Raw genomic sequence first — 72,089 nt, 5'->3', positions numbered from 1 at the left:
GAAACAACATGAAAGGAAGACTATATCAGACCAGAGCAAGATCTTTTATCTAAACTACAGAAAACATCAAGGGCAATATTCATGAGAGGTACCCAAAGTCCAAAAGGTTAAAGGGAACACTGACTCCACTGGGGACCCTCCACAGGGTCATGTGACCAAGAGATAAAGGTCTGACCCATCTGATCCTTCAGAGATGAAGTCAAAGTGAGATCAGGGTTCCAACACCATTGTAGTACAGGGTCTCAGAAGAACCTGGATCCTGAGGCTCCTGAATGGAGACAGGGGTCTTAGGGGAGGAGGATCAGACTGCATAAATTATCAGAACCGTGTGGACTGGGGGCAAATATAGTCTGTCCCAATCAAGCCTGTAGTTCATTAACACAGAAACAGAGTCGTCTGCAGGAGACCACTCAGTCGGTCCACTGGCCTGAAATACCCCCATCAGCTGCCAGCCCCTCAGCCCTTCCACAAACTTGTGTCACATGTTTCCTTATTGGCTGAGTCTGGAAATTCCTGAGTCACAGTCCTGGATCACAGCAGACTGTTGACAGACTCAGACTTCCTCCTAGACTCAGCAGCTGCTTTATCACATGCTGCGCTGCTGAAGTGAGTCAGAGAGCTGCAGCTGATCAAACCTGCTGCTGCCCCCTACAGACAGAAAAACATCACTCTTAAGCTGCAGTCATCAACCTGTTTGAGCCAGAGATCCCAGAACTCGTTATTAAAAGTGTCAAGAGAAAAAAAAAGCCATAGAACCAAAAGCTTAAAGATCCAGACAGTCTAAAGGTAGACCTCCATGTGGTCTTTGATTCTAACTTAGGTGCAGGTTTTATATCAAGCCAGTCAAAATCTCAAAGGTCTCAGTCCGCAGAGAAATGCTCAGTGTGTATTTAGAAACCGAGCCTTAAAACCAGCCGTCAGGATTTCTGGGAGTTCATCTGGGACAGATCAGTCACCGCCTGTAGCCACGCTGCCAAGCCCCAACCACCATACACCAAACAGGATTTAGTTTCCATAGTGTTTAACTGAAACTGATGTGATATCTTTATTTAAAGAGACATTAAAACTGATATTTCTTGCAGACAGAGCTGATTATTGTGTATGAATTGCTCCTCAACTTTATGGATATCCAGCTCAGTAAGCTGTCTTCAAATGACAGCACATGATGTCACAGACCTCAGCAGCCAATCAGACTTATTGTTGGACCCCTGCCCCATCTGAGCAGCCAATCAGACACAGAGAAACTTGGATCAAACCAAACAAAGTGAGACTTGAGGATTTACAGTGACTGGTAATGGGACACAGACAAACACAGACACGATATAGATCTTACATGCAGAGCAGCAGGGCGAAGCCGGCGATGTACTCGTTCCTCTGAGCTCTGAACAGTTTCATGTGGATGTGCTCGATGGCTGTCGGGTGATTGTTCAGATCCACTTTCTCCGTTACACTGTACTTCCTCACCTCACGAAATGCATCTGTGTACATGCACACAAGCACTAATAAAAACATTATCCAAAGACAGACCAACTGTTTCTTTTGCTGCTAGAAGAAGTTAAACCATGCTCATCATCAACGTCAGCTTCCTCAGCTTATCTGGAGCCGGGTTGGAGAGGTCTCAGCTCCAGCAGATGACCCAAAACTTCCTTTTCCCCATCCACATCGACCAGCTCTGACTTTGGGATTCCCAGGCGCTCCCAGGCCAGTGTGGCGATATAATCTTCCCACCTGGTCCTCGGCCTGCCCCGTGGTCTCCTCCCAGCTGGACATGCCCCCCTTGGGAGGCGTCCTGGTGGCATCCTTATCAGATGCCCAAACCACCTCAACTGGCTCCTTTCCACGCGAAGGAGCAGCGGCTCTAATCCGATGGCTGAACTTCTCACCCTGCTGCTCTGATTCTCCGGCCAATCTCATGCTCCATCTTACCCTCACTCGTGAACAACACCCCAAGATACTTGAACTCCTTCACTTGGGGTAAGGACTCATTTCCTACCCGGAGTACGCATGCTACCGGTTTCCTGCTAAGAACCATGGCCTCTGAGAAATTAAACCAGTTACTTTAAAGTTGTGTGTATAACAGTGGGAAATGTTTACTGATGGTCAATGAAGGTTTAAGAGTTTTTAGCATTGCCTTAGTTTTTATTCATTTTATATTAGCCTCCAATATAAAAAGTATCTGTGATGGAGCTCCTCAATCAGATCTGTACCATGGAGGAGTTCGACATCTAAGACAGAGGAGACAGACAGGACATTGATGATTGACATTGACGTACCGATGAGCAAGAAGACCAGGATGGCGATGGCCACCATGAAGGAGGTGTTTCCATAGAGAGCAATGGTCTGGATTATACGAGACTTGAAGACCTTGTTCCATCTGGAGGATCATACACACAGACCCATAAGAACACAGGTAAGGTGTATAAGAAAAATTGGAGCTCTGGCTCCATCTAGTGGTCCTAAAGGAGTCACACCAGAACAGAGACCTGCAAAGACAAGGTAACCTCAGAGAAAGAGAGAGGGACACAGAGATAGAGAGAACAAGTCCCCCCCCAAGACAGTGAGATTAAGGAGATGTATCTTTACAGCGACATGTTTCAACTGTGCCTTCAGTCTTCTTCAGAAAAGTCATCTGACATGCGTCATGACATGTCTTTATCAGCTGGTGTTTCCCTGAAGGTGTGACCGGCTTGGCAATCTGACAGATCTGCCAGGCAGTCACACCGCCTGCCGCCCGATGGTCCCTAGAGGAGAGAATCCCAGGTGTGAGACAGCATGAATGCCCCCTCATCAGGGAAACACCAGCTGGTTAAGACACATCATGACACTTCTGAAGAAGACTGAAGGTAGTCGAAACATGTCAAAGTAAGACACAGCTCCTTAATGTCATTGTTTGGGAAGAAAAAAAAAAAGAAAAAACCTTGCCCTACTGAAACTTGATTAGACAGCATTAACGTAGCTGAATGAGAAAGAGAGAGACAGAAACTGTGTCAGATCAGCTTCCCAAGATCAACTGGACTGATCTGGACTGGATTGGACAGGTCGGCACTGACCTCTTGGGGGAGATGAAGGGGATGCAGAGCAGCAACACAAAGAAGACCTCGACATACAGGAAAGTGGCCACAGCCGTCCACTGCAGACTCATTCTGACTCCTGACCACAACACAAAAAGAACAGATTCAGGTGTCAGACACACCTGGAACCGGGTCAAAAGTCACACAGTGTTCAGTCCTTTAGCTGTGGTAAAGTTAGGGAAATCTTTATTCTATGAAATTAACATCACAACTTCACATAACAATCAAAGGAAGGCGTTGTGATGTGGTCTGGGAAAATAGTGACACTTGAGTTTTCTGACACAAAAAGGAAATCAGCTACTGACATTTACAGTTTAAATGAAGTTGAGGCTTCACAGAGTACATGCTGGTTTATCATAGACCTGGTCTGATGCGGTCTGCCATAAATTAACGTTATCTGACGGTAATTGTGTGTGTCTGATTATTACACAACAGCCAAACATCCATTACAAGTTTATTTATTTCTGTCCAGATAATTGCTGATTCAACTCAGATCAACCCTTTCACCGTGTGTGTAGCAGCTGTGTCATGCAGGGCTGCAGCAGCCTCAGAGACTCTTGGACCAGCAGCTAACTGGCTAATGAAAGCTGCTCACCCACCAACATCAGCCAGACTTCACATCTGCTGAGTGTGTTGGTATTAAGTCGGTGTGTTTGTTGGATGAATGAGTTTTAATGCATTTCTCACAGCAGTCGGATGCCGAAGCCGATCAGGTCCCGTCTATTAGTTGGACAACCTAAGATAACATGCTAATATCAGTAAAACAGTATAATATGGTTTTTTCCAGTTGTGTTTGTGTAGCACTGAGTGTATCAACGACGGTTGTGTGAACTGTTTGAATTTGTAACACCGAGTTTTAAGCTTGGACTGTTCCGACCGCAGCTGCTGTTAGCGCGGTAACATGACTAGGGAGGTGATACTAACATGAAGCAGGAGTTAACATCAGCGTTCGGACTCACCTGAGAAACTGCAGAGGAACACGAAGAAGAGACACGCTGTAGTCAATGGGGTTAATCTGTTAGCTTAGCTTATTCTTCTTATAACCACGTCTACTTCCGGTGTTTGACGCCACCTCATTCCGATCTCAACACGTGATTGTATACGTCAGTCAGAGGGGCGCTACCTTGACGTCACATGACGATAACGCACGTGTTTCTGACGCTGTCCTGAACGCGGACGGAAACTCTCATGAAAGAATTAAGAATACGTTTTTATTGCAAATTTTTTATATTAGCTCTCTGTAAAAATGGTCAGTAAAAGAGTGAACCGATTTTATATGCCAGAATCTGTCCATTGATCTATCAGCGTATCTGGCTCTGCTGTCCAGCAGATGGAGACAGTGCTGAGCGCCAGCTGAGCAGCTCATCGGCTTCAGCAACTGCTGGACATGAAGGAATCAGAGCTTCATCCTCACCTGAGCTCCTCTCTGTCTTTGTCTCCTCACTCATCCACTCATTCATCCATCTTCTCCCTCTGATCTATTTCTGGGTCACGGGGGTTCTAGAGCCAATCCCAGTTCACTCTGGATGAGGGGCAGGGACACCCTGGACAGGTCTCCAGTCCATCACAGAGACAGACAGAGACCAACAACCGCTCACACTCACACTCTTTGTCTTCTCTCACTCCGTTATTGACATTTTACATGATTAGCATGAAGCTATCCCAAGTGTGACATAATCCATCACAGTGAAGCTTCAGGGTCTTTTGTGACTGAACACTGCACAGCTCAGGTATCACACTGAAATTCTAGCTCTGAAATCACAACAATGAAGCTGAGACTTGTTTGATGTAGCGACTTGCACATAGTGGAGTCATCATGGAGCTGTAGGCAGCCATGTTTGTTGAGTCAGTCCTTTAACTGTTAGCCGTTAATCAGAATTATATTTCAGACTCATTGATCAGCTGCAATATTAAACCAGAGAGAAACCCAGAGTGTGTGTGTTTGTGTGTCTGCAAGGGTGTGGGTGCTTCTGTTGTTATCAGTGATGTGCAGCCCCCTGATCCTGGCAGAGCTGAGTTGGTTCATGCAGGGGGTAATGCGTTCTTCTGCTGGAGTATGTGTGTGTGTGTGTGTGTGTGTGTGTGTGTGTGTGTGTGTGTATCCTTGAGTCATGGGCTTTGGATAAAACGATTAGGTAAATAAAGACATGAGGAGAAAGAAAGGAAATAAATGGACAGGAGAGCAGAGAAACATGAAAAGAAAGGATAGGAAAGGAAAGGAAAAGTGATGAATGGAAAGGAAAGGAAAGGATCATTTAAATCAGTGGTCGGGGCCACCTGGCCCTTTGGTTCTTATGTCATTGGTACCAATTTGTGGGTCATTTGGTCCGGGCCGCAAAAAAAGCCTGAACAAAAAATATTTTATTGATTATCAGTCTGAACGATTTTTTATGACCAGATACATCCGTCTGCTCCTCTGGACAAACCTCAAGATGCTCATCTCGGTCACTACAGTCCATCAATAAATTAAGCCCACAAGCTAGCAAAATGAGTAAAAACAAGCTTCTTTGGAAAAAGAAGAGCCTTCGACTTCCAAGAAAAACAAATCTGCATTTAAAAGACAATATCAGGAGTCCTACTGAAAACACAATTTATCTCTAGAGGTGATTCTCACCACCAGCTCTGCATCATGAGGCCTTCAAAACTGCTTCGGCACACAGAGACCTTTATCAGCGTATAGCTATATGTACAAATGACAGCACGGTCAAGGCACAGTGGTCTGTAACTAGATTAAAAAAAACAACAACAACAACAAAAAAACAAGTGCACATGACGTTTTTGCCTAGATGTAGATTGCCATTTATACTCAGCATCCTCATGGATGAACAACAAGCAAAGGGATTTTTCGTCGGCAGATCATATCGCGCCTTATATCCTCATTCAGCTCTCATATGTGGCCGATGTTCAACACTCCCCCTCTAGGTAAACTTTGCATTTATAGCCCCTAACTGCACAAGAGACCCCGGTCTTCCTTGAAGCCATTACTTAACCAGAAACAAAACAAAACAAAACAAAACACAAATATCTCTCTGTAGCTGCAGTAAACACAAGTTAGCTAATAGCTACACAGAGGTGAAGACTGCTGGACTGGAAGTGTCGCACAAAAAAAACGGAAGATGGCTGCGTTCTGTCTTGCCTCTGTGCATCCTCTTTCAATGGCCCATTTGGCTGCTGGAGCCTCTGTCATGTTCACCATACTGGTCTGATCCACCTGCCACAGACTTCAGATGGATCTGGAGTGCCAGCCTGTTCAAGGTCTTCAGTCTCTGGTCTGAATCCCCTTCTGCTGGACGATTGAGAAAATGAAAATGGTCCTGAGGTCAAAGGTCAGATCTGCTGCTAATGACCAGACTCCATTCATTAAACATGACACAGTCAATAGACCCACTGACATCCAATCATCATAAATGATGCAAAACCTGCTGTTGCTGGTGAATTTAATCTCTCTGAGAAGCAGCATGCGAGCAAAGACTCTGGAACAGCTCCTGGTCCTGGTCCAGTGTAGGCGGGGTACATACTGGGTGGTGATAGCTGCATCACAGAGATGAGCAGGATGAAGGCTGCAGACTCTCTGCAACTGAACCAAACAGAACAAAACTGAACCGCTCAGGATCTGATCTTTAGATCAGGTTATGGTCCAGATCCTGGTCCAGGTCTTCAGGTTCTGGTTTTCAGATTTGGGTCCAGGTTCTTATAATTACTCCTTAACATCAGAAAACACAACAGGCACACTGACTCAGCCACAGCATAATTTCTGTGCCGCACAGTTGCCATGGTAACTACATCATGTGATCAACAGGAAAGCCGAAGCAGATCAATTAAATCCTCATCTGTTCTGCTTAATTGATTGATTAGATGCTCAAATGGCCATCAGCCTTAACAAACCATTAGCTAATTGGCTGCAGCTCCACCCACACAGTGTGTGTGTGTGTTTGATGTGACACTAGGCTGTTTTATATAGAATCTATATGTGCAGTGTTTGTACTGTCCCTTTTCTTAGTGACATTTTGTGGTGTCTTTATTAATTTATTTATTTATGTTGCAGTGTGATAAATATGACCCCCACTGTGCCTAAAGTTCCCCAGTGTTTGAAGCCCCTTCTGTTCTGGTTTACTCTCTGGATTACAGCAACCTACTGTCGCCAACTCCTATTACAGAAAATGACCAGTCCATTGAGACGGGTCTATCTCCTAGAAACAGGCTTGGCCATCCATAGACGTCCATAGATATCTCACAGGATGAGCAGTCCTGGGCAAAGTCTAATTTCTGGATAGATTTTCCTCATTAGAGACTTGGTGTGTTTTGACCGACGTATCACAAATGAACCACATGTCTTGGTTGTTGAAGTCTAATCTCTGGAGAATGTGTGTTATTACCTACAGAGAAGCTCAGAGAATAGTTTGATCCATGGGGATTAGCTGGTGTCTGTTTCACCTCAAAGAGAAACTGAGAATGTAAATAAGAATTTAAGTCATTAAAAGATGGTGATAATAATTAAGACAGACAGCTTTTGCTGTAAATAGCTTCATACAGTTCGGTTTGGTCTAATCTCTGGGGAGTGGCTGTTAATTCTCTCCTTTGGGATTGTGGGTATTTTCATCTTGCCAACAAATACAGAGCCTCATTAGCTGCTACTCTGAGGGGGAGGCATCTTGGTATGGTCTAATCCCTGGATCAGAATCCTGTGTGGATTTCATACGGTTCAGTCTCTCAACTGGAGCCAAAACTGAAACTTTTCAGAGTCCCAAATCTTCCGTTGAAGCGACGCTGCAACTTTCATCAATCTGGAGAAGGCAGAGTGGATTCATCAGAAAACCTCTGAAAGATTGCTGCTGCTCATAGATTTTCAGGTGATTGGTCAGATTTGGAGAGCCAATCTGATGTCATCCGATCTTGTGTTAAACACAAAACATTTTTTTTGATGAAGCTACACAAACATCACACTCCAATCAGCATTCAGACCTGGGTCAGATCTCCTCTCTTCTGATTGGCTGACTGAGGTGTTGTTCAGAGAGAAGCTTCAGATCTTTAACTACCCTACCAGTGTGAGTGTTAAACCCTGCGTCAGCTTCACAGCCAGGCTCTACAGGTGCCACACACACACAGACACAAATACACAAAAAACACAACATACACGCATAGGAGGCAGACACTGTTTGATGTCAAACCTTGGCCAAGGACCTCAACCTGGCCTGAGGTCCTGGTTCTGTTTCTGAGTTGACTCTGAAGGTGAAGCTCAGAGTTGAGGACTGAAGATCTGGAAGTAAAATTTTTTTTACTGCAGAGCTATTTGATGAAATGCTTTATGGACTAAATGTATTTGATTTCTAAAGAGTCAAGTTAAGACACAGCAGAACCTTTCCAACTTTCCCATTACACTTTAGTGAAATCACACAAATATACAAACTCAGCAGAAGGCAATGGTAATGGTATAAAATCTGACACAGGCTATTACATGAAGAAGATTCATCATCATTATCATTATCAATACATTTTAACTCAGCAAAAATAAAACATAAAAACAAGGCAATGGCAAATGGTATCAAAAAAGTAGGCCCTGACTATGTCCTGGAAAACGCTGCATCAAGGCGATGTGTGTTTTCTGCGTTTAGTGGGGGGAAAAAAATCTGAATTGAACAAATGGCATCAAATCATGAGGCTTCATACATGAACTGGGAGGACGCGAAAGCCGTGAAGTCATCAGAACCAGTTTAGCCCACAGCGAACCAGGGATAGTCAAGTTTAAAGATAACCTAGTCCACAAAGGACCCATGCAGTCCACGACCAATTTCAGTTGGTGTTTATTTCCAACTGGATTTATAGCAAACACAATTTGCATTCACTGTGTTTTGTACAGCGATTGGGGTACAGTGATTAGGGGTACAGGGATTAGGGTGTAGGGACTTGTTGAAACCTTTCCTGAAGTACATGACACTTGTGACATCACAACTGACTCATCAGGGCCGTCACTAAACCTCACAATCCAACACCTGAAGGACATTGAGTGTCTGAATGAACAATCCCATTCTGAACTAAGACACAAGATCCAGTGAGAGCGGTGCTTCTCAGCTGGTGGCTCAGGGACCCAAACAGGGTGTTAGGTGTTTCGAATCCAGGAATTTGTTGAGGAAAGTGCAAACAAATACAGTAATCTGAACATGGTGTGTCCTGATCGCACTGCAGCTGAGAAGCACCAGCTCAGATCATAATCATTATAATCAGAGTAATAATTATCATATTATGATACATAAAGACATTTGACTCCCCGTTCAAGATCAATGGGGAGTCTAGTGATTCGCTGTTGCTATGGTACAATGAAACCCACTGGGATTCGCTGTTGGCTTAACTCGTCAACCAATCATCAGTCAGGGCTCTGCAGTGGTGGGAGGGTTTCAGGAAAGGGGCAGACCTGTGATTACTAAGGCTCCCATTGATTAGAAATGGTACCAGAACATAAATCCATCAGTAACATATGCACACTTCTTTTAGAATCATCTCCCATATGCAATTAAGAGGAATTTTCTAATATCCCACTGGGAAATTTATTGATATCCAGTATGAGCTGCTTTTAAACCTCCACTGATTTACCATTAGTTTTAATTTCTAAAATTCCAAAATAAAGTATTTTGGTTTCTGTGATGACAGAATGTCAGTGATGAATTAGAAAATCATCCCCTCTCTATCAATCAGAGATGAGATGCAATGATTTTCAATAGGAGGGCCCTTTCCCTGCTCTCTCTCTTCCTGGTCTTGGACAACTTTGAGCAGACAAAGTGAGTCTGATGATTGAATGAGTTTGATCAATCAAATCAATCAATTGATTTGTCCTCAGAAACTTCAAGTGTAGTCAAACCTGAACAGGAAACAAACAAGCAATCAACATCTGTCAGCAGTCTGTGGTGGGAAATGGATGTTTCCTGAACGTGTTTGAATGTGTGCGTGTGCGTGTGTGTTTGTGTGTGTTAGCTCTTCTCTCTCATTAAATCTGTAAAGGATAATAAAATCATGTACATCCCACAATAAATACAATTCATGTAAAATAAATTAAAAGTCTAAATAAAATAAAAAAATAATCAATAAATATACTAAATCTGTGTGTGTGTGTGTGTTGGGAAGATGGCTATGATGTTCAAATGTGTGTGCAATTACGACTGAAACAAACACACAACTCACTCACACACCAACACATCACCCATAACACACTAACGTGGTGTAAACATCTGACCTGACTGTCACTATTGTCCTTCCTCCCGTCACCATCATCATCATCAACTGTCACCATTTTATTTCCTCTGGTTCATTTCATGCTTGTTTGAATATTGAATATTCACTTTTATTTGAAAGCCAGGGCTTGTTCAATAACGCTCCCACAGTCTAGTCTTCCTCCTCTTCCTCCTTTTCTGCCCTCTTTAGATAGATTTTCATTAAAACTCATTTCATTAAAGATCTGATCAGCTGATTTTCATGGTTCAGCTGTAAAGACAGCACAGCAACACACACATACACACACGTGGACACAGGATGGATGAACGGTGGTATCGTAGTGGCTTCCCTCCTTTTTCTATCATGAAACATCTAAAAGTGTTTTCTTATCAGCACTCTTACTTTCTGTGTTCAGACAGTCAGGCCCATGGACAGACAACTGCTTTTGTTATTGTTTCATGGTCTCATGGTCAAATGTAATAAAACTTGTTTATGATTATTGCCACGAATTTGAAGTAACTGAAGCCTTGAACTTTCTTGTTTTGGATTCCAAATGGAATTTGACTCTTGGCTTCTTAAAGCTTGACCTGACCTGAAGGTGAGGGGAGGAGTCCGAGGTTTGGACTTCAGTGAGAATCAGATTCTTGCTGTCATCCTGAATCTGCCTCATTTACTGATCTGTGGGTTTTAAAGCAAACCTGGAAACTAGTTAAATCTATTGTATGAAAATGAATCAGATGACCCGAAATTTGCTGCAGATACAGAATCACTCATAATCAATCATAGTGAATGTGGAGGAGTGAAACTGTAACTAGGCGGTGAGAGGCAGCGTTGTATGTTTAAGTCCTGAACCTGGCTGAGTCTTTGACTGGGTTCAGTTCTTCGGTCTTTTGCCTGCAGCTGATTCACATTCTCGTATTTTAAAGTTGTACAACTTACTGAGACATCGTGGGATCGTCCTGGTTCATCTTTGATGTACAAGAACAAATCATGCACCATTTTAACCCAGTGGGAAGCACCACCCTCCGGTCTCCCATCAGCGACACCGTCCCCTTCAAACTCTTGGTTTCCCCAGATCGTGCACACTTGTTCAGTCTGGTGTGAGGACGGGGGGTTGGGTCCTTCCTGATCCATCTTCTGGTTTTCTTCCTCCTGACTCTGGTGTTATGTAACGTTCAGTTTTGTACAAGTTCCACTCCGTAAAATCCAGAAAGTTCTTATTACATGTTAACATTTCAATATTACTTTTTTCCGTTCATTTTGTTTTCTTTTTTTAAGCTTTTATATTTTATCATCATTATTATTATCTTTCTCTTTTTTGTTGTTTACAATTATGGCCACAAGTCTTCAGAGTTCTTGAGTCTGGTCTGTCTAAAACTCTATTTAGGTTGTTTTTTCTCCGGGTTTGGTCCGAGTCTGGTCCAGTTCTGACGTGATCTGGGCCGGTCTTTACATGGCACTGGGCTTGTAGCTCTGCACAGTATTTCCCCCTGGGCATGGTTAGCATGGCTGTATGTGGGTGCGTGTGCGAGGTCCTACGATAAATCTGCAACCAACCGGTGTCAACATTCACTGACTGGTGTTGAGTCCAGATATCCAGTCTCCGTGTGGTCCTGGTCCTGAAAAGACAGATGGATCTGTGTTTTCTATAATCCACCTGTGTGTTTACAGACCTCGTCTGTTTGTCTGTGCTGGAATGTATTCAAAATGTAACTCTGTATTTGTTTCTACTCAATTCTACTTAGTTCTTCACAATTTAGGTGAAATCCACAGTCTTGATTGGTCGGGCAGTACATTACTAAAAAGTCTTCCTGGCCAATAAGATGGCCAGAGGCCAGTATGACTGGCCAATGATTGGGCAGGATTGAAGGTGAGGGGATATAGAAAGTGAGTAAACAAGGAAAATAAAGGGGAGGTAGAGAAGGAGTGAAACAAATACACTGATGAAACGAAAGCAAAAAATTTCAGAAGAAATTCAGAATTTCTGTGGATGGAAGGTAAAGAACAGAACATGGTGGGAGGAAAAGAGGGCATCATGGACACAGGTACTGGTCAGTCGGTAGGCATCGGGCTCAGTGTGCTGTGGTACAGAGTGATTGTCCAGAGAAAAGCATTGAGTGGTTATTTCAAACAGGAACTTAGAATCTTGTAGATCCTGACAAGGCCTGCTGGACAGTCCGAGGTCCTTTCAAAGGGTCCCTTACGTTGTAATTCTGCTGTTTTGCACTTGGTTTCCTTCTGATCTTCTGACTTAAAGGTGAACGATCTGATCAGTTTATTCACTTTTCCTTCATTAAAGCTGGAGACAAATTCAAGGTTGTGTTAGACTCCAAATGATAGCAGGACTTTGACGCTTTTGTCTTTAAAGCTTGACCTGATCTCCTGCGACGATGCTCCAGGTCTCAGATTGACTTTTTATATTTTAGGTTCGAACTGAGTCGTTGAGGTCAAACCTGTATTAACTCCATCTCTAATTTAGTTTCTTAATTGAGCAGAAGTTTGTTGTTTTGATGAAAACTTGACCTTTAGCTATTCGACCTAGTGCCCAGTTGCAAACCAGGTCGGGAGACGTCCGGTCACTTGGTCTTAACGAGGTGAAACCTGACTGGGGCTTCAGCCGTAGTGGCCACGCCCCCTTACTTTGATCCCTTCAGTAAATCCAATTCCAAACCGTCAGATGTCACATTTTAAATGGATCCAAATAGGTTTGGAAACTGATTTTCTGCCCCAGAACCCACTGAGTGGAGGTAGTTGGGTCCCAGCGAGTTAGTCAGTCTTCAAATCAATCAATCAACTAATTCAAAAATAAATTACTGATGGATTGATTGCTTCAGGGCTGGAGCTGTGGTGATCAGTCCAGTCCAACAAAGAGCAGATCAGCTGACTGTTTCAACAGTTCAGAAAAACAAAATGACCCCCCCCACCCCCCCCCCCGGCCCCCCACATCTTCTTCCCCAACAATCCATCAGTCCGTCAGCCGTCCCTCTTCTCAGCTGCTCCCAGACATCAGGTTGATGGCTTGCTCCAGTTTGTGCCTCAGTTTGTGTTTGCGACAATAACCATCCCGGTCCAACGCTGTCAGGATCTAAAGGCAGGGGGACATAGGACACAGGACAAAGGAAGTTATATTGTTATATGCCTTTAAAGGAAATGATGTCACTTGCTCTACTTCCTGCTCAGACTTCACTGAAAATCTGTAATATCCCTGAAATGTCTGAGTCCAGACTGTTGTGGTCTGTGGATCCATGATCAGGAACCAGGTCCTGTTGGAGAGGTGAACCTTACCTGGACCCAGAGACACTGTTGGACTAACCTGCTTTGAAGGAGACACCCTGGCCAGCTCACCTCTTCCTTGTACTTGTTGATGTAGAAGTAGAGTTCACTGAGTGCACTCAGAGTGTTGAACTCATTGCCATGGAGACGGGACTGCTCAACCAGATAAGCGTCCATGTCCTGATCACTGATGCTGGGCATCTTCGCAATGTCCCTGTAGTACCTGCAGGATAAACACAGATGCACACAGACACACAAAGTTGCGTTGTTTTACACTTTTGATCCAGACAATCAAACAAATAAATACGATCAATGAAAAAGTCTGAGTCGTGATGTATCAAAACAAACACGAGCTAGTTAGCATGTTAGCTACCTCTCCACCCAGCTCTTGTAGTTGGGGATGTCTTTAGCATAGAGCAGCTTGTTGGACGGCGAGTCTTTGCCGAGTCGATGTTCCGACGTAGAGCAGGAGTCCATGAAAGTCTGAGCAACCACTGACAGGCAGGCATCAGTGATGCTGCTCTTATGGATGTCGAAAACAAACTGAGGATTTTTAATGACGTTGACCCAGAACCTCAGAGGAAGGCTGCACACACACACACAGATACACACAGGAAATGTCAGATTAAATTGAAGTGTGTCACTGAGTGGCAATCCTCTTTCCTAGCGGTTGGTTTCCCCACCAGTTGCTCTTCCATGTGTGTCGGACGTCCGGGTCGCTGATCTGCCGTTTGTCCGCCTGCTCGTCTAAGAAGTCAAACATGTACTTGATGGCCAATGGGAGCGCAGAGCCGCGGTGGGCGGTGCTAAACACTGTCTCAAACAGATCATCCACGAACTTCTGCAGTGTCCCCTGGTGGTGAGAGGACGAGAAGGACATGAGAGGACATTGGATATTTAAAAGTAATCACTGAAATTAACTAAAACAACTGACACTGATGTCAGTGTTTGTGTGTCATTGTGTTACCTTGGTAGCCAGCAGTCTGGTCAGGTAGATCTCAGAAACCATCTTGCTGCCTCGGTCTCCTTCTCTCTGGTCACTGTGTTCATGATTCTTCACCAGGTGCCACAATTTAGTTCCTGAATGCACACACATAGTATTTTTTAAGAGCTGACTTTGATGGAAAATGAACTTTGGATGTAAATTAAAATAGTCCTGAGTCCAGTTCCGAATCCAGTCCTCCAAACTGTCCAAAACCTGGAACCTCTTTCACAGCGTCATTCAGTCTTTTCAGTTTTTCATGTCATATTCAGAATCAGCTGATTCTGTTGGACTCATTCAGACTCAGTTCTCTGAAACAGTTTCAAACTAAAAACACACGCCCAATATTTCTGACTTTCAGGGCTTCCTCTGAGGACGGATGAAGTTTTTCGGAGTCTGTAGAATTCTGAATGTGGACTGACCTGTTTCCTGGTCCGGGGTGATCATCGGGGCTCTGGATCGGAGACTGTCAGGACTACTGGACGTTCGCAGCAAGGACTCTGAAGACAGAAAAGGAGTGAGTGCGTGTCCGTTTGTGTCTTTGTGTCTGTGCGTCTGTGTGCATCTGTGTGTGTGTGTACCATATCTGCTCAGAGATCTGGTGAAGGTGAAGGAGTTGGCAATATTGTAAGCGGAAACCTGTTTCTGGACCAGCGCTACCAGAGAGCCATCTGTTACCTAGCAACACAGGCAAACAGTCAATCAATCAATCAGATGATTGATTATTTGCAAACATGAACTGAACTCATTCTGGGACCAGGTTCTCCAGGTCGGCGGTTGGAGTCCGTTAAAAAACTCAAAGGCTTCATAAAATTGTAATGCTTAACAAGTGTGTGTGTGTGTGTACTTGGTAATGTGCCAGTGTGTTGAGTCTCTTCCAGTCGCTCTCTATCTTTGTTGTCACATCTTCGTCCTGCAGGATGATCCTGGTCAGTCGACCCTGACGCCACTCTGAATACACACACACAAACACACACACAGTGTCGAAGGTCAGTGTGAACTGAAGACCAATTAAAGTTCAGAGTGAATGCTGACCTGTTTCCTAATATCTATGTCCCTCCCACTAACAGGTATCCATGGTAACCAGGTACATCCCTCCTACTGACCATTATCCATGGTAATGGACATAATGTGATGGCTCATTAGTGATGTCACAGTTACCCAGGTCCATGTCGTCGGCCTGTAGTCGCTGTGAAAACGGGATTCCTTTATAAACGGCGTCCAGCAGTTTGTCTTTGACCTGAGTCACTGTGTCGCAGTTTAACACCTTCACCGGCACCTCTGTCCCCGCCTCGCCCTCCGGGGGGATACACATCAGAGTCTGGGGAGTGGGCAGAGAAAGAGAGAGAGGGCCTTATGTCTGAATGTTTGTGTGCCAGTGTGTGTCAGTGTGTGTCAGTGTGTGTACCAGTTGTTTGTAGTCGATCTGTTGTCTGATCAGTTTGTCTTCACTCAGAGAGTAGCGAGCTTCTCCTGTTATGGCGTCGATTGGTCCTTTTTCCATTTGCTGCTTTATGGCACAATACAACATGAAGAGAGGCTCACCGGCACACTCCTGTGGGGCGGTTGAGGAGTATTTAACAGGTCAACCAGGGAAACAACAGGATGTTCATGTGTGTAAGTGTGTGTGTGTCACCTTGAGGAATCGGTGCAACAAGAAGGTGAACCAGTTTGTCAGCATCTTCTCAGCTACAGACTCTGTCCTGAACACAGAGGTCAAAGGTCACTGAGACACAGCCCAAAATGTTGTATTCACCACCAGCCCCCACAGAACTGACTTCCCTGCCCATCACTGACCTCCTCAGCAGCAGTTTGGGATGGTTCCTGTTTTCCAGGTTCTTCTCTATCAGGTCGGCCAGCAGCTGTTTCAGAACAACAGTCGCATATTCCATCCGTCCCTGAAGCGACAGGGAGGGAGAAAGACAGAGAGAGAAACGAGGGGGTGCAGACAATGACCAATGACAGAAAATCAGGGACAGATGACCTGCTAGTGCTGAAAGCTTCAACAACCAGTAACCTGTTATTAACCTGTTATTACCCTGTTATTAACCTTTTAACTTGTTATTAACCTGGCTCTTAAATTTGTGCCTTAAAGCCCATTCCATGGAGTTGGTCCAGTACTGTAGATGAATTCTGCCTGAAATAAAACCTAAAATCAGATAAAACTCAGTCTGAACCTCAAAATTCAGCTCAAAGAGGAGAACCAGAAGGATCCAGGTTCTGTTCAGCTCTGTAGAGTCAGACGGAGTCGGAGCTCCGGGATAATCGGCTTTATCCCTCGCTTGGTTTTACAAATAAAATTGGGACGATCAGAGAAAAAGGTCCTCAGCTCTGATCTACAGCTGGCAGCTGTCCTGTATCTGGAATCTTCTTCCTCTAAATGTCTCCTAGTTTATTCTCACCATCTGAACCATTAACTGGTTTTTCAGACCTGAAACCTTCCAGACAGTTTCAAGATGTTTCCCACTCCTGACCAGTTTGACTTTATCTTCAGGTTTTGGACCACAGCCTTTCAACACTGCAGTTTTTCAACCTCTCCTCCTGCTGAACAGCTGCTGCTGTAACATCTTCATTAGTTCTCGTTAAATTGAATTATCTACCTCATCGTGATCGTCTTCTAAAACTCTGTTTTTACTAAATGCTGATTTTACTGATGAACATTCACCCACATTTCATATCTGGACCCCCCTCTCAAGGAAGTTTTTCAGATTCATTTCTAAAGTTCCAAATCACCACAGAGTTCCATCAAGGCCCTTCATTCAGAGCAGGTCCAGACAAAACTCTTTATGGAGAACCAACAAAACTAACCCATGAGCCAACACTGGGACACTTTTTTAACTACACTGCAGTTATTGACTAGTTTTTAACCCTTTATTGAAATGACAAGTTATCAGGTACCTGCAGAGCCGCCATCAGCAGTGATGCCACATTCCCCCGGTCCCTCATAGAGAACGACCTCTGACCCTCCAAAGTATGGATGAAGGTCAGCAGGAACATCTTGTTGTTGAGCAGCTGACTGAAGAGACGCAAAGCTTTCTCCACATTAGCGGGTGACTGTAACACACACAAACACATACTTTGTTTTATTTTTTAAACCAGCCTTTCTCAAACTGAACAACTTTAAGTTCCCTGAATAAAATTATCCGTAAACGTGAACTCGGATCAAACATGAAATCTGTCATCGGATTCGGCTGAATCTCACTGATGGTTCGAACTTCCTGTTGGAGAGTGACAGCAGCTCTGCCTCCTTCAGGCGAAAGATGAAAAGAGGACACACAATTATGTGCAGTACGTACATCGAGCTCTTTGAGGACAGGGTGTTCTTCAATTCCTGGGAACATGACCCTCATGGTGTAGGTTCGATACTCAAGGAAGGGGATCTTAACGCCGTCCATGTCATTGGTCAGTTCCTGAATGTCTGTCTGCAGCTCGGCGAAGGCTTTGGGGACAAGACAAGATTAGTTAAACACTGGGATGGAACCTGGGACAAACCCTGGGTAATCCAGAGGGACAGACAGGAAGTAAAGGAAGAAGCCTCAAGTGTCAACATGGCTCAGTGATTCTGAATAAAAAGCATTTGTTCCACTTTGAGCCATTTCACCATAACTATATCATATTTGAGCCATTTTAGAATCACATTAAGTCTTCTTTTTGTATTTTCTCTCATAAAATGATTTTTAGAAATGTCTCCAAGTGTCCAAACATATTCAGAGTCAACCTTTCAGAATGAGTCTTTCTTTTGTTCCCTTTCCTCATGTGGGTGTGGCTGATGTCCCCTTATCACTCTGTAAGTCTGGAGCTGGAGGCGGGGTAAGGGGTAACTGTTCTGTATGCCGGCTGTCATTACACACCTCTTCCTGACTGCACAATCAAACCACCGGCATCAGTGCATGACAAAAGGCCGGCTCAGTCGTCTGTTATTGTCCAGTGGTTTTCTGTCAGACTCCAATCATACAAACTTTGAGAGGGTTACTCTAACCCCCCCTTCCTTCATTCCCGTCTCTTCTCCTCTCTGTGGAGACCAGTCACCTGCTTTTCCAGGACTCCAAGGATCCTCCACCGCCCTAACATCCTACCAGAGCTTCTCATCCCTCTGTCAGCGCTCCATCTTCCTGTCCATCACCAGCCCAAGCTTCTCAACAGCTCATTGCCTCTCGCTCCATTTCTTTGAAAGACCTGCTCTGATTCACTCGCTTTGACTGCTCTCACCAATGAACTCACCTTAAGATTTGGTCTGCATCTGCATTCTGGTGATTGGAAGCTTTCTATTTCTTAACACAACCTTAGCTGATGCTCCCTCTGACTGGATAAAGACTCGTATGTGTTTGGGTCGTTCTAGAGCTGATCTGAAGCTTCTATCTTTATCTGATCAGGAGTTCTGCTCATTCTTTGGAGCAGTAATGATGAAAAATCATCTCCAAAGCCTCTAATGCTCTAAATATCTGATTGTTTTATCTTATTTTATGTATCTGGACATAAACCCCCCCCCCCGCAGAACACACCCTCTTTGCACTCCAGTGCCACCCGGCTCTCGAGGTTATCCATCTGCAGCTGGAGACGTTTCAGAGTCCGATCTGCGTCACGAGTCTTCCTCTTGTAGGCAATCAGCACTGCGATGATGGCAATGAGCAGGACGCCGCCGCCCGCTCCGATACCGATGATGGCAGGAAGTGTCAGTGCACTGTCCGAGTAGATGTGGAGGGTACCTGGGGAGTACTCCAGACCACCGACCAGGATCTGCAGAGACATCAGTGTTAAACTGAGACTTTTCTGAGCTGCCCAAACACAACGCTGTTCATTTAGGCTGTCCTGTCATCACATCAATACAACAAATACACAAACACACCAACAAACAGTCTGTACGATCATGAAGATGACCATGAAGTGAAAGAGTTCTCACTCACACTCACACACACACACACACACACACACACACACACACATACACACACACACACACACACATACACCCCTCCCTTCATGTTATTAATAGTTTGTGTTGTGTGAGGTTTTCTTGAAGTATTTCCTGTCTGCAGGTTAAATATTGATCATAAATCCGCTAATAGGACAGGAAGTGATGTCATCGCCATCTATCATTTATAAATAGTTTGTCTGGTTGGAAAGATCTCTTAAATGATACTTTCAACAGTGTGTGTGTGTGGAATATCAGACCAATTACCCTAAGCCTCCCTGCAGCTGCATTGAATGACTCCCCTTTATGCAGACTCTTCATCCTCTTCCTTTTATTCTTTCTTGTTTTTTTGTTTTTCTCCTTGTGGTGTTCCTTTCATTCATGCATTTTGTCTTGTGTCAAACAATCACATTCCAGCATCAGAGACAGGTAAGAAGGGGCAGGGCTAAAGTTGCTGTCACTCACCATGACTCGTTGTTCACCAGTGAGATCTGGCGAATCACAGAGCAGCTGGTTCTCTGACACAGTCAGTAAACAGGGAGACTCTCCAATCAGAACCGTGTAGTTCAGACGGTTGTTACCGGCGACAGGAGGGACAAGGTTCTTGCCCTGGACACAAAGGGGGAGACAGACACACAGGGTGATGTCATCAGACACTGTCTCTTCTTCTGAACTTCCTGTTTCTCACCTTCAGGATGATGGGTGACCCCGGTTTGACCTCCAGGATCCCAGAGTTCCCCAGGGGGTCAAAGGTCGGGTTGGGGTAATGTGTGAACGGGGTGGAGTTCAGGACCAGTAGAGAGGAGACCTGGACCCGAACCAAGGAACAACATGAACAAGTGTTGGACCAGATTCTGTGTTTTCAACCGAAGAAGACAAAGCTGTGGGACTCGAACACACCTGGTCGAAGATGAAGCCAAACTCATCGGGACGCAGCGCCCCCTCTGGTGGACTGGGTTTACCATAGACCAGACCAGGAGCCAGACACGTCATGGTGCTGTCATTGACCACGCTGCAGAACTGCAGAGAAAACCAGATCAGGATCATGGTCAGAATAAGATGATTCAGATTCAATACTTCCATTCGGCAGTGAACTGCAAATGTTCTCTAAAAAGAATTAAATAAAGTAAAAATAAAAGTGCAGTTTGCATTAGAAGGGACTTTAGTTCAGTAATTTACAGCCTGGAGGACGATGCTGTCGGCTGCTGGCTCTCTTAACTAGTCAGAGCTTTTTGGGACCAGTAGAGCTGATCTGTTATGAGCACCTCCAGGAAAATGGACCCCCCCACAGTGGACTAATGGGTCTGATTCTTCCTGAAGTCAACAACACAGTTTCTTTTGTACCAATTGTGAACCGCTCCTCCTACACCAAGATTGGGATCAGGATCAGAGTGAGGACTCAGACTCCAGACTCAAACCACAGACCCAAGAACCCAAACCAATGTGTCAGGTTACACTTTGTGTTGTTGTTGTTGTCTGGTAAAAGTTGTTTGTGCTCAAGTTCTTACGTTGTTGGTCTCTACACCTCCGTACTTGGCTCGGACCTTCGGCTCCTGGATGGTCAACAGGTTGGTTCCCGTGACCGTTATCACTGTGCTGCCACTGCGCGCGCACACACACACACACACACACACACACACACACACACAGATTGCAGATAAATAATTAGTAGTGATTGATTGCTCAGCAGATCTGGGGGGTCCAGGTCCACGTACTTGAGGATGGTCCAGTTTGGCTCGATGCTGGTGATGGTCGGGTCCTCTGTGTAGATGTACTTGGTCTCTGAGCTCGTCACTTCAGCCCTGTCAATCATCAGACGGATGGGGGCGGGGCCAGAGCCTGACACAGAGGCAGGAGTTATGCAAATGATTTCCCGATTGGTCCTCCTGCAAGGGGGCAGGGGGGGACATGTCACGTGTCATTCTTTATTGTTCATGGTCCAGTTGATTGATTGATTGATTGGTGTGAGTGCATCCAAACTGACTTGACAAACAGACACTCCTCCTTGTCAATATAAACAGTGACAGTGCTGCCGGCGTCCAGATGGCGACCCGTCACCGTCAGTCTGGTTCCCCCTGAGACTGGACCCCTCTCTGGACGAACACGACTGAAACTGGGGCTCTGAGGAGCAAGGAGAAGAAGGGATGTTGTGACGGACTATAACCGATGCTAAAAGGAAGCAGCTCACTGATTTTCAAACTCACCACGAAGGAGTACGTCTGAGTGGACAGAGTTCGATACTCAGCGCTGCAGACTCCAATACACAGTTCCACCGGACCACCCGGAGAGTGAGGGAGGAGGGCCTCTGCCATGTCGCACACTATCCTACACACAGACACACGAGTTTCAGAGCCCCTACAAACACTGACACAGAGACACACACAGACGCACACTTACCTCTCAGCGCTGATGTATTGCGAGGGGGCAGGGTTACAGCGGACGCCAGCCACCTGGACATGAGCAATCTCCTTCACCTGTAGGCCGAGGTTCTCCCCCTCGATGGTGACCCGTGTCCCCCCCTCCCGAGGCCCGGTCAGAGGGTCGATCTGTCGGGGGGGCAGAGCGTCAGTGTCAGCTGACTGGATGGGGCTGCTCACCTGTGCAGATTTGGTGTTACCTTGGAGATGCGGGGGTGGCTGCAGCGCAGGTTTTGCCGACCGTGATGCATCCAGTTCTGCTCAGGGGTGGGGCAGTGCTGCTGAAGGAGGCACTTCCTGGTTTCTGTGCACCAGCCACACTCGAACGCCGCCGGAGCTTTGAGGCACTGACCGCAGCTGGAGCGCTGAGCCTCGCATTTATACAGCAGTGCTGACGCACAACAACACACAAACAACAATGCACATCAGCTTCATTGATCTATTGATCCAGATTCTTCTGTTTGTAGCTACATTATCAGCAGATAAACAAAGATCACCACAAAACAGCACAAAATACAACACAAAGACATTCAGCTACTCTATGTACTCAGCTACTCAGCTACTCTATCTACTCATGATATTTTAAGTTTAGCTGACCATCATTTTCATGATGAATTAATCTCAATGTGTTTCCATGGAAAAATCCAGTGGATTGATGAAAACAAAGCCACGCCCCTGTGTGTGATGTAATGAGATTCTGTAGTTTCTGTTGTGTAGCCAGGGTGGTTTTGTGTCCGCCCCCACCTGCGTAGCACCACTCCATCTGTGATGATGAAGATGAAGAGCAGGTCTTTACCTTTCATGGACACAGGCTTGTCGATGAAGAAGTCTCCATCCCAGACAATGGAGAAGTCCACAGGCAGGTCTCCAGCCTCGTCCCCATCGTACCAATACTGCACGGACACAGGGGGACGTTACAATGGAAGGACGTTACATGGTTGGATACCAAGAAGTGTTGCTACAGCAACATGACCACAAACCTAACCCTAACCACACGCTACAGGTCAACAGGTCAGCATTACTACCGTGACAACCAGTGTTACTATGGGAACATCTGTCTGTGAAGGTTCTCATTCATCCAGGTCATGGTTGACCAAAGAAAAGACTTGGTTCTATATCTGTAGAGACATTTCGCCTCTCATCCCAGACGCTGCCTCAGTTCGTACCCTCAGTTAGGCTCGTCTGACTGGCTGCTGATGAAACTCAAGTGTTCTCAGAGGAGTTCTATTCATGTTATTGATGTCACCAGCTCGTTACAGCTCCAGTGCTTGAGAACACCTTGTTGGTGGTATCAGTTTCCACCGAGAGTTGGAGCCATTCATGGAAGACTGTTGGTGGAGGATCAGCTTTTGGGTCTCCTGGGTAAAGCTGAAAGGACGGCGTTGATGTGAGAGACATTGCACACCTCCTGCTCTGTTGATGGTTTCTCCAGTTTAACATAGAGATGTGTACATTACTGTCCTCGAAGGAGTCAGATTCTCCTTTAAATAGGTAGATGATAGACTGCCGAGACTAGTAGAGTAGACTCAAACAAACACACACACGCACTCTTGAGATCAGTCCTGTCCAGTCAAGACCAGTCCTGGAGTCTTTCCTCAATTCGTGTTCAGAGATCAAAAGCGCTATAATTGTGGTCAAGAGTTCAATCTGATCATGTGATTGGGGACAGGGAGAAATTTCTTATTTTATTGAATTATTTGATGTTGAATGATGAAAGCATTCTCTCTTTGTCTCTCTCTGTCTCTCCATCCACCACTAAGCCAGTAGCTATGGGCTCAGAGGTGTGAGTCTGTGTGTGTGTCCTGAGCTCTGAGGTGAACGCTACGGTGGTCCTGAGGCCTCGTGTTTCCAGGTTTTATGCTTAGTAAAAATGTTATGGTCAGACCCACATGGACAGGATCTGACAGCTGAATCTGGTCCTGATACTCAGGCCCAAATCGTCTTCATTAAATGCTGCTGCATGTGAAGCCAAACACTGACACTGAAAACCAAACAGAGGCCTGTGTGTGTGTGTTGTACTAAATGCCCAATTTGCTTGGGGAATAATAACTTAATTAAATGCAGACAGACTCACACTGTCCATCTGTATGTAATAACTGTGGTCTGTGTGAAGAGTCTGTTTGTAGCTTTAGAAAGAAATTTATAAATAAATTTGATTTCATTTATGTGTTTGTGTGTGCATGTGGGACACAAATTCCATTCACAAAATACTAAACACAACATTTCACTACACACATACAAACGCTACAGAAAGACTGATGTGTTAGCAACAGTGCATGCTGGGTAGTGTAGTCTTACCGAGGTGTTCTGACACTGAATACAGGAGGAGTTGAAACGCACGGCCGGGATTCGTTGAATTTTGCCCTGGATGTTGAACACACACTCGTAGTTCTTCTGACCCGACTGAGGTTGCGGGAGGTTACGAGCTCGCAAAGTGATTGGACGAATCATCCCAGCCGGGACCAAGATGTCCGAGGTGGGGAGGATCTGAGGACAACCCTGCAGAGAAATGGAGAGGGGGCGGTTGCTGTGCGACTTTTTCAAAATAAAACATCCAGCTGCAGTGGGGTAGATCCCCTTGTGACTACAACTGGTTGGCTGGTTCGCCACTTTTACATCTGGAATCATTCTCACCTCTAAATCTCTCAGAGCTAGCTTCTGTAGTTTCATCATCCAGACCGTCAACATGTCTATTAGTACCAGTACCTACTAGCCTCTTTAAAGAGATCTTTTATGTAATTGAGCCGTTCATTCTAGATTTGGTTAATCTGACTTTATTTCTGGGTTATGTACCTCAGGCACTTAAGACTGCGGTCATCAAACCCCAGCTTAAAAAGCCTAATCTTGATCCAGATGTTTTGGCAAACTATAGACCCATATCGAACCTTCCATTTATTTCTAAAGTCGTTGAGAAAGCTGTAGCAAAACAGCTACACGAGCATCTGGATGGGAACAGTTTGTTTGAAGAGTTTCAGTCAGGATTTAGAGCCCATCATAGCACAGAAACAGCGCTGGTTAAAGTCTCCAATGACATTCTAATGGCCTCAGAAGATGGATCAGCCTCCATACTTCTCCTTCTAGATCTTAGTGCTGCATTCGACACCATAGATCATAATATTTTACGACAGAGACTGGAACATGAAACTGGAATTAAAGGAACTGCACTAAGGTGGTTCAAATCCTACTTATCAGATAGACATCAGTTTGTTCATGTTAACAACAGCTCCTCCTCATGTACTGTAGTCAGTCATGGAGTCTCGCTGGGTTCGGTACTTGGACCAATCCTCTTTACGCTTTATCTTCTTCTTCTTGGCAATGTTATCAGGAAACACAGCATCAACTTCCACTGTTACGCAGATGACACGCAGCTGTACTTATCAATGAAGCCAAATTAAGTCAGTGAGATAGTCAGACTGCAGACATTTCTTGAACACATAAAAGTCTGGATGACCCATAATTTTTACTCCTTAATTCTGACAAAACTGAAGTTATTGTACTCGGTCCTAAGCACCTCAGAGAAACGCTATCTAATCATCTCATCAGTCTGGACGGCATCACTTCCAGCTCCACTGTAAGAAACCTTGGAGTAAATTTTGACCAGGACATGTCCTTTGTCCCTCACATAAAACATTTTAGTCGGGCAGCTTTCTTCCACCTGAGAAACATCCTTTCTCAGGATGATGCAGAAAAACTAGTCCATGCATTTGTAACTTCTAGGCTGGACTACTGTAACTCATTACTATCTGGATGTCCAAACAAATCTCTAAAAGGCCTTCAGTTGATTCAGAACGCTGACTCTTTAGCAATTTTCAAGATCAGGCTTAAAACTTTTTTGTATGACAGAGCTTATAGTTAAAAAGTTAAAGTCCATCTATTCACAGAGCCTTGGCTACTGAGGGAAGGATTGAGCATCTCTCTCTCTCCCACTCTCAACCCAACCGGTCGAGGCAGATGGCCGCCCCCCCTCAGCCTGGTTCTGCTTGAGGTTTCTGCCTCTTAAAGGAAGTTTTTCTTTGCCACTGTCGCCAAGTGCTTGCTCATCGGGGATCTGTTGGGTCTCTTTAAATAAATTTATAAAGAGTTTGGTCCAGACCTGCTCTATATGTAAAGTGCCTTGATGTAACTTTGTTATGATTTGGTGCTATACAAATAAATTTGATTTGATTGAACCAAAACATTACAAAAAGACACAACACTCACCTGTGGAGCTTGCGTGTTGGTCTGTGTGTGTGTTTCTCTCTGCGTGTTTTCAATACATCATTTTTAAGACTTTTCATTTGAAAAGACAAACCCTAACCTGATTGTTCATTGCACAATTCACAATTTCTTCTTTGTCTCTTTTTATTTCTTTCCGTCTTTGGCTCTCTTCCTCCGAAATACCCGCTAATGAATGCTAATTGCTATAATTGCTATTTCACTGAGCACCAATCACATCAATGAGACATTCAAACAACCCTTTACCGAGTTGACTCGGCTTGTTAGGTCACACACTCTTTACTTTATTGTTGTCTCAGCTTGATGCATCACCTGTGTGTGTGTGTGTGTGTGTGTGTGTGTGTGTGTGTGTATACCTCCATGTTGCTGACTCGTCCCTCCTGGAAGGAACAGTCCTGCAGATTGTTGGTGCAGATGTGACGATATTTACACCAATGACATGGAAACACACTGCTGACACAGGAAGTACATCTGGGAGGGGGTAGAGAGACACACAAGGAGACAGAGAGAGAGGAGACTTTCCTGAGTTTTATTTTAAAATGAAACAAATTTTCTTGATGTTGATTAAACATTTGAACTCATTTGATGTTTTGTATGGATGGGTGTTTGGAGCACTGATGACTGTGACCTTTGAACTCCTCAGCTCTGACAGGTTGCAGATGAAGGACTGATAATATTTGAGAGCAATGATGAGCGAAGACAACACAAGTGAAGAGAAGAGCCAAGGATACAAGGAGACAGATGAGAGGACACAGAGAGGGACCGTGAAGCTGAGGAGGTGGCAGACTTACGAGTTGAGCACAGAGCAGTTGTAGAAGATGAAGCTGGTGGAGATGAACTGATGCCCCGTCTCTGTGGAGCGAAGACTGAGCTGGACCACATGCTTCTCTCCTAAAACCAATAATCCATCATCAATAATCCCATTATCAATAATATTAGTAATCACTGTGTGTGTGTGTGTGTGTGTGTGCGTCTTACCATAGTGTATGTGTGTTGGCAGGTCTCTCAGTGATGGGGACAGACACATCACCCGTCCCTTGTCCAGAACGTCCCCTGGACTTTCCGTCAAGTCCTCAAAGACACAGGACACGCCTCCAGACAGAGCGGGAACGTTCTGCACCCAGATGGTCAGCTGGGGGTGGGGGAGTCAACCTTTAGCACACTTTGAAAATACACAAATGACGTGTATGTGTGTGTGTGTGTGTCAAACCTGCGTTGCCGGGGAGGTGACTGACATGTTGCTAGGGGTGACAGAGATGACAACACATTGGTCCAGTTGGTTGTTGAAGTGTTGAGGCTCCTCCCATTTGTCACAGGCCTCCTGTGTGGAGCACCTGGGGGTCAAAGGTCACAGGTCAACCAACTGTAAACAAACACCAGTTTTATTTATCTGTGAATTCATTTCTATGATCATTTGGCCCTTTTATTTTCATTTACTTCAAATTTGTTGTCTAAGGTTTATTGCTTCATTATTTTCAGATTATCTACTTAATTAGAGTTATCAGTTTGTTTAATATTTTTTATTCATATTATTAAAATATTATTCTGTTTGCTTAAATTTCAATAAAACACATTATGTATTTATTCTGGCTCAATTACTTTTCCTCTGCATTCATTCTTTCTGTGATTACACTAATATGAGGAAATATTTTACCACTTTCATTTCTTCATTTAGATATTTAGAATGATTTGATATAAAATTACATTATTCCCAATTTTTTCTATTTCATGATATTTAGTTATTAACTTCTCAATGTACCTGTTAACTACACTATTCTAGATTTAATACACTTTATATTTTATATTTTTAATCATGACAATCAATTCATCTAATAACGGCATTTGTTTAATTCTTCACCGTTAAGTTATCTGTCAATTTTTTGTTTGACAAAATGTTGATTTGCATTATTATTTATTATATTATTTATTATATATTATATATTATTTATTTAAAATCTTTAAATGTTTTTGTGATGTTTTCTTTTAATTTATCACACCATATATTTTATAAGTCAATAGAAATATGTGCGGAGTCTCCAAAGACATCCTGTATGGGTTCATTGGTGACTCTAAACTGTCCATAGGTCTGAGCGGTTGTTGGCTCTCTGTCTGGAGACCAAACCTGTCCAGGGTGACACCATCCTCCAGAACCCTCCGTGACCCAGAAGATGGAGAGGATGGATCAGAGGAGAAGATGGAGGAATGCATGAACATTTTTCTCATGTTGACAAAACATGTACCCTGGAGCTGTCGGTGAGATGAGCCTGATCTGAACTCACTTGTTGAAGAGGACACACCACCCACAGTGAGGGTCTCCAGAGCCCAGACAGTCGGAGCAGCTGGTGTACTGACCACAGCTCTCAACAGGAAGTCTGGTCACCTGTGGGGACACACAACAGGAAGTCAATCAGGTGGACCAGGGGAGTTCACAAGACCACTACATTCATTTCCACAACATCTATTTGTCTGTGTTATCTCTGTTTAGTTGTAGTTACAGTAGGTGTTGTACCACTGACAGTAACACAACCTGGAGCCTGCATGTTACACGTTTGTCTTGGTTTTGTAGACAGTTAGTCACTGTGACTCACCATTCTGCGTGTGTCTTCAGCAGGCAGACAGTCTGTCTGTTTCATTCAGACACATATATAGATCTGCTCTGTCTCTCAGACCAGGTCTTTGTTTCATGTACTGCTGGATCTGTCTTTTAAAAGCTACTTTTTCTGAGATTTCTCTCCTTTGTTGTTTATTCTTTATTGTCAGTTTAAATTATTCAAATTAATCTTCTACTGAAAGACAGAACTTCTGAACAGCAGCTGATATATAACAATTCAAATGAAGGATTTACCTGATGAAAATGAAAACACTTCTCAGGTTATCTTATCTTCACTGCATACACAAACATTCATAGTTAGGGTTAGTTATATGACACCCTCTCTCTCTGTCTGTCTCTCTATCTTACCTGTCTGTCACTCAGTAGGTAGATGTATTGGTGGTCTGGACTGAACACCATGTCTCTCAGGATTGGCTTCCCTTCTACCACAGTCACCGTCTCATACAGCAAAGCATTCTGGGCTGGTGGCAGGGTCCCATCCACACGTATCTGAAACAAGATGGGTCATTGGCTGAAGATCATACATCAGAGGTCAGAGGTCACCAAAGATCAGACCATGAATGTCCTCAAACATTGCATAGTTTTTAATCTGATCCGAAGATTTGAGTGTGTGTCTTTGTTGTAGAATCATCATCAGGCAACAACTTGACAACAACTCAATTTAAATTTCTGCGATTTCAGGACTGACAGGTTTAGTGTAGCTTAGAATAAAGATTGGCAGCTGAAGAAAACTACTAGCCTTGCTCGATCAAAAGAAAAATAACTCCAACACTGACTGGATACTGAATCTCATTTGAAATTTATCCATGTTGTGTTTTTGCCCAACAACACACACCAGATGGAAGCCAACACTTTGTGTGTTGGAGGTTTAAAAGTTCGATCAACTGGTTTGTTAAATTGTGGATTAAAACAGAAAATAAATTTTTACAGCTCACATTTGTATCAGCAAGTTGTGTATGTGTAAGTGTGTGTCTGTGAGTGTAAGTGTATGTTGAGTTTGGTATCTGCTGCAGTGTCCTACTTTAACATCCCCTCCTTAGTTCTGCTGCTGCTGCTGCTGGAGCTGAGTGTGTTTCCATGAAACAGGATTGTGTAACTGTTGTGAGTCAGACCTGCTGCCTGTGTGTGTTTGTGCGTGTGTGTCTGTGTGGGTGAGTGTGTCAGCTCTAATTAAGCTCGGCTGCTTAACGAGCAGACAGCTAATTAACACGCTGAGAGGACTCAGATCTTCACTCATCTTTCATCCGTCGCTCCACTTCGGTTTCTTTTCTTGTTTTTTCTTTCTCTCCGTTCTCAGCCTCTCTATCAGTTGGTCTTTTTGCATATTTTCTCATTTCTATCATCATATCTATTTTCTTCCTTCTTCAGACCAAGGATCAGATAGAAGTTAACAGAAGCTCCTATTATCTGATCATGATTTTTATTAATTACTGTTTTTTACTGACTGAGACGTTTATTCTTCTTGATTTCGGTCCAACAGAAGACAATGAGAGTGTGATGGGGCAAATGACCTCTGACCCCTGACCTTTGACCTCTGTCTGCTTTTCATACTGTCAGTGCCTGTTTTGTTCCGAACATACACTCTTTCCCTCTGACCCCTGACCTTTGACTTCCCCCTGCTACAATCGGTGCGTTGTTTGCTTCAGTTCTCATCAGAAGCTCAGATGTTTTATGTGGTTTTATTAATTTAAAAAAAAAAAAAAATTATTTGTTTTTGTTAACTTTTAAAGATATTTATAAAATAGATGGTCACTAAAAGTCAAACATGAATTGGAGGCAGAAATAGTTCAAGTTTTTTCAGATGAAGTTCTGATTTGCTTAAATAAATTTGGGTGTTGAACAACCAGTCCATGTTGTTGTGACAATGCAGCCACACATACAGAAACAGGAACCAATTGGAGAACAATTGGGACAACACACACACTGCCATTTGTTTAAAACACAAACTCAAATAATCAACAATCACTGTGACGTGATGCGGTTTAAATCAATCCGCTGAAATATTGATAGACGGTCTAAGGACCTGCAGTCTGATGATCAGTAGCACTATGATGATCAATCAGGGTCAGAGATCATTGATCAGAAGAACATAGGTGGGAGGGGCCAAAAAGAAGTGAAAGTTAATGTGCCTACATTACCAACAATATAACTTCCCTTCTGAAAGCTGATACTGTATTGCACTGGTGTTTAATTTATTATAATCTTAGTGTTCTTTTAATCAGGTTCAAAGTGGGACTTTATATTTATATCACACATTTACTTTGTTAAAGATAAAGATGTCAGCACAATGTGACGATGTGACGCTCAGTTCTTAAATCAGCATTTCTGTAAATTCTGAGACAGTTTGCGTCACAAGATGAGTTGTTGTGTTGTCAGGTGGACAAACTATACAACAAGGAGAATTTATTCAAATTGTTGCAATTGCGAGTCACAGCTGTGTAATTTCACTCATTAATAAAGAAGAGGTAGCAAATTCACCTTGTTACAGTTAATCAAAGACTAAAGTTTGTTCTGAAAGTGACTCAGACAAAGATGGTCATTAAATATGAAAAATAAAAATATCTGAACTCAAAATGAACTAGAAAAGTATCGAATCAGATTCAACTCAATGAACTTGTGCAGCAGTTTTTACATTTTTACATTTTTACATTACGTTTTTACATTTAAGAAAACTAATCACACCTTTTCATTTTCACTGTCCATTCTTTTTAGCTGGTTGGCTATTGGTGGAAACCTGATAACACACACATACAAATACTTGGCGGTATTGCATGACAGCGGAATTTCAGCAGTTTGATGTAAGCCTGTGTGTGCGTTCTCCAGTCCATGGGGGGGGGGTCATCTCAGATAAACGAACTGCATTACTGAACTGATCATACTGAATATGTGTGCTAAAATGGGAAATACTAGCCCGACACAGAGCAATAACTGCTTTATGACCAACAACTATGATAATAGATCTAATTACTCACTCACACACACACAGCTAAGTACTAAATGACACTTACACACTCAAACACACTAATTAACATCCACCTCTGATTCAGATACATTTGATGATTGTTTGCAGTTCAAATGTCCACAGAAATTAAATGTTAAAGTGTCAGTGGGGCATCACAGGGATTCTCTGCTGCTGTTGCTCTAAGAAGCTTGTAAGATGGTTCTCATTATTGCACTGAAAATCTGCTCATTTAGTTGAATTAAAGGTTATTTGTGTATGAAGCTCATTTCCTGTAAAACCTCCATTTAAATCTGCTGATCTGGCAGCAGGTGGTTGTCCTCTAAGTTCACTTCTTGTCTCAAAAATCAAAAAATTATACAGAAAAAAGATCAGATGAGATAAATACTGGACAACAGAAAATTGGCATTTGAATCTTCACTCTGGTGTTAACTTTTTAATTGTGATATTTAATTTCCTGTGTAGAACTTTGTTTTCATTTGATCTCTGAATGCATTAAATTTTTTTTGAGTTTTACATTGGTAAAGAATTTGAACTTGGTATTTTTCTGCAGGAAGTTCTTGTTCTGTCAGACACATTAGTATCTGTCAACGTCTGTTAGCAGCCTCATTCAGCCCTGATTCAATCTGTCCTCTCTCTTTCATTCACCCACATTACAGCCTGGAACTCCTGAAACTCAACACCAGCCTGCACTTTCACTACAACACACACACACACAGCCTGTCTTGGCTCAGGTTTCCTCCAGCTGCTGTTGCCTCTCTCCTGCAGACTCTCCTCACAGACTCAACTCTTAATGTGGACAAATTTGAAAATTATGTTTTCCTAAAGTTTCCTTTGAAACTGAAGATCTGACAACAGAGTTACTGAGTTGTGGCGTTTGAGCCAAAAAGGACTTTAACCAACACAATGAGACCTAAGCTGATCCAGAAAAACTAGAAAGTTTCTGTTTATGAGACTTAATATGGTTCATTTTTCACAAAAACACAAACAGAACTTCCATCCAACTTTCATCAGTCTGGAGGTTTTTATTTCTTTGTCTCTAAGAAATATTCAGTCATAATATTTTTTCCAATTTAGCAGAACAAACAATAAAAAACAAATGTCAGCATGTCATATTTTCAAAAATATTTATTGCCAGTCATTCAGAGTTTGCATAATTTGTCCTGCTGTGATTAATCTTTGTACTATTTGTCAGTTGGTTTGATCCTGCATGTCTTGTCATGCTCACAGAGACAAAGACGCCATATTCCATAACATAAATTGTGGTGGCCAAGCGGTTAGTGTGCATGTCATGTGTACTCCACGTCTGAGGTACGACTGACTGAGGGACCTTTGCTGCCTGTCTTTCTTCTTGCTCTGTCTACTTCTTGTTGGCTTCTCTGCCACTTGTCCTGTTGGAATAAAAGGCCAAAAATTTACCTTCTAAAATTATCAATTTCTTGCTCTTTGGTGAGTTTAACGATGGCTGTTCCTTTATCATCACCAACAGGTAAGCAAAGGGTTCTTGCAACTCTCCCCAGTCTCAGTTCACCTGATCACATGATCACATAACCCAGTTTTACATCATCATACTTCTGTTGTCATGATGACAGCATCCGAGTAACAGAAAAATAAAGTACTAAACACAAATCAAAACTGAAAAAACAAATGTGTCCTCTCTTTTTTTCTGACCAAGGGGTCAGACAAAGAGGATGACACTGTGTGTGTGATAGATGGTCATTCCAACCATTTAGCTCCTTCAGACAGACACTAAATATTGTTCAGTCACCCACTAGACCCTGAGGGAGGAAGAGGAGGAGGAGGAGGAAGGGCAGTGAAGGGTGAAACAGGCAGGGGGGAAGCAGTTAAGCTTATTAGTTCCTCCCCATTCACCCAAAAACACACACACACACACACACACACACACACACTAGACAATACTGAGACCATCAAATGATGGTTTTAACCCCTCAGGCAGGCATGAACACACACACACACACACACACACACACACACACACACAAACACTGTCTTTGAACATTTTAAGGCTAAAAAGAATTTTTGCAGCTCAGTTCGTGAAATTTCACGAACTGAGGTGGTCTGGATTTACTTAGTACTTTACTGATTCTGTCTTGCTTTATTTAAAAAAAAATAACGCAAATCAAAACTGCATTTAAATTCGACTGAAATTCGACTGATTTGAAAAATTTATCAAAATAAAAGATCTTTGACTGAAATATAGAGTGTTTACTGGAATTCTGATGATTTAACACAGTCTTGGCCTCACTCCAGAGGTTCTTTAATTTATTCTGTCGAGGTGCCAAGTTCAAACTTCCATTAGAAACATGTTGATTTACAGTCTGAAAATAAATAACCACGTCAGAGTTTCCATTGAAAATCTACTGATTTAAGTCTCATTAACTTATGGCTGCCAGCGAAAATTTGCTGATTTAACTTTCTGTCTTTCTGCTATTTGGAGCTTAACAGACAGATCTCCCTGTAGACAAAAGTGATTATTTCATAGCATTAATAAAAAATTAATAAATTATCTAAGTGATCGATGGAAGAATTGACACCTTCCATCTCTGAATATTCCATCTGGACTGATAGGCACAAAAATCAGAATAAAGGTCTGTCCTTTCAAGCCTTCTTTCACCATGGTAACAATTACATATCATAATAGATAATATACCCCCCCCCCCACCCCATACACGCACACTGAATGGATATGAACTGAGAGAAAAAGGATGAAGTGTGAAGAGCCTTCACTCTCTTTTGGGAGCTGACAGATTTTCTCATTCTTCCATCATCTCCTTGGCAACTGAATAATAATTAATCTACCTCTGTGTGTGTGTGTGTGTGCGTGCACATGTTTTCTGCAGTGTGTATAAGTTTTTTTGTGCAGCCTGTGGTGATGCAACTATATCTCTCCTCCAATATGTGGGGCAGGTTTGAGCTGGAGAGAAAGGGGGGTGATGCAAAAGGGAAAAAAGAGAAAGGGGAAGGAAAAGAGGGAGGAAGTGGGAGTGACAGGGAGAGAGACAAACAGGAAATAAACTCAAGAAACTTTTTGCTTGAATTTTCTCATTTAAGTAAAAAAAACAAACAAAAAAAAAAACGGGCGATCTACTGATGAAGTGTTCAGTTTTAAATCTGTTTGACACAAAGAATCTGACTCAGACAGAGTGTGCGTGTGAATTAGCCTCAACAGCAAAAGTTTTGTACTTGTAGTATTTTAAGTAAAGGTAACAGCACACATACACACACACAGAGCTAACAGTTAGTTGTTACTTCATATAATTGATGAATATCACATGACGGACTTTGTGCTGTTGTTGTGAAACAAGCTTTCAGTTCTACAATCACTGATTGGTTAACAGTACCAAAAATATAAATTTAAATTAACCGGATTTATTTAAACCATGATTAAACAATCCGGATTACAGCCATTGGGACAGGAAGTGGCTGTTGCCAAGCAACACTAATAAAAAACACTGTAGCTGTAGGTGTTACCGCAGTTACAAGTAAGGATCCTGGGTCCCCTTTTCTTCAGGTGTTGTGGACTCAAAAATCCCCAGTGCCCCAGTCCTCCATCTGTGGGACATTTGTGTTCTGGACAATCAAATCTGATCCATATAATCTTACATTATCTTAATTATTAATTATTATTATTATTATTATCTTAATATTATCTGTAAAAGGACCTGCTGTTCACATCTGGGTCAAGGACCACACCTTCAGACCTTGATGAGTTGGAGCTGTTCGGCTCTGAAAGGCAGGTGGTCATAATGTTGTGCCTGATTGGCGAACGGACCGTGACATGTCCTATTGATGTCGGTCTCTACATCAGTATCATGATGCCTCTTGTCCAATCAAATGAGTCGGTCAGAACTCACTGTTTTTGTCAACGTCCATGCTTTACCCTAAAAGTCCAGAATGTAGCTCATCTATTTTGAAGTGTTGATATCTATAAGAAGACCTGTTTGTGATTTCAAGAAGTGTATTTTGACATCAGCTGATCCAAATTGTTCCTTCTGTTAACGGATGATCAGATTTGGATTTAATGCAAAAAACTGAGGTTGTTAATACAGATGATGAAACCCAATGTAATAACACACACACACACACACACACACAATCTTTGTCTCTTCTCCTCGTCTCCCCTCCTCCTCCCCTCTGCTCTCCTCTCCTTGTCTCCTCTCCTCATACAGTATTTTGCTTCTTTACTCTCTCTGAGAATAAGAACCCCCCATGTCTTCTGTTCAGGTGACCCACTTTCAGGTGCTCGGTGGATTAAAGCTCAGTTCTGCTCACTCAAAAGCTTCCTCCTGATTTTTCTCTCCCTGTCTCCTCCCTGTTCTTTCCTTGCTCACTCCCTCTCTCCTTCCATCCTTCCAATCTGCTTTCCTTCTCTTCACCCCCTTTTTTCAGATTTTTTCCTGCCCTGTTTCCTCCATTTTCTGTCTCCTTCCTCCTGTCTTCCTCTCATACATAGAAGAATTGATTGATTGATATTATTGGTTGACCTTGGTGTCTCTCTCTTTCTCTCTTTCTTTGACACACACACACACACACACACACACGCACATACAGATTAAAATCATAGGGAGTGTGTGTTGTTTTCCAGAAGTCCAACCATGTTCAGATTTAGACTGGGTGTGGCAGCCGCTCATTGGCTCACCACACACACACACACACACACACACACACACACACACACACGCTTGTGTAAAACAGTGTGTGGTCTTGCTCTTTTATAGCTCTTCTACAGGTTTGTGTGTGACATCAGACTGAAACGTGTCCTTTGGGACAAACTTTATGGATTTTACTAAAACAGTCAATAAGGCGAGAAAGGGAGGGGGAGAGAAAGAGAGGGAGAAAGAGAAAGAGAGAGAGGGAGATAGAGAGAGAAAGAGAGAGAGAGAGGGAGAGAGGGAGATAGAGAGAGAAAGAGAGAGAAAGAGAAAGAGAGAGAGAAAGAGAGACAGAGAGATAGAGAGAGACAAAATGCGATGAAGTCATTCCTCAAGGTGAATTACACACACTATCACACGTAGACACACTAACACGCACTAACATGAGACCAGGAGTGCAGGAAGACATGATGACATCACTGACACAAGGGCCAATCAGCTAAACACAGCATAATTTTGTGAGTTGGGCCAAATGGGAACAAATGTCGGCGAAAACATGGAGCTTAACAAAGAACTTAAAAAACCCTAACCCTATCCCTGGCATTGTGGCTCTATTATTAGCAGCTAACAACTAACAACACTTAAATCAGCTAAGCATGCTAAATATTGCTCTTGTTATAGATATGTGTATAAGAAAACATGTCTGATAATATGATAACAATGCTGAAATGTTCAAACATTCAAAATATGTTGTGATCTTCACTCTCATTACAGCAGATTTACATAAAATTCAAGCTGACAAATTTACAAATAAAACAGGTAACTCTTTATTTTTTGCCATTACAGCTAACATGATAAGAAATGACTCATTTACATCAAAATTGTACACACACACACACACACACACACACACACACGTGTGGCATTGGATGAATAAACCCGTAACCCTAACCCTCCTTAACCTTAACCATAACTATACTAACTAAAATGTAGAGCTAAATGTTTTGGGGTTAAATGGTTACAGGGTGAGGTTAATGGAGTGTCCATGTAAACATGAAAGCTACAGGTTCTGTTAGCTCACCACACAAAGACAAAGACACTCTGTTGACGTTGTCTTCAAACTGGAGACACACTTAAAGGGAATGTTTGAGTAAATTAGATTAAAAATAATATAAATAAACATATTTTGAATATATTTACCAGCACAACTACAACTAAAAGCACTTTAATGTGGAACCATGACCATTAAACCTGCAGAACTAAATATATAAAAAAACAAGTGAGAGTAGTTCAAACTCACAGGAGCTGAATCCGCATCTGCTTTTAACTAACACATCTGGAAATGTTCACACACACACACACACTCAGTTAGTGCAGTTAGCTGGTATTTTAACACTTCATTGAATTTTTGCCACCAAACCCCGCCTTTTTCTTTTACATTGTGTGTGAACGCGCTGGTGTGTACATACACACACACACACACCCACACACCCTGTATTAAGTTGCTACACAGAAACATCAACCCATTTAACTTGAAGCCACTGGCACTGGGACACACACACACACACCCCCACACACACACACACACACACACACACACACACACACACACTCTTTCAACTTGCATCCTCTCCCTGATCAATTTAGAGGCTATTAAAAGGGTGGGGAATATGGTGGGGTGGGGGGGTATATATGAATATCTACTAACAGCCAGCCAACCATGACAGCACCTGTCACTCACACAGGCCACACCCTCCGTTCTTCATCACTTTAATTCCTGTTAAAGCTAACCCTAACCCACGAACTGAGGATGCCTGAACGTGATCTATCCTCAACTCAACAGAAATATGCGTTTGTTTATTTTTCTTGCTGTTGTTTATTTGCAGGAGAAAAGAGAGGGAGTGGACAGGACCTACTGCATGTGCTCAGTGGTGAACAGCTCAGCCTGAGGTCTGTGATTTTAGGGTCACGTGGCTGTGTTGTCACGTGATATCACCAATCCTTCCTGGATGATGACACCTAACCTCCTCTAAAGTATCTGATTGGCTCTCCACCAAATCTCCAAATCAGGGAGGGTGAAGGTGGGCAGAGGGGTTCATTTCTCTGTTGCCACGGCAACAGTCAATCGTCCCCAATTGTCTTCCCTATCTAATTTAGAGCCAATCAAAACAAAAACACCAGCTGGTCCTTAACACAGCACAAACAGGGAGGGAAGAGGTTGATCTTATATCTTGAAATGCGTGTGTGTGTGTGTGTGTGTGTGTGTGTACGTTTAGCCCAGGTGAGAGTCTTCATTCTGTAATCACACACAAATCAACCTAAGTTAATATCCAACTAAATGTCACACACAAACACACAAATTATCATTGGCTAATTTGTGTGTGTGTGTGTGTGTGTGTGTGTGTGTGTGTGTAAAACACCTTTACATTACTTTACATATTTAGCCAATCAACAGCCTTGCCGAATCGACACAGCTATGTGAGTGGCCAGGAGAAAGAAAATAAGGTCCTATAAAATCAGACTGCTTCAGGCAATCAAACGTTAGATTGCTCTTGATTCAGGTAGCCTTCATTTTGATGTAGATGATGATGAAGACATCCAAACATTCCTGTCTATATCAACACAGTGACATCAAGTTCAGTGTTGCTGTGGAGCCACGCCCCCTTGGACTGACTGATCAACAATGAGGTCACCGACTTCGGATCATGGGCTGCTTCTTTAACTCCTGGTGGGGTGTGTGTGTGTGTGTAGGCGGGGGGAGGAGGGGTTAACCGGACCGGGTGGATTAGACTGAGATCACATCAACCCAAAGATGCTCAATATCTAAACAACGGCAACCCCAGAGAGAGAGGACGTGGAGAAGTCGGAGAAGAAAAAACACAAAAAACTCCCAAGAGGCAACAGACATTGATAGTGTATATTTCTCCGTGTGCCTCTTGGTTTATTTATCAACAAGAGCATGATGAATGCTATAAAAAGATCGCAACTGTAGCCTCCAAATTGCTGCTGGGACTACAAGTGACGTAACAAGTGGTGTCCCAATTCCTAGGGAAGATTACAAAGCCCTACCCCTTGTGGCTTCCTTTCAAGGGTGAACATTGGGATTGGGCCTTGGAGAAGGTCTGACTCGTCTCCACATCACACTTTGGTTCTTGACAAAGTCGCTAACATCCTCACACTCACAACCATTTTTCTGCTTAAACATCAATGTCAGGACAAAAGGAAAAAAACATTTTCACAGATAGCTTCAGTATCCAAAGAGTTCGGAGGGTTAAACATCACGTCATGTGATGCTGAGTTTCCCTCCAGCTTGAGGCCGACTGACATCTCTGTGAAGCAAAACGCTAAAAAGATCAAACATTGTTTTTCATCTGCAAATTTTCCTCAAAATGACAAACTAAGATTTTTTTTTCTTATAAAGAGTATTTGCTCCTCCTCCTCCTCTTTTCCATTAGCACAAAGTGAATTAGAGGAGATGAGTCAGCCAATCAGCTGTGGCATTCAGGGGAAACAGGGCCATTATTGGCTAATGAGACGACAGGGAATTAAAGCTTTTATTCTAATAACAGTAATGTCTGTTTGTAACTGAGCCGCCTGCACCTGCTTCCTCCAAACATCATTTTCATTCTCTCATTTTCCTTTTTTCCAGCAGCAATGGGGGGACAGCTCACAGCCAGGGAGGGAAGTGAATCAGATTCTTAGGGATGATGATTATTTGGAGCCAGCACCTGTTTCTTTCTGTCAGTCAGTTCACAATCTTCTTTCTGTCAATCAGTCCAAAAAAAGACTAATTTCTAATTCACTTCTGTTTGTGAAGCTGCAGCTGTGAACTCACCTGTGAATGTTTCGTCTTTTCACCTGAACAATCTACCTCTCAGGAACCTTTGTCAGCAATAATGATCATGCACTTTTAAAATAAATCCTCAATCTGTCAAATGTATGAACATTCATGTTTTCCTCAGGATGAACCATAATTTTTCTCATCAGCTGAACTGCAGAGGTAACAAACTGAAGTGCTGCCCAAACTTCAAGATGTCACTGTTGGCTGATTTTTTAAACTGTGACGTCTTGATCCACTGTGTGATGTCATCATGTTGGTGGGTTAGGGTTACACAGAGCATTTGAAAGGAGAAATTGTTGTTTTCCTTCTGTGTGTTTATCCGTCCATTCTCATCCTCCATCTTTGATAATGACGTCCAGAGTCACGTCTCTACACCGGTGGGTGATGTCACAGCCAATCAGAGAGTTTGTGCCTCAGTTCTGTATGTTTGTGAGTTTATTGTGTTGACAGAATAAAGACAATCTGATATTTGGAGTAGATTTTTCACCATTACTGCTCCAAAGAATGAGCCGAACTCCTGATCAGATAAAAATAGAAACTTCAGATCAGCTCTAGAACGACCCAAACACAATAGGAACAGTAGGAATGTCTGCTGCTATGTTCCACGGTGGATTAATCTGTGTTGGTTTTCAAGATTTCAAGTTTGACGATTTAAATTACATAGTCTGGACCTGAACCTGGACCACCAAAAACCTCCAATACCACCCAAACCTCAATCTCCTGAAACAGAACCCAGGTGTAGAAGTGAGTGTGTGTGGGTATGTCTGTGTTTTTTGTGTGTGTGTGTGTGTGTGTGTGTGTGTGTTGGGGGGCAGTGTGTCCTCTCCCCTCAGGGCTGTTTGTTTTGGCAGCAGAATAGAAAACATAAATTCAGATCCCCCCCCCCCCCCCCCCACACCCACCCATCCAGCTTCCTGTTGCCTTGTTCAGTCCTAACTTTCTGATGACTTCACCCACTCTGAGCCAATCAGCTGTCAGATCGGCTGATACACCGATGACTGAAATACATTACGACTGTTGCCATGGTGACATTTAAGACGACAATTGCTGCTCCAACCTCTGCTGGTCCCAGTGAGATGAGGCCGTAGACCTGAATCTGGACCTCATTCAGAATCACAATCAGTTTTATTGCTAAGTAAGTTCACACAAACAAACATAAAAAATCTGATCCCAACACCATGAAGATCTGAGTCTCCTCTCTTCCTCCTCCTCTTTACCCTCCTTTCCCTCAAGAGCCCCCTCCCCCCTTCTTCCGCCTCTTCCTCCTCCATGTGAATGAACAGTAAAGCATCAGGTGTGTGGGAGGAGGGTGAGAGGAGTCATTCACATCATCCAGCCTCCATTTTTAGTTTTCAGCCAATAAAAGTTAAAATTTTCTACTTCTAAATTCTGACAAAACTGAAGTTATTGTACTCGGCCCAAAGCACCTCAGAGAAACGCTATCTAATCATCTAATCAGTCTGGATGCCATTACTTTGGCTTCCAGCTCCACTGTAAGAAACCTTGGAGTAAATTTTGACCAGGACATGTCCTTTGTCCCTCACATAAAACAAACATGAAACATCCTTTCTCAGGATGATGCAGAAAAAATGCTCCATGCATTTGTAACTTCTAGGCTGGACTACTGTAACTCATTACTATCTGGATGTCCAAACAAATCTCTGAAAGGCCTTCAGTTAATTCAGAACGCTGCTGCACGAATATTAACAGGAACTAGGAAAAGAGATCACATCTCTCCTGTGTTAGCTGCTCTTCATTGGCTGCCAGTAAAATACAGAGTAGAATTTGAAATCCTTCAGTGTTTCAGTTATCAGGCTCTTCTTTTCTGTATCGGTCCAGGCGGACTCTTTAAACCAGACTGAAAGCTTTTCTGTATGACAGCTGATACTTGAAAACTCAAAGTTCATCTACTCTTCAGCTCTGCTGCTATAGGTCAAGACTGCCCCCCCCAAACTGGTTCTGTCCAAGGTTTAAAGGAAGTTTTTCCTGCTCATTGGGGATCTGTTGGTCTCTTTAAATCATTTTATAAAGCGTTTGGTCTCGACTCGATCTCTGTGTAAAGTGCACTGATTCAGGGCTTTGCAAATAAATCTGTTTTGATTTGATTTGAAATTCATAGTTCAAAAATGGAAAAGGGAGATAATTGTTATCTGGTGTTCAGGGTCAGAGGAACCAGAGAACCAAAGAATCAGGTCCAGTTCCACTGACATTCCACCATGTGTCTTTAACTTGATCCATAAAGTTTCAATGATAGTTCCTCAGCCAGATTTTAATGGCTTCTCATAATGCTCTACAGAGGTTCTAGTGGAGCTTGAGAAGAATGTGATGGTCTCTCAACTCCGAGAGAGATTAAAAACCCCCCCTCCAAAAAAAACAAGTATTTTTTCTGAGGGTGTAGCTCCTGGACAGTTCAGGGTTCTCCTCTGGAGACCAGGAGTGATTTGAAGTCTTCAAGTTTTTCCATGTGTAATAACAAAATGATTTTATGTCTCACTCAGAGGACATCTTAGACTAAGGCCCTGAATCCTTCAGACAGCTCCAGGTCAGACCAGACCCAGTGTCTCCAAGACTGAACGGAGACAGAGCAGGATGGTCTCTACACCTCTCTGCTGTCTATCTGTGAAGAAGAAGTCTGAAAACGAACAGATTGTGTTTGTCCTGTTATGAAATCAAAAGAGCGTCTGGCTTATTTTCAGCTCTAGATAACAATAATAACCACAGAGCTGCAGGCACAGCACATATGGAGGAATGACTGAGGAGCAGCTTCACAGGCAGCAGGATATGTGTAAGAGGAATAAAATATTTATCAGATGTCTAAACTGCTTATGTTTATTATCATTATCATTATCATTATTATTATTATTATTATGGAGTCACCGCTAAAGGCTGAAAGACGACACACAAGGCTACTCTTTTCCCACCTGTTATTTCATCTGTGCACAAATACAACCATGTGCAAGTCTGGGCTAATCAACATTTTTCCATAGACTTCAATACAAAAAAGGTTTCAGTGGGGGACAAAAAGAAACTGAACCAGGTGAAGGTGAACTCCAACTCCAGTGACTTTAAACATGAATGAAGACGTTTCAGCAGCAACATTTTCCCGCCCCGCCTCCACGGACTCATCTTACCTTCTTCAGCAGTCCACTCCGGGTCCCAACAAACACCACGGTGTGCTCGCCGTAGGTGTAGGCTGCCACGGCACCCATTCCCTCTGTGCGGTCCTCATACAGAGGCTGACCCTCGATGACCCTGAGGCCTCCAAGTGGCTGGTTCAGGACCAGACCGCAGAAGTCGTCACCGATCTGCTTCGGCTGTGTTGAAGACGTACAGAGGTGTTACTGTGTGTGTTTTATATCTTCAGGACCTTTATTCACAGTTCATAATGATCTCTGTCACAACAAACACACACTTGTAGTTTTGTGTATTCCTGAATAAGGTCACTTTATTAATGTGTTCTGTGTAGACCCAATAATCTGGTTCACGGCTGAACCCTGCAGCAAATGGGATTAGCTAACCTGTATGTGCACATTTAGCTGTTCGTTCTTGTTTACATGAATTAAATTAAGGACCATAGTGGGGGAAAAAAAAGTCATCTGTGTTTCCGTAGCAACAAAGGTCGCATGTTTTTACCTGGTCCTGGTCCAAAGACATAACCCACTTACGCAGCAAACTAGTCCCTCCCCCTTTAGAAAACAGTTGTTGTCACCAGGACAACAGAATGACCTCAGTTCACCTGTAACTATATGTGAGGCTTGTGGTGAAACTCACAGTGTGAATACAATGCAGTTCCTTGTTGAGTAACCATGGTAACGAGAGGCGCCCCTCTCCACGGTAACAGGAGCGGATCCTCTCTCTCATGGCCAGGTTGATGTTGTGGAGCGTGAAGAGACAAAGGACGGTCTCTCGTGGCGGGTTGGAGCGGTTCTTCTGACCCTAAACACACAAACCACAGTCAGAGCTGCTGGTTCTAAACCCAGCACAAAAAAGTCTGACATCATCAGTTAATCACCTGTGAGAAGACAACAAACAGGACGTCATCGTCCTCAGACAGGCCGAGTGCCTGTGCCAGCCGGCGCCCTGGTTTCTGCTTGTAGGCGGCCTGGACGAGCCGGTACTCCACACCATCTTTAGTGCAGCCCAGGGGAAACTCCACGTATGAGTAGAACTCCGTGTCATTGGAGCACATCCTTACAATCTTAGAGGTGAAAAACTTCTCCCCACCAGCGTCCATCTGCGTCAGCTGCGTGTCCAGCTGCAGCGTGAGGAAGTAAACATAAGTGCGGCTGGAGAAGCCATAGACATAGTAGATGTCAAAGGCCGGGTAGAGAGATAGCGTGTCCGAAGGGATCTTGATCTGTGAGGAGACAAACTCGTCCTGGTAGACCAGCGAGAACATGTTGACGTTCTCCTCGTCCGCCACCAACTTCCTGCTGGACAATGTGGGGAAGTACTCCGACTTCCCATCAATGGCGGCGCCAATGAACAGACGGCTGCCACCCTTTACTGGTTTCTTCCTCTTAGGATCGGCCGTCCAGTCTTCCTCACCAACAACCACACCTGACAAGGAGGAGAAGATTCAGGAGAGCTGTCTGAACAAACTGCTGTCATAGCAACAGATACAGGAAATCCATCCTACAGTAACTCCTACTGTCAGACAGGATGTGAACTCTGATCGTGGTCACTTTGTACTTTCAGAGATGATCTGTTTTTGTTTATTTATTTATAGATCTTTATACCTCATATCGTTTATTTTTGCATTCTGTTTTTGTATCGTACAGTATTTTATTATGTTGTACAATATGGCTCTAGTGTAAATATTCAGTCTTTTACTCTCTGTTGTATTCAGTGTATCTGTATGTCTTTAAATGTGATTACTAGCTGCTGTAACAAAAGAATTTCCCAGCTTGGGATCAGTAAAGTAAACTTGTCCATCCAAAGGCAGGTATTTGCAGATTTCTAGGTGTCTGCAGAGGTTGACAGCTGTGTTACGGAAGACCTGACCCAGGACCTGCACGTGGCTCTATTTATACCGTGCAGATTGAAGGGTGGTGATACAGCTCCAACTTCAGAGTCTGATACATATTTAATGGGTCCTGTTCCTACCGAGAACCAGGACTGAAGGACTTCCATTGGGACTGGGCCCAAAAAAGCTTCTTCCCTCATAAAGGGTCTTTGGCAAAGAGCAAACACAAAGCAGAGCCAAGTCTGATTTGGTTCTGATGACCAGTTACTGACAGAATGAGCATGAATTAGCGATGGCTGATGTGACCTGTGGCGGTCAAACCTGCTGTCTGACGGTTTCCTTTGCTGAGCCTTTAAGAGTCTGGGAGTTTGAAGAATCTGATTTACAGCGAAGCTCAGAGTAATTTTTTGTTGAATACTGATTCACAGCCTTGTCTACAGAGGAGCTACTGCTAACAGCTAATGGTGGCTGAAGGGGATAACAGTGAAACTGAGTAAAGAACAGAAGCTGATCGTTACAAGAAAACAAACAATAAATATTAAATGTTACAAGAAAAAAAAAAAAAAACTCCCGTGAAAGGTCAAAGGTCTCAGTCCATGGAGAAAAGCACCCTAAAACTCCAGAAATCCTTTGTTAAATCACAACAAAGCAGTCAATGGTTTTTATTCTTAAGACCACAAATACAGCGCAACTCTTCAAAAGAAGGAAGGGTGGAGAAGTTAAAATTTGGACCTTCAAGGACAATCAAACAATCTGATTGCTACACAGCTGTTGTATGGTGAGTGCATACAACAGCTGTGACATCAAATGCGTTGTGATACTGGGAATCTGTTGTGACGTGGGCTGTCAATGATCTGCTGCTGCACCTTCATTCCGTGACTTGTTAACTAAAAACTATGGCAGCTGTTTTGCAATAAAACCTTTAAAATATTTTGACAGGTGATTGACACCTGAAGTCTGAAAAAGCTTCTTCAGCCTGTCAGAAACAGACTTTAAGAACACTTTGACATATCAGCAGAAAAATCTGCTGAAGAGACAGTGAAGCATCTGGATTTAAACTTGCAGCAGGAAACACAGGAAACACATTGCTTGCTATTTTGATATTGATATTTATTATGTATAATTTGTTCTTGACTGTATATATTTTTATTCTTATCCTATGTTGTTTGATGTCTCTGTGTGTAATGCTGCTGCTACACTGCAATTTCCCAGCCTGGAATTAATAAAGTATATCTATCTATCTATCTATCAGCAGGTGCCTCAAACAGTGTTTTGTCCCCGACAGAAAACACCATTTACATTATTCCATTATTTAAACTTCATCAGCGTTACTACTACTGAACCTGCTCCGCTATAGAAAATTAATGGAGAAGCACGGTTTCCTCTACTTCTCATTGACGAGTCATTGAGACAATCAGATCCAGATGAATCTCCTCCTTCTGGTTTTTGTAATAATTTCTGAAACAGGAAGTGAAATTTTCCACAGAGAAATGCTAACCCTGATTTCGACCAGGTCAGGTGTATCCAACCCCCCTCCAGGCCAGCCCCGCCTACCTGCCATCCCATCAGCCTCTCTGGCTCCGGACAGGTAATGCTCCTTCCGGTGATGCGGCTCTCCCAGTTTGAAGAGATCCTCCAGTCTGAGGAACTGACAGACACCCTGCCAGATGGAGCCGCAGGCCACCAGTCTGTTCCCAGTATAATCAACCAGTAACAGCTTGTTTACATTGTCTGATGACTCCAGTCTGAGGACAGACAGGTGAAAATGGTGAGACAGGTGAGAATGATCGGACAGATAGGTGAGACATGTGAGACTGGTGGGTGAGACTGACCGGTGAGCGCAAGACCTAACACTGGGCGGAGGGTAGCACTGGGCATTGTCCTCGACTGGTCCGGTCATGTGACTCCTCAGCTCTGTCAGATTGGCCGACAGCTTCAGCACTCGGTTAACGGCCCCAACAAACACCTCACCTGTTCTCCGATGAACGGTCAGGTGAGTGAGGGACGTGTCCAATGCCCGATACACCACCCTGCCCGACTCCACGGAAGGAAGAGGAACAGCCGGAGCAGAGAGGAGGGGGGAGGACAGGACGAGGAGGACGAGGAGGAGGGTTAGAAGCATGGCGGACAGAAAAAAGAGGAAGAAGAGGAGAGGTAGAAAAGAGGGGAGGACGGGGGCGAGGAAGAGTAGGAGAAAGTGGAGGAGGAAGAGCTGGCTGCAGGTCTGATCGTGTCTTCAGTTGGCCATGACTGTGGAGATAGACAGGACAGAATTAGACTGCTGGACCAAAGTACACGAACACCAGGAAACCACCAAAAGTGGACTAAACGCCAGTCCTCAGCTCTGATCCAGATTCTATATGGTCCACAAATCTGGACCAGCTTTCTATGCAGACTATAGTTAGGAGTAGTACGTTTCAGTGGCAACATACGGTCACTGCAGCAGGCTCAGAAGACCTGAAGATCAGCAGTTACTAAAAGAAGACTGCAGGAAAAAAATGAGATTCAAACTATAAACCTTGGTTTTATTTTGGAAAGTTCTGAGCTCAGAGTCCAGTTCTGCTTTAAACCTGCAGACAGGATTATTTACAAAACACACACAGCTAATCTGTAACAGGAACTGTATCTGTGCCTGTATGTGTGTTTGTGTGTCTGCGAATGTCTGCAATGAAGAAAGATAGAGTTATTGATCTGTTTCTGTCTTGCTGATTCTTATAAAGTTTCTTCTCACTGAGCTGGATGGAAACTTCATTCTTATCCTGGCAGCCATTTCTCCTCTATTTACATTTGACAGGCAGCTCTGATAACACACACACACCCTCTGAAACAGAAAATTGAGACTTTTCTTCCCCCAGCAGGACACTGTTCTGGTCACTCGCTGCTGGTTCTACATTAGAAAAATGTGTTTATTGTAATATGTATAGTAAAGAAACAGGTTTCCCTGTCCAATGAAATTCTTTTTTGCCATCCACAATGAATGCACATATATAGAAAATTGATACAATAGATGAATAGAACAAGCTGACATATGAGCTATCAGAAACATCCAAGATTATGGCATGTGCAAATGAAGTGAGCTAAATGTAGCTAAATGTTGCCTGACTGGTCAAATCAAAGTCAAATCAAATCAGATTTATTTGTATAGCGCAAAATCATAACAAAGTTACATCAAGGCACTTTACATATAGAGCAGGTCTAGACCAAACTCTTTATGTTTGGTTAACCCTAACCCCTAACCCTTTATGACTGGTACATTGGCAGTGTGATCAGATCCATGTCTCTCAATACCAGGGAATATACTGGTTTTGCAGGGTTAGGAGTAAGGATTGTGTGTCATTACACAGACTGTCACAAACCAACCAGACACAAATGCACGGGCAGACATAGTGGCAATACTCAGCATCTTTATTACAGTCCAAGTCGGTACACGCGGTTATCAAAACTCTCAACACTAAGGTATAGACAGACACTCCGGCAATAACCGTGGAACCAGGAATACAGAAACTGACCCCCCCCCCCAAAAAAAAAAACCCCCCACCAGGACTAGAAACACAGATACAAGACAAACTGGCAACAAGGGGAACGAACACAAGGTTTATATACAGATGGGGAGCTAACAAGCCACAGATGAAACACATTGGAGTAATCAGGGAAGGGAAGTAAAGTGAAGAACAACACAGGGGAAGACAAGACCTTCAAAATAAAACACAGGAAACAGAAAACACAGCACAGGTCCTGACACAGACACACACCTTTAATATTGAGTGATCTCGTTCCCTGTCCTCATCCTGCAGATGGTGAATCATCACTACCCCATGTTCCTGCTCCATTTGTGTTGAATATCCCTCCTCCTGCTCTCCCTCTCTCCCTACTCTCCACATCCCCCTAACCTCCCGTGTGCCTCTCTCTCTCTCTCGAATGGTGGAGTGAGACGGAGAGTGCTGACCGTGCTCGGTATTTCAGAGTGTTTGAGGTTTTTCAATCTTTTCTTCTAGTGTATGTGCTTACATTTTCCTTTCTCACAGTTGTCATAGTTAGCAACTCTGTGTATTTGGTGTAGGTTTGATTTTTTTGGAGCCGGTTCTGGCTCAGTTGGCCGGTTCCCAGCTTGGTGGGGCACGATGCCAGTGGTGGAGGATGATGTGGAGTTTGAGAAGCTCACATGGTGGCATGCCATCAAACTGGTGCCGCGATGAGCTGCTCCATGGAGGAGGCTGGCTTGGTGGTAGGAGAGGTGGTGAGATACAGGGCTGTGAAGTCTGCCTCCCGCATGAATGGAGCCATAGTACTGTTCCTAGAAAGCACAGCTAAAGTCACAGAGGTGGTGGAGACAGGTGTGGTGATCTGGGACACCTTTGTCCCCGTCCTCCTGCTGGTTAGTCCAGCTTAAAGGATCACAACATCCAATACCACCCAGTTTATTAGGGATGAAGTCCTTGCAAAGGAGCTGTTTCATTGCGGACAGCTGGTGCCCCCCATTCAGATGGTGTCCCTGGGCTGTAAGGCCCCCCAGCTCAGACACATGGTATGTCACCGCAGACAGGTGTTCACGGTGCTGAAGGACAACTCCGATCTCAAACTGTCCTTCATTTTTAATGTTGACGGGGTTAACCTGTTCACCCAGTCCCCCTAGTGGCTGGGATGCTGGCACCCCAAAGTAATTAACATATGAAAGGTGTCCTTTATACAACGAAAGTAGGCAGGGTTTAATGAAACTTTCAACACAGACATTTTTGGGAAACTTTCAGCAACATGCACAAAAATGTTGACGTTTCTAGGAGCTTCGGTTTTATCATAGTTACTGAAAATGTCCTGAACAACAGAAGACGACGGCAAGCCCACAAGCGACACCACGTCAACAACAATGGAATGTAAATATATGTGTACCATCTTTACACTGTTTCTTTCACCACCAAAAACTTGTATACTGCCATTGAAACAAAATCAAAGAACAAAAATTGAGTTTATATCCCAATAAAGTTTTCAATAAGCCTGCTCACCAAAAACAAAAAAAGTTGGACGTTGTTTTCTATCACTGTGAAATATGAACATTGTTCGATCAAACCCCGACTAAAACATTGAATAAATCGATAAGCTTGCTAACCCTCATTTTAAAGCTGAAGATGTGCCCAACAATCGATGTCCATCAGAATGCACATCTATTACACACAGGTAGGGTCTCCTGTCAATCAAAGTCACATTGAAGACAAGTTTTCCATCAAATTGTAAAGGACCTAAGGTATCCTCTGATGTATAAAAATCTCTGATTGGGCGAATTTTTCACCCCAAATAAGGCCTGCGTAACCAGAGTTGAGGTGCACAAGACACATGCACACACCCAGTGACGCATAGAGTGATGCACATAGGCAATGCTGTTGGCCTGGATTTCTCTTTAACTCAATTTTTGAACGATTTTTACCGTTGTTTGTGTTATTGGTGTGGGGAAGTTTGCCAATTTTTACACCAACGTGGCGAATAGGGTGTTTACGGAGATGCTGCAAATGTTGGAGAGTGAGGACGAAAAGGAGGGTGACAACAACAGCCTACACCCAGCTGGTCCCTGTGTTGCCTCTCCTCAACAAGTAAACAATAAACGTCTCCACAAAAAGTGTGTTTTTACTGCCCCAAGTTTTAATGTAATAATGAAATTAATAATAAAAGACAATACATGAAATTTAATACATTTATATTTCAAAGGTCTTTGTTAATTTAAGCCATCACTGATAGTTGTGGGTTTACCTCTGGAGTTCTAAAGCTTCACAATAACAACATAAAACAGGCAAAGAATAGGTCAAATTCGTGTTGGATAGGCTTTGGACACCATATATTCAGCCCTATAAATGACATTATAAAAGGGCATTTTACTTATGTAACTGGTGTTCCTAAAAGCAGTCCTGTCTGTGATTGGCCCCAAAAGGTTATCACTGAGATCTTACAGTGTGAATTTTAGCCAAATTGGACCATTTTGGATAGGTTTGGCACACTGGAGATCACCAAGGGACACTGTTTGGTAAAAACTCTATAGTGCCTCAGATATTTTACATATCAACCTAAAATTAGGCACAGATGTGTACAGGAAGTGTGTGAGCCATATATGTAAAATTCAGCCTGTTGTATAACTAAGACTTTGAAATATCACTGTTTTCACACAAAATTTCAAACGTGTTTTTAATTTTTCCCAAAAACATTGTATTTTCACTAGCCCTATTTTTTATGGAATGATTCAATTCAATATTTGAATAGATGTCAATAGATGTAAAGGGACAAATGTTTTCTTTCATTTAAACCATCAGCCATAGTTGTGGGATTAGTAATATTGTAGTTATAAAGCTTTACTTGCAGTGATACAAAAACAGGCGGAAATTGCCAAAAACTGCCTCTGCATTAACAGGGTAACTACATGGTGTTCACCACGTCGAACACTATGAGTGTTTTGGCTGTGGAGTGGAGGGACACCTGATCTGCTCCTGTCCAGAGCGGGTGGGGGGCAAGTGGCGGATGGCCAGACCAGAGTCAGCGGCTCCAGATCCGGTTGCTGGTGGGGGGTTGGTGACCCTGGGGCCGATAGAGTCTGCTGGCGGTGTGGGGCCGGACGCTGCTGTATCCAGCAGTCCCCCCACTCCTGAAGGCAGCAATCGGCAGCAGGCACACTGTGAAAAACAAGGTGAGCTGGTTTCTGAAGGAGAAGTTACACCAGCAACAGAGAAAAAGCAACGATGGAAAGGATAATAAGAATGCTTCAGTCTGTGGAGGTCTCTCTCTCCATGTGGGATTTTAAAGTAGGCACCCTAAACTTAAATGGAGCTGCTGTGTTTAAACTGATGGAGCTGAAGCAGATAGATGTCATGATGGTTCAGGAGACACACAGAGCGGCTGGAAGAGGGAGTGTAACGGGGAGGGCATCCTGAGCCACTGGTCCGGCTGTAATGGAGGGGTGGGGGTCGTCTTCTCCAGGAGCTTCCTGCCTGCCTCTCTCACTGCAGAGGAAGTGATCAGGGGCTGCTGACTGAAGGTCAGAGCTCAGTTTGAGAAGGTCAACACAGTTTTTATTTGTGTCTTTGCTCCAACTGGTGGAGCAGAAAGAACGTCAGTGTGGTTTTCTGTGACATCATCAGGAGCTTTTGTTTTTAGAGGGGGATTTTAACTGCACTCAGAATCCAACACTGGACAGGAACCACCATGAGCAACTCAGAGAGCTGACCGAAGCACACAAGCTGTCGGATGTGTGGAGGACCTTCCATAGCTACAGGCAGTACAGCTGGAGTCACTCCAGGGACAGCAGAAGATCTCTGGCCTGGCTAGACCGGCTGGACTAAAAATGTGCGTCTGCAGAACGCCTACTGGCATTTTAACAGTGCCTTGGTTGACAGCAAGGATTTTAGAGTTGCTTTTGAGTGTTTTTGGGGTGAGCACAGAAAATGTTAAACTGATTTTAGTAGCGCCAACAACTATGTCCCCAGAGACCGAACCAGATATCTGCAGGACTTGGATATTCATGGTCATGGTGTCTCAACATCTCACAGATGGACGTCCCCTCCAAGCTTTTCTTCATCCTGGAGAGAAGAAATGCACAAAAGAAGGTGGTGCACTCGCTGATATCCAGCAGCGGCTCTCTGGTCTCGGATTCTGCTGGGATCAGGAGGCTGGCAGCCTGTATGAGAGCGAGCACAAATCAAACCCACAACAGTGCAGCAGCTTCCTCAGCGGTCTCCCTCAGGTGGAAGCAGATGACAACACCAAACTGGAATGTGCATTAACACTTCTCGATCTGCACACAACCCTGATGAGCTTGCAGAGTGGAAAAGCTCAAGACCTAGATGGTCTACCGTTAGACTTCTGTAATTCTTTCTGGGCAGTGCTGGGTGAAGATCTGCTGGAAGTCCTCATTAACAGCCTGGAGACAGGACAGTTACCTCCAAGCTGCAGAAGGGCAGTCGTGACACTGCTGCCAAAAAAGGGGCCCTGCAGGAGCTGAAAAACTGGCCTCCGGACTGAGAGGAGTGATGGCATCCATCATCCATGCTGACCAGATGTACTGTGTGCCGGCAGTGTGTGTGGCAGGCTGATTAGTGATGTCACTTTAATTTGGGATGTTGTGGAGGTCTCTCGCTCATTGGCTATTTTGAGTGTGCTTAAAAAAAAAAAAAAAAATCAATGAAGTCCTGAGTGCTCCATTCAGGGTCCAGAGAGGGGTCAGGCAGGGCTGCCCGTCAGGTATGTTATATTATTTGGCCATTGTGATAAGATAAGCTGACCTGAGTGGTGTCTACTTTCCTGGGTGTGGTGCCCCTTTTAAACGGTCTGCCTACACTGATGTCATTGTCCTTGTTCACTCTCAGACTGACATCGACGACCGACAGAGTAAATTGGGAGAAGAGCGAGGCTGTCATGGTGGGAGACAGGCTGAGGGATCAGCTCAGGCTACCTGAAGGGTAAACTGTCTTTTAGAGGTCGTGTTCTCATCGTAAATAACCTGGGCTCTACTGCTCTGTGGCTGTCCTGTGTCGATCCTCCAGCTTCTCTCCTGTCATAGGTTCAGCAGATTTAAGTTGATTTTTTTTGGGACAGGTTGCACTGGGTTCCTCAGGGTGTTTTGTTTTTATCCAAAGAGGAGGGGGGACAGGGCCTGGTCCTTCTGGCCACCTTCCATCTGCAGTTCATCCAGAGACTGCTCACTGGGCCTGCAGACCTTGTGTGGAGGCCCCTGTGGTAGTCTGGGACTGGGACAGACCAGCTCCCTGTCATGGCTCCTCAGTGAACCTGCTGGACTGTCCTGACGGAGGGGGGCTCTGCAGGAGTTTCCACGCTGGGGCAGGGGGTGGAGCTGGCTGGACCTTGACTGGAGGATCCTGGCAGACTGACTGTTCGGCTTGGATTGAAGTCTGTGCAGGTCGTTGGCCAGCTATTGAGGCACTGGAAGTCAAAGCTGACGGGACATCAATGCTCGCTGCTGACTGACTTCCATGATGGTACACTGCTTCCAAACCGCTCTGACCAGTTTCTGGCCCTCAAACCTGCTGACTCTGGAGGTGTCTCCATGGAGGGTGCCTCAGAATTACCCTTCTACTAGATGATGGCAAAGACTGATGATGGCCTGGAGGTCTTTCCACAAACATTGGGGACCTGTAGTGGAGGATCCTCTGTGGGATTTTAGCTGTAAACTCTTATCTCTGCAGCCACAGAGAGACTGTCTTCCACTGTTTTTATGAATGTGCACGATTCAGACCTTTGTTCGGACTGCTGGGGCAGTTTTTTAGTAAATGTGGAGAAGTTTTTACTGGACAGGTTTTTATCTTTGGTTTTAAATACACACGCCAACAGAAAGACAAATGTCAGCTTTTAAACTTTGTCAGGACAGGTCAAGATGGGGGTGTAGTCGCAGGAGAAAAGTAGATGAGGGGCTGAATGTTGAGGTACTTCCTGTACTTAAAAATATGATCAAGTCCAGACTGCTGTTGGAGTTCAGCTTCTACAGAGCAGCTCAGAACCTGCAGCTGCTCAGCTGCTCTGTGACTGATGGACAGTTTGGACCAGAGCTGAATTCATCCTAATGTTTAATTCTAATTTCTGAATATCTGACTGTATCAATGTGATGTAAGCTGTATGGAGACAGAATATATACTAATAAATTTACATTTGAAAAACAAAATCAAATCTCCTCCTCTCTCTCTCTCTCCCCACCCAACCAGTTGAGTGAGGCCCTCCCCCCACCCCATTTCCTGAACTGACCATTGTTCTTCACTTAGTTGCTTACAGAACATTAAGATCTAAATATTGTGACATATGATTATCATTTTACATAAATTATATTCATTCAAAGAACTTTGTTTATATTACTGTATTTCATGTTTCATGTCTCCGCTGCCTCAGCTGTGGGTTTACAGGTGACAAGTGAGAAGACATCAAATGATACCGCAGTTGTGTTCATGTTGTGTTGTTGTTTGACTGCATATATTTCAGTGTGGTAATCAGCTGTTACCACTCATCAGTTGGCAGGAAGGGGACTCTTCATGATTTAGTCCTCATTTCCTGGATGGAGAAGTAACTGTGGCCTGAGACCTTCATCCTGATGTGTCGAAGAGAAGCAGTCTTCTTTTAGGTTCTACAGACGTTCTCTTCAAAAAGGCTTCCTCATTTTAAACAGCTGAAAAGGAGCTCCAGGTCTTTAGGCTCTAGAGGAACTTTTACCTTGAAGGTGGCCTGAAAGGTTGTAGGCCCCCTGTCATCATATGAATCATATGTCAACATCAAACCATTAATTCATGACTTTTTTTCTCAACAAATCGTCTAATTTTACAGATAAATAAGCTTCTGCTGTTTTGAGAATCGAATCATCATAGCTGAATTAACATGTTTAGGTTCCTGTGAACAAAACTAAGCCCCGCCCACATACCGCCTGAACAGTGTACATTAATTAATGGTGAGAATAAATTACATTTTCAGCCTCAGAGGAAACTGCTCTCTTTAAATCCTTGGTCAGGACTGAGTAGCTCTGATTTCTCAATAGTTGTTTGAATTCTGAATAAGAAGTGACAGTTTAAATTTGTCTGAACAAAAACACGCTTTAATCTGCCGTCCCGTCTCGTTAATGGTCGGGTCAGTGCATCAATTACAAGCAGACAGTCAGTCCTCCAGCAGAGGTCTGGCCTTCGCTAACAGATTTGAAGAAGAAGAGTGTGTGGCTTATTGAAGCTAGAATAAATCTGCAGGTCTGATCAGGACCTGACAGACAGACGGACTGACCGCCACTGATGAGACCACAGAAGAAGAATAAGAGGAGCACAGAGTCTGAGCTGCTTTCTGAATGAATGGCTATTTAAGTTTTCACTCTGACAGCATAGAGGTACAGTAAACTGAGTCCAACAATTAACCCTGTGACACACACAGACACACACACACACACACACACAAAGAGGCAGTGAAAGATTAGCACATTACTTAATTAGCCTGCTGAGCTGAGGGGGAAACCAGAGAGAGAAGAGGTCGACAGATGGACCAGAGTGAGTGTGTGTTTGTGTGTCTGTTTGCATCTGTGTGTGTGAGTGTGTTGTGAATAGACAACAGACAGCTGGGCAGGAGAAACAGACAGAGTTTCTCTAACTGGACGATGATTTCACTGGACCATTCATCACCTCCCTAAACCAAAGACTCTGTGTGTCTGTTTGAGCTGTTCTTATGTATATAACTACAATAAAAATTGTGTCACTATCACTGTTGACTCATTGTTGATCACTTGGAGCCTAGAAATCTGATTTTCACTGAATAGATTGATTGATCCTGATCTCTTTGTGTATGTGTGCATGTTCGTGTGTGTATGGTGGTGAGGGTTAGGGTTAGGGTTAGAGTTAGGGTCACCATGTTTCTCAATGTGGCTATCTACTCAATTCTTATCTTGATCCATCGCTGCTCCCCAGTTTTGTACCGGACCACCCTAAACCCCCCCATCCATACACACACACCCTGCAGGAAACGCAGCACAATGTGCCTTTGTTGTGTGTTAATTGGAGCCTGTGAATCAGACAGAGCCTCAGTCACAGTGATGGATGCATGGGGGTGGGGCAGGGTCAGTTGGGGGTGAATGGGGTGGTGGGGTTATATGGTACCTACAGTTTAGTCTTTCTCGTGTAAAATATTTACTTTTTAAAAAGGTATAACAATTTTTTGTTGATTTAAATGACATTTTAATGTCATAAAATAGTTTTTTAATAGAATAAAATGGAAGCTTGTATTTTCATTACAGATGTGAAATAAAACAGTGTACTGAAAGAGAAGAATTGGAATTGCTGACAGTACCACTTTCTTTTTCTTTCATTTTTATATAACACAGTATCAACACTCATTGTATATTAGTATTATTTCAGGACAAAGTCTTTATAACTTGAACCTTTAATTTTCTTATTTTCTTATTTTATAAATTTTAATAAATTAATAAAAATGTAATAAATTCATAAAATAAGAAATACATTTTATTAGTATTAAATTTATTATACCTTCCCCTTGTGCTATGTATTAATTCAAATTCCCCTTCTAGGGGATATAGATGAAAATACAGATATATGTGTATGTATGTATGTAAAATAAGTATTTTTAAGGTAAATGTGTTTATATTAATTTCATATTACAATAAAAAAAAATTCAGCATTTAAAACAGAAAATGAAAAATTTTAGTTTTCTATTCAATCTCATGTCTGGTCAGCAAACTAAGAGGAGAAGGTAGAATAAAGTGTGTGTATGTGTGTGTCATGCTGTGCAGATTCACAAACTGTTTTATTCTCTGAATGTCAATGAGTTGGAAGAACAGACGAGAAAATCAGAGATAAATAACAACAAACACGTCTGAGTCTTTTTTATAGATGTAAAAACTTAATGTTCTCAGACATTTAATCACTGACATAGTAATTATTGTCAACAGGAGAAACAGGCACAGTGAACAGCTGTCTATGTACCTAGACATTTCAAATTGAGACAGAAATCTGTCAAGAAACGCTGTCATGGAAACTAATCAAAGCTCTCTGATTGGCTGAGGTTTGACAGCGGGCCATTGAGTCACTTTTCATTATGTTCATCCCCAAGAACAACATGTATCCAAAGCCCATAATACAAACACCAGGTACAACCTCCTGGTACTAAAAACCAAGACCTGAACCAGATGAGACCATGAAGGAACTGCTGTGATTGTGTGTTGATGTTGTATGCTGGTGGGAATAGTTAATAGTTCACACTAAGGCTGCTGTTGACATTGTGTGTTATAAATATATAATATAAATTTGTGTGAATGCTATACTGCCGTTATTTGTGTGAGGGGTTAATGCTAATATAATGCTAACATGGTATAATATGCTATCTTAGTGTTAGTGCAGTTGTAAATGCTTGCTAATGCTAAGTTTCTGTTACTTACTTATGTGCTAAGCTAACACTAACATGGTAAGCTATGCAGTTAAGTAAGCCAGATGGTTAGGAACTATGTTAGGAACTATGTTCAAAAGAATGTATTTTTTTAGTTATTCCAAGGTGAACATAGCACATCATGGCAGCATCTTAATACAGAGAAAACGGTGTCATTTAAAAAGTTAGATCAACAGGACCAGGTCTGTTACACATTCTAAAATCACAATTAGTTAAGATGATGTAATTACGGTTCCATAATCATATGGAACCGTATGATTAATAAGTCTGGACTGTCATACTTGGTGATTCAGGATATCAGGAGGATCACATGTCATTGTTGGACACTGGAAAGTGCAAGTTCAACAAGCCAGTCGGCTGCTGTCACTTCCAGCCCGACAGGCCTGTTAGCGTAAGGTCCAACCTGAAACACTCACATGTTTACATAGCATCTTTATTCCACCTCCACTCTTTATGTTTCATGTGAATTCAAGTCCAACAATCAATACACGAATCTTCACTTACATTTAAGAATTGAAATATTTGAATTAGAAATATTTTTCTTCAATAGCAGACCTGAACAACATGACTGTGAAAATGACTGAAATTGCCCTCTTGAAACTGAGGTTGTAAATCTATTATTTTGGCAGAGATCTAATTTGGTGTGATTATTGTGTCACTTCCTGTAATTACATAAATATAGTGAAGCAATGCGCACTCTCACGCATCCACTTTAATTTTACTGCATCTTCCTTTCAGTCAGCCTCTGTAATTACAAAACACTGCAAACTGTCTGCACTATTAACAGCTCCAACGTTGGCATGCCAACAGTTGTGATAACTTCACTGTCCATCTGTACAACTGAACTTTCCCTTCCTGCTGATGACAGACTGTTTGTAGAGGTAGAAGGGAGCAAGTCTGTCTCTCTGTCTCTGCAGACAGACGAGGCCTCGCTTCACCAAACTGTGGCATTTAATAACACTCTGCTGCTCCATCACAATGAGACACCGGAGGGAGGAATAAAGACGGTTTTGTTTGTCTGACCAACCTCTGCAAAAATACACAATATGACTGGCTCAACAGAATGGGTCATGAAGCTGCTCAGAAACCAGAGCAGAATTTCAGTGACACTCTTTTGAGTTTTCTTCAGTCACAGTGATGTTTGTCAGAACATCCAACCATCTAAATATCCATGCTAAAAACCAGTCGCTACTGTAATGAAAAGTGACATGTTGTCAAGGTTGCTAAGTAACAGGAGTAGGTCTTCGTGACGGGGAAGAGCCGATGATGCAAAGCAAAAATCTATCATACATCATTTCAATTTCCACCTTCTTGGTCAGCTATGAGACCAGGTTTCCATTTACCAGGTCTTCTGAAGGATACAGTCTCTGATCTGGACCTCAGCTATTGACTGAACTGTGTGTTACACAGTTGCTATGTTAAGGGGTCAAATTTTGGTTACATTAAATAAAGCATGAATGACAGTGGTGATTTTATTTCACCATTGGTCAACCAAACAGTCTGTCTCAAACTCGATCTTGGACTGTCATCAAACCTGGACAACCTGGATCCAAACCTAACTTCTCCTCAGCTGGACCTTCTCCTCCAAATATTGTCACCACTGTTGTAAAAAAAATCAAGATGGCTGTCAGTCCAGGAGCTGACTGATTGATGGGTAATGTCATGGACAATTTATCCTGCTGATTTGGACGGCAAAATGGAAACCAAGTCTGATCCAGAGTATCTGCCATAAGTGCTTGAATCCATGGCAACAAATCATTCTGTCTTTTGCCCATTAAAGATTAACTGTATTTTTTAGAAAGTTTAGTCACAATAACCCACAAGACTCAATCGTTTAATTATCTTGAGTCTTTGGTTTGTTTGATGTCTCCACCAGCTTCACCAGCTTCACCAATGACCTGAGTAATAGACACTCCATTAGCTGTCTGAGTGTGTGTGTGTGTGTATTCTAAGCAGTTCATCTATTAGTCCTCTGTCATTACCACAGGGTTTCAGACCACACACATTGTATTTGCCATCATCAGTCAATCAAACTGTTATTTCATGTGGGGAAACACTGTTGGTCACATGACTCCATGATGGTGGCGGGGGAATATTTAATTGAATGGATCAGCTGATGGAAACCAGAGACGGTGAACATCTAAACACATCTGACCCTGAGTGGTTACAGCGGCGATTAAACTAGTTTAAGCTAAACAAGTACCTCTAAGGCCGGAGTGATCTGATTGGTCGAGATGAGCCACAGTACCGTCATCATTCCTCCAACAAACCTTGAGCTGTAAACAAGTACTGACAGGATAGTCCATTCATAGTGCCAGCAGCGGGGTAAAAATGGCCGATATATCAAGATTATTAACAAAAACCTGTGTTTCTGCAAGTTCATTCATTCATCTTCAACCGCTTTATCTGTATCCGGGTCGCGGGGCTGCGGGAGCCAATCCCACACATTGGGTGAGGGGCGGGGTACACCCTGGACAGGTCCCCAGTCCATTACACAAGGGGAAACACAGACAAACAACCACTCATGCTCGCATTCACACCTATGGTCAATTTAGCGTCACCAGTTAGCCGATACATGAATGTCTGGATGGTGGGAGGAAACTGGAGTACCCAGAGGAAACCCACGCAGACACAGGGAGAACATGCAACTCCACACAGAAAGGACCCAGGCCGGGAACCGAACCTGAGGTAGGACATGTAAATCTACACTGAAATGCTTTTTGGATATCAACCCTTCAAAATGTAAAGTTGAGCTGCTAATTTAAACAAGCTGGTGTGATGTCACAGACTGTGGGAGTGGCCTGAAACAACAAGTTAGTAGCAGGGATTTGACCTGATTGTTATCCACCATTTCTAACTTTAGAAACTCCCTTTGTTCATGTTAAATATCAGCACAAACAGCAGCATGGACCTTAAACCTGAGGATTTCATTTCTGGCTGAGGTCTAGGTCAGATCCAGATCAGCTGGTTTCAGAGCAATTATGCACAACTTCAGGCTGAAATGCACTTTTAGTTTGAAACATTCTGAGCCACTAGCCACTCCACCACTTTCATTAGCATCCAAAAAACCCCATTTACCTGAAACCTGCAAGTGTAAAGAGTAACGGAAGCTATTTTACAAGCTGTGACATGTCCAAAGTAAAGTGGGAAACTTGAAACTTTGGTTCAGTCATTAACAGGAAGGCTGAACCAGAAGGTGTCATTTTACAGGATTCCCTGAAATGCAGCGCTCTGACTCTGTTGGAGCTGCTTTCTTAAAACAAGTTGACACCTCTTTTCCCGGAGAATGTTAATATTACTCGATTAGTTTGTGAGAATGAACCTGTTCGTGTTTTGTCCTGATTGGGCTGCAGTTCACCCTGTCCCTTTTCATTTTGCTCATCGAAAACTGTCCAAAGACTGAATATTCCAAATCAAACTAACGAACACACACACACACACACACACACACACACACACACACACACACACACACAGGATGAGCTGACAGCAGAAAGGAAACAATCAGCTGAAACTCTTCACCTTCTCTTCTGGTGACTCCTGACCTCCATCTTGACTTTGGTGTGCGTGTTTTCCTCTGTGTACGCCGCTCTCTTTGTGTGTGTGTGTATGTGCGCATGTGTTTGAGTGTCCCAAATAGGCCTGGGTCAAATACATACATGCGCATGTGTGTGTGTGTTCATGTTTGTACTGGGAGTATGTGTGTTTATATACAGTCTTTAGAGCTGGATTTTGTGTGTTTGGCCTTCATAAGGCTACAGCGTTGTGTACTTTTCTTTTCTTTTTCCCCCCACACAACAAACTGAACCCAGATGTGATGAATCAGTTGTTAATAACAGAGAGATATCAACAACTGGCCAATTTGACTCTAAACTCCTAGGTCGGGTGATTCACTGGATGGTTGTGGTCTCGTGACTCATCACCTCATTTAATAATTCAAACAGCATTTATTGATCAACTCCCAATGGAGACAGCAGGATTTCTTTAACGCTACACCTATTACACAATAAATATTAACAATCTCACCGCTTTAATCACCCTGAACCCAACAGTTATATATATATCAATAAATATATAAATATATATATTTAAAGATCTGATTACATCAAACAGGGTTTTCATTTGCTTAAAGGTCACAACAGATTTAAGGTCAATGTTAAAAGTCCACACCACCCTAATCCTGACCAACTTGGCAGGAACATATGATAATGTATAATTTCAGCCACATCCCCAGGTACCTTAAGGCCCACCCACATACATAGAGACACACCTTTGTTAATTACGACATCTCATCCATCCATCTTCTCCTCTGATCTGCTTTCAGGTCACGGGGGATTCTGGATCCAATCCCAGCTCACTCTGGGTGAGGGGCTGCGTCACCCTGGACAGGTCTCCAGTCCATCACAGAGATAGACAGAGACCAACAACCACTCAGACCTACAGACAGTTTAGTCACCAATGAACCCAAACATGATGTCTTCAGGTTGGGAACCGAACCAGGACTTCCTTGTTGTGGGGCAGCAGAACCAACAACAACGACAAAAAACCTGCTCAACCCGCAAGAACTCAGTCACAGGTCACGCATCCAATCAGCTCCACTTTCGTGTCAACAGGAGACACGGAGCACAAATTAACAATCATGAGAATTGTGTTGTGGAGCATTTATGGCTGATGCAAACATTCCAAACATCTCAGACATTTAGCAGGAAGTCTGGAGCTTCAGCTGCAAGAGGTGAGAACAGACATCCTGTGTATTAACACAGAGAGGGGAAAATGTGTTTTATGAATCTAAATATTTGAGTGGTAATCTGATGTTTTTAAGGACATTTTCAATTTATATATTAAAAAAAAATGTATGTGTGGAAAGAGTTTACTGTTGTTAATCATGTGACTTCAGTGTCCAGCTCTGGACCGAAACCCTGGAGAGTGAATGTTTCATATGTCTATACTCCTTTTTTAACCAAAGCATGTATAAGGCATCACTGCTCTTGGTTAGAAGTCAACAACATGAGGTTCAGGCTCTCCCCAGGTGTTCACATGATAAATCTGAGGAATCAGAAGATGATTAAAGTGACTGTAACTGATCATTTATGGGGTACAGCATAAGGCTGACAAAGCTGCACCCAGTTTCTGCTGCTGGTGGAGACCAAACATTGAGTTGAAAGAGCATGAACAGTGGATGAGGGCCCTCCTGGGTCAGTAGATTTATTTGATATTAATCAGCATTTGGATGATGGTCCTGTACGCGCGATAAAGAGCCACATATTGGCAGCTTGACACAATCACAATGACATGACAGCAGCTCAACAATGTTGAGTCTGTGTGTTACAACAGCATCACTGAAACATCTGGTTGTTGCTCAGGCATCATCACTGATGCCAAAAAGAGCAAAATGGGTCAGAGGGGACCAAAAGGTCAAGGCTTCCTGATCCAGAACATCTGATCCACTAAATAACCCCAAAGACAGAAAAGTCTGGAGTCCAGAGAGACGTCGCTGCTACAGGTTTGTCTCCATCTGCTGACTCAGCACTGACTCAGCATGTGTGTAACTGTTGATTAATAAAGAATGATGTGTGACTTTGTGTGTCGGGTTAAGATTCAACTACAGAGCAGACACAACACAAACACACAGCAGGTAATGCACTGACCTGGTTTCAACCTAACAGCAAAGTACACACAGACACACGCACTTGTATAGCTATGATCAATATTCTATAAAAAGTCGCAGTGATGGATTTACAGTAGCAACTGAAGGAAATCCCATCATCCACTCTGTTACTTACACACACACACACCAATGATGGAAAATGTGATGTGTGATCAACTGCAGTTGAGTATGGAAACAAAAAAGTTCCACTTAGATCCTCAGATGGGAAACCGGCTCTGAGACGGCTTCTCCGCCAGCTACAGTGATCCAGAGTCACAGCTCAGACTAATGGACCAAATGATCAGAATAATTTTAAAGGCCCAGTGGATTGTCCCAAACCCAAAGAGGTTAATTTCATTCTGGCACAGTTTAGATGGATGACTCAGGTCATCAGCTGATCTGATCTTCGCCTCCTCTGATTAGACAGAACTGGCCTGATGTACTGACCCAAAGGTGCGTCTGCAGAGTTTATGTAAACTCAGCTTCAGGTCCCAACACCAGGTCCACCACAGAGTCGGATGCGGTCTGAGCAGACTACAATTGCCCAGATTGCCGCTCTTCGTCCCCACATTGTCATCTCATAAACTGACTGTTGTCTGATGGTCAGCATTTAGACAAAGTGACATCATCTGGTCTTCACGTTTGAACCAATGACTGCTGAGTGTGATCCAGCTGTTGTCTTATTCCAAACCTGATGTTCAGATGTCTGCAGCTGACTGCGTGAGTTTCTTCTCAGTCTGAACCAAAAACTGGCCCCAGACTAAACAGCATCAGATCCTGGTCTAGACTGGATCTGTGCCGTTGTAACCTGTGTGTAAAGTCTGGCTGCTGTGGAATGTTGTGTTGTTTCATCGTTTTGTTGTGGTCATTTGAGGATCAGTGATTGTTCGAGCTGTCTTTCAGTTGATTTGATCCTGATCAGAACTGTGAATGTCTGTGTGTCTTTGTGTCTGTGTTTGTCTCTTTATCTGTGTGTGTGTCTTTGTGTGTTGGCCCTCTCATGGACAGGCGTCCTGTACAGGGTGACCCCGCCCTCGCCCAGAATGTTGGCTGGGATTGGCTGCAGCAACCTCCACGACTCGGACGGATGAGTGTCAGAAAATAAGAGGACCATCAGATCTGAACTTCAAGATCTTCTGGTCTTGGACTCGTGGAAGGCCTGGTCTAGGAGTGTCTGATTTTTAATCATCTGAATTCATGCAAGTTCTATTTTGATTTTCATCATTTGGATCTACTGCCTGTTATTTTGTTGTCATGGATAGTTTCTTGCTCTTATCTTGCTATTTTACCCTCATTTCCCATTTTTTGGTTGTGATTAATGTTTCATATTTAATTAGGAGTCTAAGTTCTTTGATCCAGAACCGGCTGTCTCGTCTCAGTGAACATGTTAAATAAAGTTATGTTGAAACTGATTACATTCATTACTGATGAATCATTAACTGTTCTAATCGCTAACTGATCAGTTTACTGTCACATGAGCATGTCACGTTATTGATTTAAATCAATTATCAGAACCTGATCACCAGTTTCACCTCTGGTCCTGATTCTAGTCTTGATCGTGCTTCTGATGTCTGCTGCACTTGTCCTCTACAGACAACAGGTATTCTCATTGCCGATCAATGTGCTTATTGATCAGTTAAACACACTGCTGGTGCTTTGGATTCAGTCTGGACTCAAACATCCAGACTCACTCTTCCCATTTCTGTTATTCACCTGCATGATAAGATTATTGACAGATTATCGATCAGGTTGTGACGACACATGTGCTGCTCAGATCATTTACATTAACTAATCAATCATCATACAATTGGTCGTATTGGCTATTGATTGATTGAAGAGACTGTGGGTTGTTTTCCCTGATTTAGAACTGATTTTGCGGCGGATTCTTTTGATTATTGATCATCTCTCCCATGTGTTAAATAAAGATCCTGTTGATAACGTGGCTGATTGGTTCCTTATTTTTTCAACATCGTTAGGGTTCTAACTGGCGATCGGAAAAATGATTTATGGGCTCTCAGGTCATTTTGAAGCAGGACGTCATAAATCAAAGATCAACTGATGGGTTTTTGTTCGATAACAAGCTTTCAGCTCAGAGTGAATGCAACCTGATCGATCAGGATCCGATCAAACCGATCGTGTCTGAGAAATCGATCGATCAGGTCGGACTCGGAGCTTCACAGGATGGAGGCTGCTCTCCAGCACATGGACGGATGAAGGCGGACTGACAAAAAAGCAGACGCGGATCTCGGGTAGCAGTAGCTGGTTCGTCCACAGCGATCGGAGCGACGCGACCGCACATTTCCGCCGTTTTGGCTGCGATTTAAAACCTTTCTCCGCTCCGCTCCCCCCCCCCCCCCCCTTTGTTCTTCTTTAATGGATCGGCGTCTGGAGCTTCGCTGCCTCCTAGACCCCCCTGCTCCTCCACCTCCCCCACCTCCCCCACTCTCTCCTCCACCAACACCAGAAAACACACATTTGCAGCCTTTTACGTTCCGATTCAAATCTTCAAATGGGCGAAAGACGAAACACGAAGGTCGAGCCAGATCTGAAAATAGCACGAGTATAAAAACAGTCCTTCCTGGGGTCTGCCCCCCCCCCCCACCACCACCACCACATTGGGAAACTGTGGAAAAGAGGAAATTTCCAGCTGGAAGAAACGCGAAGCAGAAACGCAGGAGCAGAAACAGCAGATGCGGTGATGCGGCGGAGAGACGAGGCGTTTTCCCCCAAACATCTACACCCCCACCCCCCTTCACCACCACCACCACCACCCCCACCACGCTACCCCCGATCTGCCTGGAGAATGCCGCACAGCCTAACCCTCTCTGAACCCCCTCAGACCCCCCGGACCTACCTGGACCGGAACACGCAGAAAAGTCCGAAGTCCAGTCAGTAATTTAATCCACAGTCCCGCGCGCCGCCGCCGTTGCCTTTCTTCTTCTCTGACTCTTTCTCTGCACATCCGACCTGAGGGGGCGGAGCACAGGTGATGGCCACACCGGGATCCCGCAGAGGAGAAAAATTCATGCGTTAAAAATGAAGGAATAATCCGGATCTGAGACCAGACCAGGAGCGGCGCGTCTCCCCGTTTTCACACAGCCTACCTCGGCTTGGCTCGGCTCGGTCTGTGGTTGCTCCACCACCGACACCCCCCCCAGCTGGACCGTACCACCACGGCCCGGGCGGAGGGGGGCGGGAAGAGGGTTTAGGGTGAGTAAACCGGGTGAGCCATCGATGAGGCGGTTTATGAAAGGCTCACTCACCTGCACCGTCACCATGGAAACAGGACGGTGACAGTCCGACGGCGACAACTGACTTCGGTCGGTCTGCGAGGAGACCAACAACCAGTCCAAACCCCAGCGGGTCCACCTTGGTCTAGTCCAGCTCCCTAATTTGCTGTTTTCCACCTCCCAGAGCCAGATGTGGGGAGAGAGACTGAGAGAGAGACCATGGGCCATAATGAGAGAGAGAGAGAGAGAGAGTGAGAGAGTGAGAGAGTGAGAGAGACCAAAGGCCATAATGAAAGAACGAGAGGGAGAGAGACCAAGGGCCATAATGAGAGAGCGAGGGAGCGAGCCCAAGGGCCATAATGAGAGGGAGAGTCAAGATTTGAAGGGTGTAGCAGCTGTTAGCTTAGCATTAGCCACAATGAAGCTGGGATCTGGAGTTGAGGTCGATTCTGGACAGATAAATTGATCTGGATCTGAACCAGTTTAGATCAGTGTAAGACAGGAAGCTGATCCATCTGGACATAACTGCATTGTGGACTCTGGGTCTTTTTGGTCTGTGCTGGTCTGTGTCAGTCTGTGTCAGTCTGTGTTGGTCCACGGCTGCAGCCGGGCTGTTGTCTGACGGAGGAGACTCAGTGTTTCCAGCTGCAGCCTGAAATAACTGGACCAGGGCTGGGTTCAGGTTCAGGTTTAGACTGAGCTGGATCAGCAGGCGAGGTTCACCCTGTAATCAGCTGCAGTCTGACAGCTCTGGTTTGGCCTCTTTCTCTTGCTCTCTCTCTCTCTCTGTAATTTTCTTAATTGAAGCCACTTGAGGGGTCGAGCCCTCTCCTCCTCATCCTCGTCTTTTTATCCCCCTAACTTCTCTTATTTCCTTCTTTTCTTTTCATGTCTTTTTCTTTCTTATTGTATGTCAAGAAAAATGTTATCAAAAAGAGAGTGAGGTAAGCAAAGAGAGGAATTGTAAGGGGAGAACAGAGGAAAGTGAAAAGGGTGAAAAAGAAGAGGATACAGAAGAAAAACAAAAATCAGCAAAGGATAGTCAGAGAAAAGGAAAGAGGGAAGGAAGGATGCTAGGATTCTCTCATACTTGTTTAAGGAGATTTCTGTATCAATATTGATTTGTCATCGTTTATTCATCAACAGGAAACCTTCGCCCACTTCCTATCTGAAAACCAGGATGCAGATCAGGGCCATTACAGACCTCTACCTGTGGACGGTCCTCATCCTGGTTTAGCCCCGCCCCTAACCCCTAGAAGCTGACAGGATTGGTTTGTCAGCTTTGTGACATATGAAGTTCTGACTGAACAAGTTTTTATTCAAACTATCCATCTTTTCCTAACCCTACAAACTGCACAGGGGAAGAGGCCGTCTGATCCACATCACATGAGCCCTGAGCAGTGAACTGGACCTGGTTCTGAAGAAGAAGAAGAAAAAGAGGAGAGTAATGTCTCACTGTCTTATGAAGACATAAATCTCTTGTATTTCTTCCTGTTCTCCTTCATTCTTTGTGCTCCTTTTCGTTGTTGTTCATCCTCTTCTTGTTCTCCTTATCCTTTTTAGATAATTTTGTTCTGTTCTCAGTCTTTCCTCTTGTTCTTCTTCTCTTCTGTATATTCACCCTTTTTCATCTTCCTTCTCTTTTTTCTCCTCCTATTGATTTTTTATGTTTGTTTATCTTTCTGATTTTACTAAAACATTTCTCCCTCCCCCTCTCAACTGTAAATTGATGCCGACCACCCATTAATCTTTTTAAGTTGTTGTGAAACAGCCAGTAGCATGCATGACAAAGGACCCCTCTGTGTGTGTGTGTGTGTGTGTGTGTGTGTGTGTGTGTGTGTGTGTCTGTATGAATGACAATGGGCTTCTGTTTGTGTGTGGTTGCAAGATCAACCGCTTCCACCTTTACATCTCTGCTTCTATTACAAAACACATCTGGGCCCTGTGTGTGTGTGTGCAGCAGCTGTTGGTTAAATCCTGAATGAAGTTTATAAGGTCGAAATCGCAGAGCAGAACAAATTATCTGAAGTATTTCTGATTCTGATTCAGATTTTTATTACCAAGAATCCAAACAGAATAAAAGCAGAAAACGTGCCAGAACATCACACTAAACTGATCTTTTTTTCTTCTTCTTCTTGTCGTCTTTACTTCTCAGAAATCTACAGTGACAGAATATAATACAGTAAATTTATTGTAAAACCAATGACACATCGCAAGACGTTTAAACTCATGGAGCCCCCCAGATAAATCCACTGTACTAACCAACCTGTTCAGATCTTCCACATGTTGGACAAACACCAAGATGGCAAACTAACAGGACAAGGCAACATCCTGGAACAAGCAAATATTTACAACTGTCCAGCTGCTAAAGCTAACTCCAAATGAACAGCACAGATTAACTAACTAAAACGTGGGCTGGACCGCCATTGGTCGGCACTTCAGGCTTACAGGACTCACAGATGTGACCATGAAACCTGCTTGCTATCTGAGCAGCAGGTTTTAGCTTAACAAAACTGCTCTGACCTCTTCGCTCAATGAACCACTTTAGATTTCTGTAATTGTAGTTTAAAGTTATGCACATAATTGTACAATATGTAAAATTACCATGTTATGTTTATTGTTTTCATACTTTGTGTTTACTTTGGCGCAAAGAGAGCCAACCTCAAACAAAGTTAAATTCCGTTTTTTGCCCACGCATACCTGGCCAATAAAAACTCTACCTAGTTTGATGCTGATGGAAGTTGAGACTGCTCCTGGTACTCCATGTTAGCTGTAGCTTTTAGCAGGTAATGGACCACCAGGAAACATTATATATATTATATATATGACTTCAGCAGGAGTCTTTTACTTTTAATGTTTCATAACTTGCTCTCACAACTCTCAACAAAGCTCTAAACTTTTAGCACTGAGCTAGCACATGACAGCAGGACGGTCGCCTGGGAGACTGAACACAGGATGAAAAAATATCTGGAGTGTAATGGAAGTTCAGCTTATGGTCACTTTGGCAGAAAACATAGCCTCTCTCTCTCTCAGGGAATGGGACAGCCGCCAGGCGTGGTACTGAGGTGGTTGCCATGGTTACTGCGAGCTTCGTGCTGACCTCATTGTTAGAAAAAAACAATGAGGAAAAACTTCAAAGAGGAGCTTCGCAGTTGCTTAGCAACAAGGCTCAGTGGCAGAACTGCTGTCTCGCGCTCTCCCCCTCCATTTCATCACTCTCTCTCCCTCTCTTTTCATCACTTTCTCAATCTCACTCAGTTACATCACTTTCTCTCTCTGCCATCTCTCTTCTTCTATTTTCGTCACTCTTTTGCCTTCTTTCTCTTTCTCTCTCAGTCTATTACCGCATTTCTACCTCCTTCACTCTTTCCTTTCTGTCAGCTTTGGATTTTCACTTTGCTGTAGAAGTGATACTTGAATGTGATACATGCCAATGATCTGAGGCCAGAGTCAATATCCTGTTACACCCATATGGTTAATTATTGTTCATTAATTATATATTCTAAACACAGATAAAGTTAGGATTCTGTGTGTTCTCTGCTTGTTTTGTTTTTTTTGCTGTCTACGTCTGGCTGGGTGTGGCTGACCTACTTCTCTGCTGCATTTCCTCCTCCATCACCTGAACTGTGTCACCGCTGATTGCCACCCACCTCAGCTGTAGCTTAAATACTGGGTCTCATCGTCCACTTGCCACCAGTTCGTTGATTATCCTCCAGTGGTACCCAGATTGGCCTTTTCTCCTGGATTATGCTTAGCCTTGTTTGTTGGATCCTGTTTGCTTACCTCATACTAACCTGTGTGTCCGTTTCTTTGTCCTGCGTGCCCTGCCATAACCACCATTCATTTTTTTTTGCCACACTCTGCCAGCCTCCTGTCTACCTCCCTGGAAGTTCCCCAGCCCTGTTGTTCACTCCTCTCCTCTCCCCCTTAGACTCTTTGTTAATAAGTAAATTTTTGTTCAGATCTGCATAGTGGATTCAGTTTCTTTTATTTAACCTTGGCTTAACAGATAATTATGATTTTTCATAATTTTTATGGACAGTATCTCTAACCTGAACCCAACCAAGTGGCGGAGGGGGTCAAGTTTGGCAACTTTACAATTACATCTCTGGCATCAGCAAACAATGTGGTTCTTTGGGCTTTTTCTGTCAGTGACCTCTGGCTCCTGCTGGGAAGGTTTACAGCTGAGTGTGAAGTGGCTGGAATGAAAATCAGTACATCTAAGTCTGAGGCCATGGTCCTCTGCTGTAAAAGGGTGCAGCGTCCACTCTGACACGTCTGGGAGTAGCTCAAAGCAGAGCCGCTGCTCATCTGCATCTAAAGGGGCCAGTTGAGGTGGTTCAGGCATCTGTTCAGGATAACCCCAGCACTCCACCCAGGGGAGATGTTTGGGGCATGCCCATCTGGGAGGAGACCTCAGGGCAGACCCAGGACCTGATGGACAGATTATTTCTCTCGGCTGGCTGGGAAACGCCTTAGGATCCTCCTAGAGGAGTTGGTGGAGGTGGCTAGGGTATCTTAACTTTAACTTTGGGTTGTCTGAGTATTTATTTGTATTTTGCAGCATTTTTGGTGGGAATCTGGGAAAACAGTGAGTCAACGAGACGAGAGAATCAATTCCAAATCAAAGCAGACCGTTGTTTTGATTCTTTAATACAAACTATGCGCAGGAAAAGCTTTTATTGATATTGGTCCCTTTGTTTACTAATTGAGCTAACATTGGCTCATTTATTAACCATCACATGCTCTGATCTTGTACCTCAGTGAAGCTGCTCTACATCCTACTGTGCATGTGTATGTGTGGTCAATATGAAACTGTGTCTTGCTTTTGAGTTGCTGTTGTGTAAAAGGAATTGTATTAAAAAAATAATCTCTACTGAACATATGATAATGTATAATTTCAGCCACACCCCCAGGTACCTTAAGGCCCACCCACATACATAGAGACACACCGTTGTTAATTACAACATCTCATCCATCCATCTTCTCCTCTGATCTTTCAGGTCACGGGGGATTCTGGATCCAATCCCAGCTCACTCTGGGTGAGGGGCTGCGTCACCCTGGACAGGTCTCCAGTCCATCACAGAGATAGACAGAGACCAACAACCACTCAGACCTACAGACAGTTTAGTCACCAATGAACCCAAACATGATGTCTTCAGGTGGGGAACCGAACCTGGACTTCCTTGTTGTGGGGCAGCAGAACCAACAACAACGACAAAAAAATCTGCTGCTCCCGTGAC

General features: G+C 43.5%; 2 protein-coding genes across 5 annotated transcripts in view; both read right to left on the bottom strand.

Annotated features, from left to right (window-relative positions):
• The window catches only part of bcap31 (B cell receptor associated protein 31), a 9,297-nt gene extending 5,143 nt beyond the window's left edge, over positions 1–4,154 (bottom strand). The window contains exons 1-5 of one of the 3 annotated variants that reach the window (XM_029505571.1): positions 4,031–4,138; positions 3,759–3,807; positions 3,051–3,150; positions 2,274–2,374; positions 1,334–1,478 (exon numbers count right to left, since the gene is read on the bottom strand). In XM_029505571.1, the coding sequence (XP_029361431.1) occupies positions 1,334–1,478; positions 2,274–2,374; positions 3,051–3,142 (338 nt within the window). In that variant the 5' untranslated portion in view covers positions 3,143–3,150; positions 3,759–3,807; positions 4,031–4,138. Of the gene's footprint in view, positions 1–1,333; positions 1,479–2,273; positions 2,375–3,050; positions 3,194–3,758; positions 3,808–4,030 lie in introns of all 3 variants that reach the window. The other 2 variants (XM_029505570.1, XM_029505572.1) reach the window with 2 other exon arrangements.
• Positions 4,155–13,225: 9,071 nt separating this feature from the next.
• Positions 13,226–66,725, bottom strand: plxna3 (plexin A3). Of its 2 annotated transcripts, XM_029506017.1 has the most exons (38): positions 55,214–55,657; positions 46,896–47,174; positions 46,618–46,808; positions 44,110–44,657; positions 43,869–44,033; positions 43,229–43,411; positions 29,033–29,173; positions 28,353–28,453; positions 27,284–27,407; positions 27,052–27,205; positions 26,865–26,964; positions 26,430–26,544; positions 24,157–24,357; positions 22,655–22,751; positions 22,059–22,249; positions 21,839–21,987; positions 21,646–21,766; positions 21,426–21,562; positions 21,157–21,327; positions 20,950–21,043; positions 20,342–20,461; positions 20,130–20,249; positions 19,907–20,050; positions 19,032–19,266; positions 17,826–17,968; positions 17,428–17,583; positions 16,327–16,427; positions 16,166–16,232; positions 15,938–16,084; positions 15,691–15,850; positions 15,377–15,480; positions 15,111–15,207; positions 14,952–15,029; positions 14,515–14,627; positions 14,231–14,400; positions 13,921–14,133; positions 13,620–13,770; positions 13,226–13,359 (listed from the first exon to the last, which is right to left on the bottom strand). In XM_029506017.1, the coding sequence occupies exons 1-38, from the start codon at positions 55,309–55,311 to the stop codon at positions 13,264–13,266; spliced, it is 5,775 nt and encodes a 1,924-aa protein (XP_029361877.1). In that variant the 5' UTR covers positions 55,312–55,657; the 3' UTR covers positions 13,226–13,263. The 2 variants fall into 2 exon arrangements, with proteins under 2 accessions (XP_029361877.1, XP_029361876.1); XM_029506016.1 differs by lacking the exon at positions 55,214–55,657 and adding an exon at positions 66,471–66,725 and having other exon boundaries at positions 26,865–27,205; positions 46,896–47,313.
• Positions 66,726–72,089: the final 5,364 nt, after the last annotated feature.

Source organism: Echeneis naucrates, chromosome 7, assembly GCF_900963305.1.
Source record: "Echeneis naucrates chromosome 7, fEcheNa1.1, whole genome shotgun sequence".
Taxonomy (NCBI): Eukaryota; Metazoa; Chordata; class Actinopteri; order Carangiformes; family Echeneidae; genus Echeneis; species Echeneis naucrates.
Note: the sequence above shows the minus strand (reverse complement) of the source record. Positions and strands in the feature narration are given on the sequence as shown.

Excerpts from the sequence above, each read along its gene's own strand:
- plxna3 (XM_029506016.1), bottom strand. The coding sequence starts at position 47,185 with ATGCTTCTAACCCTCCTCCTCGTCCTCCTCGTCCTGTCCTCCCCCCTC. Across the intron at positions 21,988-22,058 it reads GCCACCCCCGCATCTCCAAG|ATCGACCCTCTGACCGGGCC; the intron begins GTAACACCAAAT and ends CCCCCCCGACAG. Across the intron at positions 14,401-14,514 it reads CCAGACTGCTGGCTACCAAG|GGGACACTGCAGAAGTTCGT; the intron begins GTAACACAATGA and ends TCTCACCACCAG.